General features: G+C 43.3%; 1 protein-coding gene across 1 annotated transcript; it reads right to left on the bottom strand.

Annotated features, from left to right (window-relative positions):
• Positions 1 to 36,151: 36,151 nt before the first annotated feature.
• Positions 36,152 to 69,348, bottom strand: AZIN2 (antizyme inhibitor 2). The gene is given in 11 exon segments (XM_020983465.2): positions 36,152 to 37,096; positions 39,536 to 39,668; positions 39,671 to 39,749; positions 51,376 to 51,488; positions 52,528 to 52,690; positions 57,452 to 57,620; positions 58,957 to 59,091; positions 61,560 to 61,732; positions 67,453 to 67,626; positions 68,738 to 68,903; positions 69,062 to 69,348. Coding segments are annotated over 10 exon segments (1,368 nt in total). The 5' UTR covers positions 68,834 to 68,903; positions 69,062 to 69,348; the 3' UTR covers positions 36,152 to 36,963.
• Between the last annotated feature and the right edge of the window lie 2,741 nt (positions 69,349 to 72,089).

The raw sequence follows: 72,089 nt of genomic DNA, 5'->3' as shown, positions 1-72,089 counted from the left end.
TCAAATCCAGCCTCAGACACTTAACACTTACTAGCTGTGTGGCCCTGGGCAAGTCACTTAACCTCAATTGCCTCACCAAAAAGCAAAAAAAAAATTAATTTTAGAAAATAAAGCAAAAAAAGTACACTTCAATCTTTGAAATTATCTTGGATCATTATATTGCTGAGAATAGCTAAGTCTTTCATAGTTGATCATTTGTACAATATTGCTTTTACTCTGTAAAATGTTCTCCCGGTTCTGCTCATTTCACTTTACATCAGTTCAAGTAGTTTTTTCCAGGTTTTTCTGAGAACATCCTGCTCATCATTTCTTATAGCACAATAGTATCCCATCACATATGCCACAACTTGGTCAGCCATTCTCCAATTGATGGGCAAGAGCTGCTATGAATACTTTTGTACATACATGTCCTTTTCTTTTTTGTTTTTGATCTCTTTGGGACAAGACCTAGTAGTGGTATTGCTGTATCAAAGGGTATGCATGGTTTTACAGTCTTTTGGACATAATTCCAAATTGCTCTCCCAAATGGTTGAATTAGTTTACAACTCCACTGACAATATATTAATGTCACAATTTTCTCCCATCTCTTTCAACATGCATCATTTTTCTTCTCTGTCATGTTAGCCAATCTGATAGATGTGGGGTGGTACCTCAGAGTTGCTTTAATGTGCATTTCTCTAATCAATAGTGATTTAGAACATTTTTTCATGTGGTTATAGATAGCTTTGATTACTTCATCTGAAAACTGCCTATTGACCGTTTATCAATTGGGGAATGGCTCTTATTTTTATAAATTTGACTCCATTCTCAAATATATTTGAGGGTTGAGGTCTTTATCAGAGAAACTTGCTTCAAAATTTCTTCATAGTTATGATTACTATTTACTGTCTCTCTCCCTTCGCTCTGTCCATCCTGAAAAGTATTTTGCTTCTGACTACTGCCTCTCCCAAATCTTCCTTTCCTTTTATCAGGCATCCACTTTCACTGTATCCCCTTTCCCTCCTACTTTCCTATAGGTCACTTTTCCTGGGTGTGTATGTTATTCCTTCTTTGAGCAAATTCCAATGAGAGTGGGATTCAAGTGCTCCTTCCCACCCTTACCACACAACATTATTCATCTTCCCTCCACTGTAAAAATCTCTTTTGTGCCTCTTTTGCGTGTGATACTTTATCCCACTTTCCCTTTCCCTTTCCCCTTCTTCCAGTGCATTCCTTTTTTTCACCCTTTAATTTTGTTTTCTTAGGTATCATCCCATTATATTCAACTCACACCCATGCCCTCTGCTTATGTGTACTCCTTCTAACTATCCTAATCATGAGAAAGTTCTTAGGAATTACAAGTATTATCTTCCCAGGTAAGAATGTAAACAGTGTAAACTTTTTGAATTCATTATGATTTCTCTTTCTTGTTTACCTTTTTATGCTTCTCTTGAGTCTTGTATCTGAAAGTCAAATTTTATATTTAGCTATGATCTTTCCATCAGGAATGCTTGAAAGTCCTCTATTTCAGTGAACATCCATTATTCCTCCCCATCCCCAAAGGATTTTACTCAGTTTTGTTGGGTAGGTGATTCTTGGTTGTAATCATAGTTTTTTTGCTCTCTGGAATATCATATTCCAAGCTCTCTGATTCTTTAATATAGAAGCTTCTAAATCTCGAGTTATCCATGATATTTGAATTGATGTGGCTCCATGATATTTCAATTGTTTCTTTCTGGCTGCTTGCAATATTTTCTTCTTGACATGGGAGCTCTGGAATTTGGCTGTAATATTCCTGGGAGTTTTAATTTTGGGGTGTCTTTCAGGAGATGATTAATGGATTTTTTCAATTTCTGTTTTGCCATCTGATTCTAGAATATCAGGGAAATTTTCTTTGATAATTTCTTAAAAGATGAAATTTAGGGTTTTTTTATCATGACTTTCAGGTAGCCTAATAATTCTTAAATTATCTCACCTTAATGTATTTCCAGGTCAGTTATTTTTCCAATGAGATATTTCGTATTTTCTTCTAAAGCGTATCAACTGTTTATGGTCCAATGTAAGTCTTTTATATTGTTTATCATTTTCTATGGAGGGAAATAAAGGTTACCCTGCACCTCATATGCATTATTATCTTGAGTACTTGCATTGGAAATATGGAGCCTTTTATCCACAACTATGGAACCTTAGACACAAGCTATATGCTAAGTTCCCAGAGGAATTTCTGCATGGAGAAATAATAAATCAGAGATGTCAACTTAGGGTAGCCCCCTGATATTTAACCTAGTCCATGTAAACCCAGAGCTTAGGTTACTGGGTCTTGGGCAACATATGAATGGAGCAAAAAGGTACAGATCAATACTGACAGAAGCAATAAGATTATCATTTTGAACATAACCTTCCTGTGGAACAAGTATTTTACACTATTTTATCTAAAACTCTGTAGTCAAAAACTGATGAAGTGATGAGTGCAAATTGAAGTATAATTTTTTTCACTTTATTTTTCGTGCTTTTTTGCAACATGACTAATATGGAAAGGTTTGGCATGATTTCACAGGAATGATTGACATTACATTGTTTGCTTTCTCAGTGGGTGGGGGATGGGGCTGGAAGGAAGGAGAGAACTTAGAACTCATTTTTTAAAAAATTAATGTTAAAATAAATTATTTCCTCTTAAAAAAACTTCTGTCACCATTTCTCTTATTTGATTTTCTTCTGTATAGAGTGTGGTTTGTGTATGTGGTGTGCATATATACACATATATTATTAGCAATATGTATATCACTAATTCAACAATTTGATGGACCTATGATCTCATGCATGGGTTCATTTCTTACATTGAAGCAGATTGCAGCCTATCAGTGCCCTCTCACTTTGTATGACTCCTGTGTATTTCCTCTCATAGTCCTCAACAAAGGCTCCCCACGATATCCTGGGGGTTTTACTCTTTATAGCTTGACATTGCATGGAGTCCAATGGAGTATAAGGGCTATTCATCCATGATCTGTTTCTCTCACTATGTGGCTGACTCTTCCTTGGGGTTAAGTAACTTGCCCAGGGTCACACAGCTAGTAAGTGTCTGAGGCTGGATTTGAATTCAGGGAGATGAATCTTCCAGACTTGAGGCCCAGTACTCTATCCACTGAACCATCTAGCTGCCCCCTGTGTATTGGATAGAGGAGAGAAAATATCATATTGAAGGTTCTGATACCTCACCCAAGTAGTACATCTGTGCTCAGCATGCTCTGTCCAACCTGCTCTGGGTGTGGCCTTCAAGGCCAGGGTGGGATGGTATAGGTGTGTAAGCATACAGAGCCCAGGGCCCTTTATTCTAATAGGGAGAGTATAGGACAAAGAGTCCTGGACTTGAAATCATGAGGCTTAGGCTCATTTTGTCTTTGCGAACTTTGGGCAAGTCAGAGTCTCTCTTAACCTGTTTCCTCATCTGAAAAACAGAAATTTTAGTAATACTCATACTCTCTATCTCAAAGAGTCATAACAGGAAGATGCCATGTAAATAATTACTTCTAATGTATCCAGAGAAATCCTCCAGTCCTTCTTAGCAGTGAGGTTGGTGCATGTGAGTTAGCTCACCTAAATTCTGTTTCTGACTCTCTTCTTAACTTGCTATGTGACCTGGGCAATCTGCTTAACCTCTTCTGAAGGGGATGAACTAGCCCATTCCCCAAAGCCCAAAATGGATAGCTGCCTTGGAACAAAAGAAAGCAGCAGCTTCAGATCAGTTGGCTCTCCAAATGTGGCATTCCACACTCACAGTCTGGTGAGCTCTGGCCTGGCAGCTTCACTGGGCCATTTTAGAGCTGTTCTTATTTCCATGCAAGCTAGGTCCAGAGCTGGAAGTTCTAGTACAAGATCTGTGCCTTTTCTACAGGTCCCAAGTGGCACTGCTAAGACCAGATCTCATGTCCAACAACTCGAAGCTCAGCACTTCAAGCTCAGTGTTCTTTCCATCGCACCCTTGGTGTCCCCTTGGAAGTTGTGTGCTCTGGAATCCCCTACCTGTCCATGACTCTCCAAACTATGTGTCCAAGCCCAGCCTCCGCCCTGTGCCCACATGCACATGTTCAAAGGCCCGTTGGTCCTCCTGGCCCAAAGATTCTATTGGCACCTCCAACTCAATATGTTCAAAAAGAGTTCATTTATTTCTTCCCTAAACCTGTCTCTTCTCTCAACTTTCCTATTGCTATCAAGGGGACCACCCTCTTCAGCACCACCAAGGCTCAAAACTTTGGAGATATTTCTGACTCTTGGGGGCAGCTAGGTGGCACAGTGGATAGAGCATTGGCCCTGGATTCTGGAGGACCTGAGTTCAAATCTGGCCTCCGACACATGTGTGACCCTGGGCAAGTCACTTAACCCCATTGCCTAGCCAATAAATAAATAAATAATTTCTTAAAAAAAGATATCTCCGACTCTTCCCTCTTCCTAACCCTCCACATACAATTAATTGCTAAATATGATCCTACCTTCATGAGTTCTCATTCACCTAGCATGCCCTTTTTCACTTCCACTGCCAACTCAAATATTAGATACTCTAGTGGCTCTGTCATCAATTCAGGAGTTCCCACCAATGATGCTGATTGTAAGCCATCCAGGCCTGCTCATCTTATGTGACTTTTGTCATGTCTTCACCAAAGTTCATAGAGGTCCATCTAATGTGCTAGAGGCCTTCCTCACCTTAAGTGATAGATGATTAATTGGACCCCTATTTTATTCCAATTGGTATTAATCAATTAAAATGATTTGATAAGCGTAGTGATTATAAGTTCTGCATATTAGTCCTCAGAGCTGTGAACTGCAGGTAAGTTCACTTGTTTAATCATAGGAAGCTAACTAAAGGACTTCCACCCTTGTTTTTGTCTTGTTATACTGACCAAGCCCAGCATGGTGGAGGTGACTCAATGACATGGAAAGTCCCCCAGCTATTTTTGTTGCCTTCCATCCCTCATCAGCCCTCTATTTGCCCAATGTAAGAAGACGGCCATGAGCAGTTGGCCAATAAGTAACCCTGTTTGCTGCCCTGTTGCTTGCCTTTCTACTGGCCCATCAGGCCATGTAGGTGTTTTGACATCTGTTCATCAGCTCAGTAAGACCACCTGAAAGGCAAAGATAGGCCTGTCAAGTTCTGCTCATTGGCTCATTTGCCAACCATTGGGATTCTGTATATTATGTAGACCCTTCTGGAGGATCAAGGTCAAGATCTATCAACCAATGAGACTCTGCATTCTTAGTTTGCTGGATATCAAGCACTATAAAACTAAAGCTCTGGAGGAAGGGGACATCTCAGATAGAGAGGAAGATCTGAGGTCCATTTCATTAGAGAGGGCTGTGGACGCTTTAATAAAGTACTGTTGGCTCACAGTTCTGCCTCTGTTTCTTTGAGTGGACAAATCTGGACCTCACTCTCCTCCCTATAGAGGAAGAGTACCAGTGGAGCCCTCTGTTTGCCCACCTGTCATCTCTCACTATTCTTAAGCTCAGCTTTTCTTCTCTCCCTGTCATACAATTCCTTGGTGACAACTTTTGCTCCTATTCTTCTTTGGAATTCCTCATTAACTATATGTTGTGACCTGCTTACACCCTCCATGAACCTTTCCATTTGTGATACTCATTTTAGTTCTTCAGAGGAAGAACTTCAGTGTCTCATTCCATTTGTCATCATCAATAAAATGTTAGTATTGAAAAGATGGATTCTCATGTGAAGCCTGGGGTCAGTGAGAAACTTTGAAAATTTCCAAAAGCAATCCAGCCCGTTCTCTTTGTCACATGTGAAGCTTGGAGTCAATAAGGAGTTTTGCAATTTCCCAAAAGCATTCCAGCCTGATCTCCTCCTCCCGTTCAATTCTGGGCCCAATGAGTTGTCCATATGTGCTATCTGACATAGGTAGACATACTTCTAGACAAGCTCTATAAAGTGTCCATTCAAATGTATGTTGAAATCTGATAGTTGAAATAGATAGCTTTCATCCACTTCTTTCCTGTGTGTGGATGGATAATTCAAACTCCTTTCAGGGATTATAGATCTCTTCCAAGAAGCTACAGAATGACCTAGGTCTTGATACAACCAGCCAATGTCATCCACAAATGGGAGCATTTAGAGGACTTCACCACCCATGAGGAAGCCATCTTTAACTAGATTCTAGGTTGGATCCCGTCCATCACATGAATATCTTCGAAGAGTATACATCTCCCTATTTTATGCTTCATCTGATGTTTATTAGCAGACAGTCATTCAATAAGGTTACTTCTGTTGTTACATCTTCCAAGCCCTCTTGAATGATTTCAATATATAGATAGGATAGACCTGGTAGAATTTTTTCCTGTGGAATTAAATACTTTTCATATCCAATCAACAACAAGCACAATAGGATGTTATGTTTTTTCATCTGCCACCATGAAGCTTTAATCTTTCAACTCTTCTGGCCATGGTATTGTAACAGACTCCTAAACTGCTATCCAACCTCTAATCTCTCTCCTCTCCAATGTACCCAACACATATTGTCAAAATTAATCTTCTTGAGGGACGGATCTGACCATGTCATTCCCCTGCTCAAAAACTGTCAGTGGTTCCCCTTTGACTTCTGATTTTCATATTGAATATTGATCCTGGCATTCAATGCCCCCCATAATCTGGCTTCGACCTACATCTCCATTCTTATGACACACTGCTATATACAAAGCTTGCCATCTCCCACTGTATCCCCCATCTCATCCTGTTCTCCCTTCTCTATGCTTCTATGCCTATACTTACCTCATTCCTAGAATATATGAACCATCAGCTCCCGAACCCCTACCCATGTGCTGCAGTCCCTCCCTTGATTCCAAATTCAGCTCAGACACTACTGTCCCTAAAGCTGTCCTTGATCTCCCCATCACCACCAGCACCTTTTCCTGATTCTCTTATCTTTCCTTTTGTCTTAGTCTCTTTTTTATGTTTTATAATTTATTTATTGTATCGTGTTTTTTACACATTTTGTCTCTTTACCTATCCCATATCCACTCGTTGAGATTGTAAGCTCCTTACAATGAAAATGAGGACTTTGCCTTTTTATCTTCATCTCTCTAGCATTACAACAGAACTTTGTATATTAAAGGTGCTTAATTGCAGAATCACTGAATGTTCAAGCCTTGTGCTTCCTTTGTGAGCTTAGACAAATCAGTTTGTTTTGTGGAATGTGGATAACAATCTTTGCCGTGACACTTTATGTAACTGGAAAGCATGCAAAAATGTGGCTGACATGTAATATATGTAGAGACTGCTGCTAAGTTCTGGAGGAGAAATAAACATGAATCAGAGTCACTGCCTGTCCTCGGAGGGGCTCATGGTCTAGTAAGAAGATAGGAGACATAGACAAACACACAACCCTAAAACAGGCATGACTGCCTACTGTCATGACCAGGTTCCAGGAAAAAAGGGGACTTCAGGTAAGAGGTTAGAAAGGGAAATTAATTTCTTAGCAAAAAAAAAAATTGATTACAGAAGAGATATATGCCTACTTAGTAAAATCTGAAACTATAAAAATTTAAATTAGACTTCACAGGACCTGCAATTGTCAAAAGGAATATTAGAGAGTACACTGCCCTGAGCTAGTTTAGGCAAAATGCAGTAAGTTGGGTTGGGCCAGATTATGCTGTATCTGGTCAGGACAAATTCAGCCAATGTTGGGTGAGGCTATTTGGATTGGCTAGAGTTCTAAGGTGAGAAGACACATAATCTTAAGTCTCTGACTCTCAGAGCTAGAAGGAGCACTGGAGGGCATCTTGTCCAACACATACCTCAATAGGAATCCCCTCCATAATATCACTGACAAGTGGTCAACAGCCTTCTCCAAGATGTCCAATGATGGGAGAGGTCACTACCTCCTAAAGCAGCCCATTCCACTTTTGGATAGTTTGAATCATTAACGAGCTGTTTTATAGCAAACAGAAATCTGATTTACTGCAAATGTCCTCATTTGCTCCTAGTTCTGCCTTCTGGGGTGAAGAGGAACAAAACCATTGTCTCTTTAATATATGCACCTTCAAATACTTGAAGATAGCCATCATATAGCTCATAAATCTTACCTTCTCCAGATCAAAATATTGCTATCATAGTCTAGTGAGAAGATAGGAGACATAGACAAACATATAACCCTTTAATCCATCATCCTGTGGAGTGGCCTCCACTCTCCTCATCATCCTCATGATCCTCTTTTGAACTTATTTCAGTTTGTCATTATCCTCCTGAAATTGGACTTCTCAGAACAGAACATGGATGTGCTCTGGCCAAGCAGAATGACAAGTAGAACCATCATCTTTCTCATTCTGGTTACCAAACTTCTCTTCATGCTGCTGTATGTCAAGTTAGATTTTGGGCAGCTATATCATGCTGTTGACCATTCTGAGCTCATTTCTCACTAATACCCCTAAAATTTTTTTAAACAAGAACTATTTTCTAGCCCTAGATCTCCTATCTGGTAATTGTGTGGTTGATTTCTTGAACCTAAGCATAAGACTTGACATTTATTAGCAGTAAATTTCACCTCATTAAATTTGCCCCTATGCTTCAGCCTATCATGATTGTTTTAAATCCTTACTCTATCATTCATCCTCTTAGTATCTTCTGCAAATTGGAAAAGTCTGACACTTTCCAAATATCTTTAGTCAAACAACTGCACTAGAGAAATCCCTTTCGCTCCCTCCCTATCCCCAAACTAGATTCCACCCAAAAGACACCTTGCACTTTGATAGGCCAGCTTTGGCTTACCAAACATCACAACATTTCCCTGATATCTCCAGACATTCCACACATACCTCCCTTGACCTTTCATCTTCCCTTTTAAAAGCAGTCTTCCCCTATTAGAATGTTAGCAACTTGAGGCAGAGGCTTCTTTGTTTGCTTTTATTTGTATCTTCAACACTTAGTACAGTGCCTGGCATACAGGAAGCACTTAATAGATGATCAATCTAGAGAAAGAACTGATAAATAGAAGTATGTATAGCGTGGTTTTACATATTATATGTGTATTTGTGTCTAATGGTGGTCATCTCTGGGGGGGAAGGGAGAGGCAGGGAAAAATAAAAAAAGAAAATTCTATGATAATTTTATTATATATTTAAAAGCAAAATCAAGTTGTACACAATAGATTTGCAGTTTCATGTCTGATACTCTTTTTGCCTATTCTAGTTTGTTATGGAAATGCATGTTTGATTTCTTAAGTTCAGAATTTAAAAAGAAAAGAGATGCTCTATCTACTTATCATCTAGCTATCTATTTATCTTTCTTTGTCTTTATCAGTCATTGATAAAAATCTTTAATGTTAAAATTGAGTCCTGGTATTTTATATATAAGGGGCAGCTAGGTGGCTCAGTGGATGGAGTGCCAGGCTTGGAGTCTGGAAGACTCATCTTCCTGAATTCAAATCTGGCCTCAGACACTTACTAGCTGTGTGGCTCTGGGCAAGTCACTTAACCTTGTAAGCCTCAGTTCCTCTTCTGTAAAAAGAAGCTAGAAGCTGGAGAAGAAAATGACATACCACTCCAGTATCTTTACCAAGAAAACCCCAAATGGGGTCACAAAATGTTGAACATGTCTGAAAAATGACTGAACAACAACAATATTATATATAAACTTTGTACACTTAAAAAGTTAAATTGAAGAGGGAAAGGGGAAGTAGCCACTCATATTTTTGGGGAATTTTATTGCGGTTAGAGAGCATGCCCCCGCCCATTCTTTCATTTGAATTTCACTAATATAAGGTCATTGTACAGATGAGGAAACTAAAGCTCAGGTTAAGAAGTGACTTGCCCAGGTCATCTGGCTAGAAAATAGAAAGACCAGTACTAGAAACCATCTCTCTTGAGTCTTAGGCTAGAGTTTTTCCATCACTGCAAATTGCCCTTTCCTTCCCAAAGCTATTTAATAATTTCTTAATACCCACAGTCCTGTGATTCTATCCTAAGAAAATCATAGGATAAGGGCAGAAGATGTTGGCTTTGCCTCAACATTTGGAAAACTTGAGGGCCCTAAAGCTATCAGAATCTCTTGTCCTTCTGCCCACAAAAAGTACCAGAGGGGCAGCAAGTTGTGGACAGAGCACTGGCCCTGAAGTCAGGAAGACCTGAGTTCAAATCCGGCCTCAGACACATAACACTTACTAGCTGTGTGACCCCGGGCAAGTCACTTAACCCCTATTGCCCAACCAAAAACAAACAAACAAACAAAAAAGTACCAGACCCAGTCATACAGGAAAGCTGCAGGGACTATCATGGCACCAAGGAGTGTCAGTCTTCATGTTTGTAATCAGGGCTAGAATGTCACCATACATATATTCTTCCCAGCTCCCAGCCTGGACCAATGTGGGCTTTCAACAAAGGATCAGAGATACTGGCATAGGAAAGGAACAGGTCACAGGGGCATTGTCCTGTTGTACTGCGAAATCAGCGAGGGAGACCCAGACATAATTTAAAATGTGGATTTATTAGTGCGCGGATGCAAGGGGTATGCATACCCAAATCAAGCAGCCCCGATCAGGGGTCAAGCTAGGGTTTATATGGAAAAGAGCATAGGAGAGAAATGCCAGGAACACTGATGAGGTAATCCAAAGGTGCAGGTGTCTTTGGGGGCTATGGATGGGAAAGTACAGTGAGTATACCGGACAGGGAGCGGGATGGATCTTTGGAGTCTGGCAGGAGGAAGAGTCCTTGGGCTGTCCAAGGCACCCCTCTCCCTCTGTCTTGATGAGAGAATGCTCTGCAACAAGGCAAAGCTTTCTCACAAGACAGGAACTTACTAAGGAACTGGGAGGCTTCCAGAGACATGATCTGAGGGCTGGGGCCTGAGCAGCCCAGCTCTGTGTAGCTGTACCAGGGAGATATATAAGGGTCATGCTGAGGCTCATGCATGAATAACTGCTAGGCACAGTGTCCTTGGGTTGGGGAGTGGTTGTCAGAGACAGTGTTTCTGAGACTAGGGAGAAATTGGGGCACAAGTACAAGCACCTCAGCACCCCATCGTTACAGGTCAGACATCACACAAACCAGACCAGGTGTCCTGGTCTCTGGTGTAAACATAATCATCTAAAGCAATTATGTTGCAAGCTTTCTTATCCATTTGTGTTGGAGGTATGGGCTGTGCTGAGCTATGCAAGAGTACATTTCACCATTGCTTAGATTTAGGAGGAAAGAGGTCTGGGGCAAGATAAAGCAGTAATTTCTGTTTTCCATGGCTTAAGGGGCCCTACTACCTAAATGATAAAATAATGTTCTACATTACAGTCCATTAACTCCCCTAACTCTAGGCAGTCTGGATGGGTGAGAGAAGGCCAGGGCCAGGACACAGTGAAATAAACTTGAAAGGGCACCAGATACAACAGAGTCCAGACTCTGTCCCTTATATCCTGTATGGTCAAGGGCATATATTCTCCCTCTGTGAACCACAGTTAACTCACAAATAAAATTATGAGATTAGATTTGATTACCTCTGAAGTCTCTCGAAATTTCAAATTCTTCATCTGAATAAAAGAGATACCCTGTCCCCCTGCATACACAGGCTCAAGGAGGGTATGGACAGTAAAGAGCATTGGTCACCACCGCTAGCATTCGGTTAGGGTGGGGGGAGCAGTCAGTCAACAAGCAGTTACCAAGCACCTTCTATGACCCAGGTGCTATTCTCAGTTCTGGGAATGCAAGGAAAATCAAAAAACAGTCCCTGCCTTAGAGGAGCTCATGATCTAAGAGGGGAAACCACATGCAAATAATAAAGTACAAACAAGTTATTTACAGGATAAATTGGAGATACAAGGGAGGGAAAGAAGTAGTGTTAAGGAGGATCAGGAAAGGCTTTCTGCAGAAGGTAGGATTTTTAGCAGAGACTTGAAGGAAACCAAGGATGGAGATGAGGAAGGAGGGATTTTCAGGCACAGCCGGTAACAATGTCCCAAATCAGCAGATGGAGGGTCTTGTGCAGGGAAGAGCAAGGAGGCAAGAGTCACTGGATCATAAAATATGTGTTTGGGGGCTAGGGTGGAATAAGGGGTAAGAAGACAGGAAATGTAGGAGGGTGCCAGGTTGTAAAGGGCTTTGAAAGCCAGATAATTTTATATTTGAGCCTGTTATAGAAAGCCACAAGAATTTATTGAATGGGGGTCAGGGGTGACACAGTCAGATCTGTGCTTTGAGAAGATCACTTTACCAGCTGAATAGAGGACAGAGTGCATTTGGGAAAGACTTGAGGCAGGGAAACCAACCAAAAGCCTATTGCAAAAGTCCTGGAGCAAGGTGATGAGGATCTGTACAAGGGTAGTGGCAGTGTCAGAGGAGACAAGGATGGGGAGCAGAAGGGACTAATCCCCGCTGTCATTTCTGCTCCCCGCCCAGCCTTAAGGAATAGAAACACCCAGTTCCAGAGTAGCAACACCTGGTATGTCTATGTATTGGGAAATCTAAATTTCAGTCTTTGGGGGATGCGTGCTTAATGTATGGCCCATGCTGCAATTCTGGGATTCACGCAACTCAGTTTTCTCCAGAAGAATATTTGAAAGTGTAAGTGACAATTAGACAGAAATCCATGTGATTTGTCAAGCTTCTAGACTTCTGAGAAGTGCTGAAGCATGAAGGAAATGCTTTACCCAAGAAGTGCTGGAGCTTGGAAAAAGAAGACGTCTCATGTCAGTGTCCAAGATGAGACTGGCATGTTTGTTTTTAAATGTTCGGTGAAATTTTGCATGAGATCAGGAGTGAGTGGGAATCTCAGTACAAGGGAGGGCCTTCAGAGTGAAGGCACTTTAGTCTCAACTACATTTGGGCTAAAACTGACTCTAGACCTTATCCTTACCCCAATTTTACCCCCAACAAGGTCCTGCAGTAGAAGGGAGGGCTTTCCCTACATAGAATGGTATATCCAGAGCTTTGAAGGACCTCAGAAACCATGACTTCCAATGCCTCATTTTACTGATGGGGAACCTGAAGCCCAAGGTCACACAGGTGACAATTATTGGGGTAGGATTTGAACCCGGCTCCTCTGACACTAGAGCCCCTTTACCATTCTGCCCCTCTTCTCTTCTAGGAAAGGGACTCGTGACATCAACTGCTGGAGCTGCACATAGAGCCATGTTGAAGAACTTGAGGATAATAGCATAAGTGCTAAAAAAAAAAAGTGCTATCATTCTCTGCAGAAGGTACAGGTGCCACTTGCTGGAGCTGGGGAAACTGAAGGAGGCATGAAACCTCCCTCTTTCATGTGATCGTGCGGGGAGCAGGGAGGGAAAAGTACAGGAGCCACCTAGAGGATACTCTAGAGCACTACAGAAGTGACATGCCAGTTGTAAGTTGTTGACAGAAAGGTATAGTTAACTCTGTACACTGAGGATCTACAGAAGGCATCACCTACTTGGAACCCTTCATACTGAATAGATATAAGTAATGGTAGCTACTCAGATCTTTGAGGAAAGGAAGGGATGCTTATTGGTGGGTGCTGGCATTACCCTTGAGCTTTGTATAAACTTTGGCTTCCTTCAGCATTGAGAAATGTGTGCTTATAAGGAGAATGAATGATTGTACACCGGGTGATGTAATATAATAAAATTCTTAAATTTTCCATATAGGAGCAATGGCTGGAAATATTAGAAATTTGTCCCAAATGTACCCGGGTCCTATGTACCTAAGAGCTTCTGGTGTAAGAGTTCTCCACCCACCCAAAAAAAAATAACGTAAAGAATATTGGGGAAAGGACTGAGTGCTTAGAAGCTTGTTTCATGGGAGTTAACCTGTTTTTGATGCATGAGGAATTATATCTGAGCCCACCCTATGTGTTTGAGAAGGGAGCCAATTTAAGTGTGAGAATGGTTAGGGTAACATATGTTATGTATGAGACAAAGGGAAAAGATAGAACTCTGGTATATGAGTAGGTGTAAGGAAGAGTTGGTCCATGTATATATTGGGGTTGGAGGAAAAAATCTTCCTCTGTGTTTGAAAGAAAAAAAACTACAGTTTGTCCTGTGTGTTTGAAGGGCTAGAAAAGAGCCTACCTAATTTGTTAGGAGACTGTGGGAAGGCTTGCCCTGTGTGTGAGAGAAGGCAGAAGAGAACCTGCCACATATGTAAGGAAGTAGGGAAGAGTCTACCCTATCCTATGAATGTTGGGATTGAGAGGGGAATAATCTGTTACCAACTAATGTTCCTTATGCATAGATCTGGTTGTATCACTCCTTCACTCAAAATCCTATAATGACTCCCCTATTTTCTCTCAAGTAATATTAAAAATGCTCTATCTGATATCCAAAGCTTTCTACAATCTGGGATTTCTGTTCCTTGCCAGATTCCTTTATATAACTCTCCTCCATATATTTTTCACGCCAGGCAAATTAGATCATTCTACCCTACCCATCCACCCAGCCACACGCACACACTCTGTCCTTTATCACCCCTGCTCCTTTATTTTCTTTTAAATTATTTTATTTCATTTAATATTTCCCAATTACATGCAAAAAAATTAAACAATCATTTTTTAAAAATTAGAGTTCCACATTCTCTCTCTCCCTCCCACTCTTCCCCATTCCTTGAGAAGGGTGGTAATGTGATATCAATTATATATGTGAAGTCAAGCAAAATTATTTCCATATTAGCTATAACGCAAAAAAAATCACAAACGAAATAAAACAATAAAAATAAACTTTAAAAATTATGCTTTACTCTGCACTCAGAGTTCAGTTCTCTTTCTGGAAGTGGATAGCATCTTTCATCACAGGTCCTTTGGAACTGTCTTGGATCATTACATTGATTGGAGTCTTTCATAGTTGATCATCCTTAAAATGTTACTGTGTACAGCATTCTCCTGGTTCTGTTCACTTCACTTTGCATGTATTCCATCAAAATAATACTCACCTTGTTCAGCCATCCCCCAACTGAAGGGCATACTCTTGGTTTCCAATTCTTTGCTCCCACAAAAATATAAATATTTGTGTACCAATAAGTCCTTTTCCCTTTTCTTTTACCTCTTTGGGATACAGACCTAGTAGTGGTATTCCTAGGTCAAAGGGTCAACTGGAACAGTTGTATAGCCCTTTGAACATATCTCTGCTTCTTTGTTAAGATTATACCCCATACCTGAAATGCCCTCTTTCCACTTCTGCCTGGCTCAATTCTTGGACAACTTTTAAAGCACAATTCAAATGCCACCTCCTCAATGAGGTCAAAGATCAACTGAAGGAAATACAGACGTTTACCGTGGAGAAGAAAAGACCTGGAATGAGGGACATGATAATTTTCTTCACATTTTTAAAGGAATGTCATAGGGCAAAGGGATTAGGCTATTTCTTAGACCCAAAGGACAAGGCTAAAAGTGATAGGCAGAAGATTCAGGGACATATTTCATCTTAATGTACGAAAAAATTTCAAAACAATTAAAGCTGTCAGGAGAGAAATATAATTTTGATACCTTAACCAAGGAGAGATAAACCAGATAAAGAAAGCTATAGACGACTCTACCTAATGAATACTCAAATACTTAAATGGATCTGTGATGTCATTGCTTCAGGAGTACCCCCTGAAAGAAGAATGATAATTAAGTGAACCACCTGGACTCTATCTTGTGACTCAATTCTGGATCTAGCTGAGTTGCCTTTCTATTCAATTATGATCTCATGTAATTTCTGTTTTGTGAGAAAACTTTATTCAATTATGGGAATTACATGAACACATTATTGCATTATTTGAACCTAGCCCTGAATGGCTTAGAAGCTGGACTACCTCTACCTGTTGCTTAGAGATCCTCAACTAAGTACTTAAGTTATGCTGACCAGAAACTCAGTCAGATATGAAGATTGAGGCAAGGCATTTTCTCATAATTATACATCTTGAGTAACCCATATGTCTTATCTGAAAACTGGTCCCGTACTGGTCAATCAGTTGGTGTTTCCTTGTTCCTTTAATTAAACATAGACACTTGGGAAAGGCACTTCTTTCTGATTCGGGGAACTGCCTATATGCTTTCCTCCTCAGAAAGGCCCTAATCTTTCCTCCAATTAGAAATCAGATTACCTTATCTTGTATTGTGATTTATATCCTATTGTTTCCTTTCAATGCATAAAGATCTGTCTTCCCCTATATTCAGGGTCCAGTGCCAAGCTGAGGAGACCTGGTCTCGATTTGTTATGCAATTGGCAGCATTGCTTAATCAGTCAATATGCTCAGAAGCTCTAACTTTTGTTTCCTCAGTTATTTCAGATTTCACCCATCACACCACCTAATGATACAGATGATAATGCACCTATGCCTTCCCATTCTATGACTCCTGTCCATGTTCTCCCTAAACATTCTTCATTGATCATATGCTGCAGCTTGTTCATACCCACCGCGTACCTGTCCATTACTGTCTATATCATACTCAGTTTTAGTTTTTCAAAGGCAAAATTTCTGTGTCTCACTCTTAGCAGCATCAGTAAAATGTTAGTATTGAAAATACGGTCCTTTTCTCTCATCTGAAGCTTGGAGTCAGAAGCTTTGCAGTTTCCCAAAAGCAATCCAGCCTGATCTCCTCCCCCTGTCCAACTCTGGGCACAACTCGTTGTCCATCTGTACTACCTGTCACAAATATACATACTTTTGGACAAGCTCTATATGATGTCCTCCAAATGAATGTTGAAATCTAAACAATAGATATCCTTTCCTGGGCCTAAGAAGATGTCAACCACCCCTAGCCTGGTTCATACAGACCCTCCTATCAAGCTGTTTTTTCCCTGCCTTCCGTCTCTTGCCCTGGTTCATGGCAACTCACTACTTCAAATGTGGGCACAAAGCCCCCTTTGACCAGAAACCCCTCCAATATCCAAGAGGCTCATCTGGTACCCACCTGAGAGAGCCATCTTAATTTGGTGCCAACCTGGGGACCCATGTCAAATCTTCTCCAGGCATCTGTAATATCCTGGGCAAATCTCTAAGGCATCTGGCAGCTAGAACCTATGGGAAAGCTGAGCAGGCCCAAGGAAGATTTCTGTGTGGGGAAAACATACAGATGCTTGAAGGTATATACATGGGTAGGCATACTCAGATGAAGGCAGACAGACTCACACAAAGCCACACATACATGTAGACAGAGACACACACCTAAACACAGAGACATGCATGATGGTATAGGACATCACCCACTATGCAGGACTTGACAAAGGGTTTAACAGTTTATAAAGGACTTTATAGTTTACAAAGCCTTTTGCAGTTTGCAAAGCACCTTTCCAACCATTCTTTCATCCAATCCTCACAACACTTCTGGGAGAAGAGCAGGTTTATCCTTATTCAGCAGAGTAGGAAACCTGCCCAAGACCACCCAGAAGAATTGGGGCTTGAATTAGGTCCCAGCCCTGGTCTTTCCCTTACACAACCAGGGAGAAGGAATTGAGAGCAGAGTCACCAGACTGCAACTACAGCCACTGCCATGTCCCTGGTAATGGTCAACAACTGGCCATGATGCTCCAGGGGAACCCTGAACATTGCCCTCAAAGGAAATAGGCTCTCACTGACCTGGGTCCAGAGCCTGAGGACCTGCCTGCCAGAGAATAACAGCCCACCTTTCTCTATTGCTTTTATAAGGCTTACTAAGCCCTTTCCTTGCAATCCCCAAGAGGTTATTGTCTCTGCTTCACACGTAAGAGTGAAATGACTTGCTCAAAGCCAAGTGGTTGGTAAGATTCAGTAACAGAACTTGGACTCAGTTCTGACCCTGAGGTTGGGGCTCTTTCTGCTGCCCACCCTACCTCTCCAGAATGGGAAATCACTGCCAGAGGGAGCCCTGGGACTCTGGGAACTCCTCCTAGAACTCCAGCTTCTCTTCTGGCCTTCTTCAGACAGCATTGTCAACCTTGTTGCTCACTCTGTCATAACTTTGTCCCCAGCTTCCAAAAAATACAGGCTAGTTTCTTCCACTGGTACCAAACTACACACACACACACACCCCTTATGCCTTCTGACTCATTGTCTTATCTTCTCTCACGTGAGTCTTATCTTTTTTCTCTGACTCATTGCTCTGGGATCTCTGCCTGGCACTTACCAGTGGACCTCTCTGTCACTGTGTTCTACCCATGAAATGGGACTTCCTCTTATTACCTACCACTGATTAGTAGGTTCAATGATTGGGACTCTGGTTTGGCCATAGCTTGAGTGAGACCTCTCTGCATCCAAGTTATCATTTACTGGACGTCTGACTGTCTTACCATTTCTTCCTCCTCGTCTGCACCCTGACCTTTGGGTCTGTTTGGACTCCAGGTCCAGGCTATCCCCATCTATTCCATACTATTATCCACCAAACTGTGGTGCTGATAATGGTGTTTCCCTGCCCTCCACCCCAGTATTCTACCATCATCACCTAGCAGTGGGATGAATTCGATAACCTTGGCAACCTCCTTTTCACTGTCAAAAGTCATCAGTTGCACCCATGGCTGGTTTCATACCGAATATGGGAGGTCTGCTTACACGGGTTGGTGTAAATGATGTGGGTGGGGGCCACTGCCACTCGCAGAACCTTCTCAGCTTCCCCTGGTAGCAGCCCAGCAAAGGTGACCCCCCACCCCATGGAGCTACTCCTCACTTGGACCTCCAATTCATGGGGTTCTTTTTAGGACTAAGCTGCCACTGTGTAGTCAGACATACCTATACCACACACACACACACACACACACACACACACACACACACACACACACACACAAAATAAACCACATTGTCCAAAAATACTAGAAAACCCACAGAAAGGGAACTGAATATAACTATCAATTGCTAAACATTTAGGTCAACACTGTCACTTCTATTCCCTGCTTGAAAACCTTCTTGTTTCTTTGCCCTCACTCTCAATCAGAAAATATCAGTCTCTAAGAAAAAGAAAAAATTCTAAGGTGCACCTAAAAAAAAGAAAGGTAGGTATAACACTATCTGGTTGAGAGTTCACTAAGAGTTGGATGGGGGTAAGTTGGCTGTAATGATCCCCCTCCCCTAAAAAAAGCATATGGACATATAACATCTTTATTCTGGAAGCCAGCTGATTATGGATTTTTAATCATTCCTACCTTCTTCTCCCTCTCCCTCAACAAATTCCCATGGAAATCTTACCAATGAAAATTTGAAAGGAAAAGCGTTATCTTGTTTGCCCCCACATTGACACCATAGATTGATTTCTTTTATGAAAGAGCCCACAATCTGTGCAAGATCTGCCCCATGTGACCTCCTCCTCTGCTGTGAAGTACCACAATAGCACCAATGTGTTGCAGATGCTAGCCAGCCTGAGCCAGTATGACTGTGCCAGTAGATGAGCTCTAGGAAGGACCAAGTTCCACAGAAGGCCCAGGGCTGGGTGTCTGGGGTGGATATGCAGGAGGTTTATTGTGTCCAGAAGGAGAGGATTCCTTGATAGACTGAGCGGTTTGGGATAGGACAGATCAGCTGGAGGGAAGAAGAAGCAGGAAGGTCTGATGATAATGAGCCAAGACTCCCAGTCAGTCACCATGAACGTATCTCTCTCATCCTGGGGAATGAAAAGACCAGAGAGAGATCCTTTTTCTTCTAGCTGGTTTTTTTTTCATTCTAAGCTTAACAAACACCAAATAAAATGGACATTTCCATATATAGAAGATAAAAAGTGAATTGTACTGGAAATTACAGATCCTTTATGTACAGCTTGCGTTTCTTTTAAAGTAGCTTGTTTGTGTTTCCTTCTGGCCTTTCTTCTGTTCTCTGAATTTTTTTTAGTGTGATTCAATTACACTCTTTTCTTTTTTCTTTTCCTTTTTTTTCTTTTGCTACCCTCTCCCCCTTTTCCCTACTGCCATTGAAAGAAAAGAAAAGGAAAACAAAGCCCCTGTAACAAAGATATATAGGCAAGAAAAACAAATTCCCAGTTGGCGGCATCTGAAAATGTGAGTCTTATTCTATATCTAGAGTCCCTCACTGCAAGATGAGTCGAGGGCCCTTCAGACCCAAGATGAGCCAGGAAGACCCTCAGGACCTAAGATGAGAAAGGATGAGTCATTTCTGGCTCTCTAGAATTGTAGTCAATCACTACATTTGATCTTTCAAAGTCTTTCTTTATTGTGTTGTCATTACAGTATAAATCTTTCTCCTGCTTCCGCTTCCTTCACTCTGTGCTGGCTCATCCAGGCTTTCCAGATTTCTCTGAAATCATTCATTTTGTCATTTCTTATGGCACAATAAAATTCTGTTCCATCTCCATAACATGATTTGTTTAACCGTTCCTCAATAGATCGGCACCTGCTTTGTTTCCAGTTCTTTTCTACTATGAAAAGAGCTGCTACAAATATTTTCGTCCATATGGATGCTCTTCTTTCTTTATTCTCTTTGGGCTATAGGCTTCTACTTCCTCCTTTGTAAATCTGGCACAGTAGTATCGGCATAGCGTTCTTCTCACACTAGGTGATTAATAATTGTTCAATTGAATCAAATGGCAGTGTTGATGGGAGGAAGACAGAAGGAGCAGATCTGGCCTGGGAATCTAAAGTGAAACAATGAGGCGGTCCCTCTATCTCTCAGTCTTTGATCCTAAAGCATTGGGGAAAGGGTGAAAAGGTCATACCCAGAAAGCCTGATACAGAGCAGTCTGAAGGAGGCAGGGGCAGCTCCCTTTGCAGGGATGGGGGAGATCCAGGAGAGGTCAATGCTGAGGGAGAATTCTAAGGCAGTAACTCCTGCCAACCCCTCAGGAGCCAGGATCACTTTTTCCTTTGGATGCCTTTCACCTTTGAATCAGTCTGTCTTGTCCCTTGTCCCCCATGCTCCGCAAAGGATGATCAATAATAGTCCCCAGAAAGCCCCCAAAGGCTTAAGGGAAGGGAAGGATTAAGAGAAGCTACAGAGTGAATTTACATACCAGGTTGGGTTACAGAAGGCTAATCCAAGAAACCTAGAGAGGACTTTTTAATCCAACCCTTCCCTCATCAGGATTCCCCTCTGAAACATGCCTGCCAAGTGAAGACCTCCAGTGACGAGGAGCTCATTACTTCCTGAGGTAGTCCCTTGTACTTTAGGACAGCTTTAATTGTTGAAAAGTTTGTTATGTGGAGTCCAAAGCTGCTTCTTGGCAATTCCTATCCATTGCTTTTATGGCTTTCCTCTGGGTACAAGTAGAATGTGTCTGCTCCCTCTTCCACATGTCAGCACTTCAGATATTTTAAGACAGTGATTATCTGCCACCTACAAGTCTTTTCTTCTTCTGGTTAAAAGTTCATTCATGTCAATCATTCAATCAACAAACATTTATTAAATGTGGGCCTAATGTATGCCAGGCCCTATACTAGGTGCTGGGGATACAAAGACAAGATGTTAAAGAGTCCCTGACTTAAAGGAGCCTACATTCTATCAGAGGAGACAAGATGAATACGTATATGCATATAAAAGTTATATGCAAAATAGATAACAAGGTGATTGCAGGTTACAAATATTTGGGGGGTCATTTAGCCCTTGAATTGAGTCTTGAAGGAACCTCAGGATTCCAACAGGATGAGGCTAAGACAAAGGGGCATTCCAGGAACAGGGGACATCCCATGGCAGCAGAGGAAAATCATACCTGTGGTTCTGGCCAACTGCCATAATATTTAGATTGGGCACCTTTTCCTAAACCAGGAATTCTTAATCGTTTTTATGCCTTAGACCCCTTTGGCAGTCTGGTGAAGCCTCTGACCCTTCCTGAAATTATGTTTTTAAATGCATGAAATCAATGCATAGAATTTAAAAGGAATAAAATCACATTGAACTTCAGTTATCAAAAATTTTTTTTGGTTTACAGACCACAGGTTAAGAACTCTCTTGCCTTAATGGGAAGAGGTTGAATATGTAGATAGAAATAGTTTGAATAGCTGATGAATCCATAAGTGCAGGCCCTGACATCCAAGGAATTCTATCAACCTTAGATGATCTATTCATGGTCGGCATATTCAGAGGGACTGGGGATCTACTTACCATGGATCCCAGGACACTGGTGCCCTGAAATCACCTCGTTATCTAGTTTACATTTGTTAAAGTTTCTACTTCCATTTATATAGCTCAGTATAAAATCACACAGGTCCTAAAAACCTTGAGCCTATCCAAATATGAGTATAATCTAGTCATGATTGTTTGGATTGTAGCTATATGTGTCACTTGATTTCCTAGAACAAGACTAAATCTGAGTGCCAGAGTTGGCAATACCACAAGAGTCTTTGTATACGTTTTACATAATTGTTTGCCAAATTGAATTAAATTCTATCTAACCATGCTTCTCCTATTAGCAACTGTGAAGTCAATTTTTTTACATAAGTATAAGATTTTAAAATATCTATACCCATTAAATTTTATCTTACTTGATTTGATGCCCTTTTCTAGCCCATTAAGATATTTTTAATCCTATATCTGTCATCTAGTGTTTTAACTTTCCCTCCCAGCCTGATGTACTTTGCAGATTTAGTAGGTATACCACTTAGACCTTTGCCTAAGAAGTCATTCATAACAGCATGGAACAAAACATAGATCCTTTGGGCACTCTAATGGAGACCTACCAAGTTGGCATCTCTTTGGGCCTATTAGTGACCACTCTTTGTCTGACCATCTAACCAATTCTAAATTTACCTAGCCGTGTAGTCATCTAGTCCACAAATCTCCACGTTTGCCACAAAAAATAGCATGAGATTGTATCAAATGCTATACTAAAATCTAAACAAATGGTGTCTTTGGAATTCATTTATCTACCAGTCTAGTAACCTCCTCAAAAAACAAACAAACAAACAGAAAACAAAACAATGTTGGGCTGGTGTAATCTTTTGTTAATGAAATCATGTCGCCTCCCTGTGGTCACTGCTTTCTTTTCTAGATGTTCATTCACCCTCATTGTAGTCATTTCCAGAATTTGGCGGGGAATCAAAGTCAAACTCACTGACTTTTATTTTGCTAGCTCAATTCTCCTCCATTTTCTGAAAACTGGACCATTTGCCCTTCTTCAACTCTGTGGTGCCTCTCCCGTTCTCCGCAATCTTCCAGAGATCCCTGACAATGCAGCAATCTCATGAACCAGTTCTGAAGGTATTCCAGGACATAGTTCATCTGGACCGAGTAATTTGGATTTAGCAAGGATAGCTAGATGCTCTTTTACTATCCCCCTATTTATCTGGGATTTTAGCTTCCATTTGACCATTTTTATGCTCAGTCAATAAGCATTTTTTAAGTGCCTGCTCTACACCAGGCACTATGCTGAGTGCTGGGGCTAGGAAGGAAGAGACTTACCAAGTTGACATCTCTTTGGGTCCATTAATGACTGTGAAATTCCCTCTTCCAAGGCACTCACAGTCTAATAAGGAAGATAACATGTAAAGAACTACATACAATCAAACTATGTACAGCATAAGTCAGAGATAATTAGTGAAGGGAAGGCACTAGTATTAAGAGGGATTGGGAAAGGCTTCCTGTAGAAGGTGGGATTTGAGCTGGGATTTGGAAGAAGCAGTGGAAGGCCAAGAGGAGGAGATGAGGAAGGAGAGTGTTCCAGGCAAGGAGGACAGCCAGGGAAAATGCCTGGAGTCAGGAGATGGATCTTCTTGTGTGAGGAAGAGCAAGGAGGCCAGTGCCACCAGATCACAGAGTATGTGGGAGATGTAAGGTGTAAGATTAGAAAGGGAGGGGTGCAGTGAACTCCAAACAGAGGATTTTACTTATGTGGTTGTCAAATACAGCACTGAAATAAGAGTAGGGCCATTTTGAGCTCTCACCATCATTTGTTGTTGTTATCGTTGTTCAGTTGTACAACTTTGGGTGACCCCATGGACCATAGCACTCCAGGTCCTTCTATCCTCCACTATCTCTTGAAGTCTGTCAAAGTTCATGTTCATTGTTTCTATGACAATATCCATCCCTCTCATCCTTTGCCATCCCCTCTTTCCTTTTGCCTTCAATCTTTCCCAACATTAAGTGAGGCTGATGACTTTGTGCAGCTCTGCCTCACTTAAATCCAACTTACACGTATGTCAAGACATCACCTTCGTGATGTCAAATCCAGCTTCAGACACTTGACACTAGCTGTGTGACCCTGGGCAAGTCACTTAACCCCACTGCCTAGCAAAAAAACCAAAAGCAAAACAAAAACAAAACAAAAAAAAACAACCCTAAGTGTTACCTGTAACCTCTCTCCTGAAGTCCTGTATTCCTGGAACTTAAATAAGAAGACTCTTCTAGATTTATGTATGTTTGTCCTCTTGAGGACAAAGATTCTTTCATTTTTGGTTTTGTGTCCCCAGTGCCCCGCATGGAGCCTGGCATTCAGTGCTTAATAAATGCTGAATATTGAATCCATCAACAAGCATTTGTTAAGTGCCTACCATGTGCCAGGAGTTGTGCCAGCCAACATCAAAGACTGAAAATGAACAATGACTGGATTAGCAGGAGGTGGTCAGGGAGAGAGGGAGAGAGAGACAGAGAGACAGAGACAGAGAGAGACAGAGAGAGACAGAGAGAGAGAGAGAGAGAGAGAGAGAGAGAGAGACAGAGAGAGACAGAGAAGAGAGACAAACAGACAGAGAGAGGGGGAGAGACAGAGAGACAGAGAGGAGACAGACAGAGACACAGAGAGAGAGACAGAGACAGAGACAGAGACAGAGACAGAGGAGGGGGAGGGGCAGGGATATGAGGAGTGGGAGAGGAAGAGGGAGAGAAAGAAAGCATCTTGCATTTTTTTGTAATTTCTGAATATATTCCAGATCATATTTAGAACATATGGGAAACCTTTTGAGCCTAAGGAAAAGGTTCCTACTGATCCAGTGGGATTGTTAGGAAATATATTAGAAGACAGCAAAAAGTGTCTGAAGTGCTATTTGGCTCGTGCTGATCTCTATGGAAAAGCTGTACTGCCAAAGCAATGAGAAGGAGCATAAGCTGCCTTTAAGGATTAAGTAGTTAGAGAGAGATGCAAATGAGCTTTTAATTTTTAAAAATCGTTCACTGAAGTCAGAGGAGCTCTTAATGGATGTGTTGACTACCCAGATGAAAAGGTCAATGTTAATGGAGGCAGAGAAGAACAAGTTATGGAAGAAAGCATGTTTTCTGACCCAGAGGATTCTCCGGAGGATTTCTTAAAATTGAAGACTATAAAACAGGATGATATGGGTAATCATGTTTGGGAACCAGAGCAGATGATAAAAGAGCCTTACACTTACTTTATTTCAACCCTGCTCATATCCCTTCCCCAAGAGTATCTTCTAGCAGGGTAGACTAGGGGAAGAGTCAGAGAGGTGATGGATTTTTGAGGAATTTGGGGCTGCTAGAGAAATTTAAATAACAGGGTGACAAAACTTTAGAACAAAGGCTAATGAGACCATGGTCTAATGGGGAGGAGTGATTTAGAGCATCTGGCATTTGAAGAATTATATCAACTGGGAGAGTTTAGAGCTGATTTAATTAATGCTCTTGAAAACCAAATGAATAAATTGGAAGAGCCAGATGGGGATCCCACTTTATCCCTTTTCAGGTAGTTGAAGTGGAGAATCTTGCACACTTGGCCCCATAGCGATAAATTTTCTCTACCACCCACTTCCTTTATGATGAACAGTAAGGGAGGGTGTGAATCTGTTTAGAGAGATGGGTTTAATGGATAAATCTATTGTGTCACTTCTGCACAACCTGCCATTCTTCATGGCCAGCCTGCTTTAGTTACAATTAGATCATGACTTTTGGATGGTGTGCCCCATGTGAAGTAGGTAGTACAAGTATCATCCCTCATACAGATGAAAAAACTGAGAGCAGGAGTTACTGGATTTGAGGTCACATAGTAAATTAGTGGCAGAGCCCAAACTAGAGTCCAGAACTCCTATCTACCCATCGCAAGCACCTTGTACTACATCACAGTATCTCTCCAAGCATCTCCTCAAAGAAAGCCTTATATTTTTTTCCAGCATGAGAAGGGCTGCTGGTCCTTCTCCTTCTATACCTTAAAAATTATGCAGTTCCTCCCCTCAGCCTCTAGAAACCCCCTCTTCTCATAATCTAAGAGCCCTTTGATCTATTAGCCCCTGGATGTCCTGGGGTCACCCAGCTCTCCACTACCAGGCATAGCCATCGCCCCCAAATCTATTGACTTTCATTCCTTTGAAGCAGTTCTGATGACCTCTTTAGGTAGGGCCAGGGAAGCTATTATGGCAACTGGAGGCAAACCTTTTAGGGAAGGAAGAAATGACAGGAAAAAAGGGTATTTCCCAAAGATGGAGAGTGGCTAGAAGAAAATTAATAAGAACTCAAACTGCAAACACAGCCCCAAAGGTTCTTCCCGCTCATCATTCAACTCCCTCTCTTAGCCCAGACTCTCCAAAGCTAGGAACATTCCAAAATTTTCACTTCACCCTAGCCCAAGGGGAGCCTGGAGTTAGGATAATGGTAGGTGAGGGCTAGGAGGGAGCTCAGAGTTCTCAGCTCATCTTTACTAACCAAAAGAGGAAATTGAGGCTCAGGGAGATTAGGGGAGCTGGGGCTCCCATTCAATCTACATCTTTTACCAAGAAATCAACCTGAGCCCACTGTTTCATGCTCCACAAATATAGCTGCTCATAGACTTTATCACCTTTTTGAGATTATGGCTGGCTGTGTTTTCTATATCCCATGTAGAAAAGTTTTCCATGTATAGGTGGATTGAAGGGCATGCATTGTTTTGTGTGTCATTCCAACAATCTTTGCAGAATGATTGTACTCATTAACAGGTCCACCAATCAGTCCACCATCAGTGTGGCCATTTTTCCCACAGCCTCTCCAATTTCTCATTTTCTTTTTTTACCTTCAGATTTGCCAATCTGATCAGTGTGAGAGGAGAGAATTCTGAGACCCTCAGAATTGTTTTAGTTTGCATTTCTCTAATTATTAATGATTTTGGAGTATTTTTTTTTCAGTCTGGCTATAGGTAGCCTGGGTTTCTTCCCTTGATAATTGCTTAAGCCATTTATCATTTGAGGAATGGCTTTTATTCTTATAAATTTGACTCAGTTCTTCATATGTTTTCAAAAGGAGATCTTTATAAGAGAAACTTGGTGCAAAGATTTTTCCTAGTTATTTGTTTCCCTTTTAAATTTTATGTATATACATATATGTGTGTGTGTGTGTGTGTGTGTGTGTGTGTATATATATGTTTATATAATTTAGTTTTTTATTGGATTTGTTTGTGCAAAAACTTTTAAATTTTATGTAATTGGGGCAGCTAGGTGGTGCAGTACATGGTGCTCCAGCCTTGGAGTCAGGAGGACCTGAGTTCAAATCTGAACTCAGACCCTTGACACTTACTAGCTGTGTGACCCTGGGCAAGTCACCCCGATAGCCTCACCAAAAAAGCAAAAAAAAAATTTATGTAATCAAAATTATTCATTTTCTCTCCCATGATCCTCTCTCTCTTGTTTGATCAGGAACTTTTCTCCTACCCATAGACCTGATAGGTAAATTTTTTTTAATCCCATGTCATTCCCCCAAATCTACACTTGCCCCTTCCTTATCCCTTATGAAGGAGCACAACCTTCCTTCCTTTTCTCTGCATCTGATCCAGAGCAGGTAAACCTCTTCTCCTCTGCCATCCAGTGACACTAGCCTCTTTGCTGTCCATCTCCCATCTCCAGGAATTTTCACTGGCTGCCCCTCATGCCTGGAACACTCTTCCTTTTCATCTTTGTCTCCTGGCTTCCCTGTCTTCCTTCAAGTCTTGGAGAAAATCCTCTTTTACGCAAAGGCTTTCCCAGTCCTTAATGCTAGTGCCTTCCCTCTGTTGATTATTTCCTAGTTATCATGTATATTGGTGGTATTGTTCAGTCATTTTCAGTCATATCTAGCTCTTCTTAACTCCATTTGAAGTTTTCTTGGCAAAGATACTAGAGTGCTTCACCATTTCTTTCTCCAGCTCATTTTACAGATAAGAAAACTAAGGCAAATGGGATTAACTTGCCCAGGGTCATACAGCTAATAAGTGTCTGAGGTCAGATTTGAACTGAGGAAGATGTGTATTGCAGACTCCAGGGCTGGCAGGATATCTATCCACTGCACCAATGACCTGCCCTATTTATCATGGATACAGCTGGTTTATGTGTTGTTGTTTGTATGTTGTGCTCCCCAATTAGACTGCGAGTTCCTTGAGGGCAAGGACTGTCTGTCTTTTTCTTTATATTCCCAGCACGGTGCTTAGCACATAATAGCTGACTGCCTCAGTTTTCTTCTCTGAAGAAAGCAAATGAGTTATACCATAGGATCACTAAAATCTTTTCCACCTCTGACATTTTATACTCAATGTTCTACCATCCCTGATAGTCTATGAACACAATTTAAAGGTTCCTCTGGTTTTAACATTCTACATTGTAAGGTCCTCTCCTGCTCTGACATATCTTAAAAGTTCTAAGGACCCTTCCTATGCTGACAGTCTTCCAAGGCACCTTCCTGCTGCACCATTTTATGCTCTAAGACTTGTTCTAGTTCTAACATTTTATGTTCAAAGGTCCTTTCCCATGTTGACATTTTACATTGTAGCTTCCAAGACACTTTACATTGTAGCTGTCCCTCTCTGCTCCAATAGTCTATTTTCCAAGGTTCCTTCAAGCTCTTTCTTTATTCTATATTCTAAAGTCACTTCCTACTCTGACGTTCTATGTTCTAAGTTCCTTCTTACTCTGAAATTCTGTGTTCTAAAGTCTCTTCCAATTCAGATAGTCTGTGTTCTCAGGTCCTTTCTAGCTTTGATATTTTATGTTCTAAATTCCCTTCCAGCTCTAAATCCTATGTTCCCAACAGTCCCAATTATTTCCTTCCAGGATATAGAGACATGGCCCTTGTCCATGGCTGACTTCTGGCATCTCCTATGAACTTGAGATGCATTCTTTCCAAGGGTGATTGGGAAGCTCTGCAATGCCCTTTCTACCCCTGTTTCTACTTTCAAGGCCAAGGTGCGGGTAGGGGGTGGGGATGGGATGAGGGAAGAGGCACCAGTGTATAGGAGTATGGAGCAAGGAGGTGCCTATATCCTAATAAAAAGGTGGCAAAGTATAGTGCAAAGAATGTTGGACTCTAGCAAAATATCCCAAGGTACAAATTACAGTTCCAATAATTAACTATGTGGCCTTAGGCAAATCACTTAACCACCCTGAGTCTCAGTTTTGTCTTCTGTAAAATGGGCATGATAATAATGTGTTTTTACCACCTACTTAATAATGTTGTCCTAGGGCGGGGGGGGGGAGAAGAACTATGTGAGTCTTAAAGGAATATGAATTATGATGTCCCTAGAAAAGTCCCCAAGCCCTCTAAGCAATCTAATGTGTGATTCCCAAGGTTATTTTATAGGAGAAAGAGCTCTAAACTTAGAGTATGAACACCTAGTTCTGACTCTGCCACTGACCTGTGTAATCTAGGGCCACCTCTTTGGACTTAAGTGTTCTCTGAGGGGCTTGGACCAGATGGTCTCTTCTAGCTCTGACCTTCTAGGATTCTATGAAATGAAGGATTTGAAGCTGCTGAAAATGATTCTCCTCCTTTGGTTTCAATGACACTTCAGTCTCATGGTTCCCCTCCTACCTCTCTGACTCTTCCTTCATTGCCTCCCTTGCTAGCTCTTCATTCTCTTTACTTTGGAAGGTGAGTGGAGGATGGATTGGAGTAGGGAGAGACCAGGAAGACCATTTAGGGGGCTATCATAATGGTCCAAGTGAGAGGTGATGAGACCCTGAACTAGTGGGGTAGATGTATAATTAGAGAGGATAATTAAGGAGATCTCATGAAGGCAGAAATGATAAGATTTAGCAAAGGATTAGATGTGTGGGGCAAATGACAATGTTGTTCTCTCCCTGATCCCATTTGGGGTTTTCTTGGCAAAGATACTGGAGTGGTTTGCCATTTCCTTCTCCAGCTCATTTTACAGAAGAGGAAACGGAGGCAAACATGATTAAGTGATTTGCCTGGGGTCACACAGTAAGTGTCTGAGATTGGATTTGAACCCAAGAAGATGAGTCTTTCTGACTCCAGACCCAGTGCTCTATTCACTATGCCACCTAACTGCCCTGTTTCATTGACACCTTTGTTTATATATCATGTTCATTTCCCAAAATATCCCCTTCTTTCTTCCCTACCCAGAAAGCTATCCTTGTAACAAAGATTAAAAAGAAAAAAAGAGAGTTTGGCAAAATCAACCAACTGAGCAATCAGATCTGACAATATAATGTTCCTCTCCCCAAATCCCCCACCTCTGTGATTGAGAGAGCATTTTCTGAACTCTTCCCTGGGGTCAATCTTCATTATACAGCCCTCAATTTTGTTTTATTGTTCTTTCCATTTACATTTGAGTATTTAGTACAGTGCCTGGCACATAGCAGAAACTTAATAAATGTTTGTTCACTTGACATTGACATTCATTATGTTTATTTTTTCCTGGTTCTGCTAACTTTACTCCACACTGATTTATAACAAGTCTTGCCATGTTTCTCTGAATTCTTCATATTTTTCATTCATCAGAGTTCAATAAGATTTAATCGCATTCATATACCACCATTGTCAGCCAGTCCTTAATCAATGATCCCCTGCTTTTCCCCCCCAAGATCTTTGCTACCACAGAAATACAGTAGTTTTAAAATAATTTTAATAAGGAAGAAAGCATTGGTAGTTTATCAGAAACATACCAGACACACCTGAAACCCAACATAGCACAGTGTCTATTTGTTTGTGGGACTGCATCTAGGCCCAGAGTCAACTCCAAATTATGCCATGGACGCCCACCAAGACCCTTAGGCCCAGAGGTATGCCCATGGAATATTGGTTGGCTGGAAACACCAGGCACAGACGAGTGGATGGAACAGTTGAGATTTCAACCCCTCACTAACAACCGTGAGTTGTCAGGTATTTTAGGAGTTAGAAAACCATTATTCATTTCATTTTTGTTTTATTAGCAAACATTCATTTAATCCAGATGTGAAGGGCTGATCATTTCGAGTCATGCATTATTTAAGGGATTAGGTTTGGGAGTGAAAGTCAATCTAGTCATAATTTATGAATTATTACTGGATATCTTCATATTTCATATCCTAGATGAGAGGAGACTGAACCTGGGCCAAAGCCATAAAACAACAGCCTGGAAAGCAAGGTTGTTCAGGACCTAGACTGGAACAAAGCCCTATAGGTACCTGTACGAAGGGTGTAGGGCAGGTAACTCAGCGCTTAGAGCACCACCTAGTGGCTAGTAGAGACATCATACCCTGAAATCACCATTTAGGTCAAAGTCCCATGAAGGTATGCTTTGCTTAACTGCTTTTTTGTCTCTAACACCATTGTGAAGTAGAGGCAGAAAGGAGGAAAGGAAAGGAGAGAAGAGGAACACCTTTCCTCTATACCAACTAAAAAGAAGTAACTTCTCTACTCCTATAGGCTACAGCCTGACCACAAAGACTTGAATCTGTGAGCTTTTGCAGACAAGGGCGGAGATGTGAACCAACCCAGTCATAGGATGTTTGCCCACCAGGAGACTTTCCAGGGGATGTGAGTCAACTCTGTGTTTTTCCCTGTTGTCCTAGGTTATTTAAATCCCCCCTCTGAATCAAGCCACGTGTAAGTCCATCCTCCATCTTCATGTTAGACTAATCACAGTTTTAATTTAGTTGGCATCAGTGGACTATATTTTGCACCTTATGAAACCAACTGCATAAAAGAGTCGTTCTGCCTGTCAGAGGGGTCCCTGGTTACTAAGGCATCTTAGATTCCATTTATTGGTAGTTGCTAGCCTTGCTAACAAACCGATCATGCTCAGAACTTTGTGTCTCAGTTTCTCTTTATCACAGATTTCATTCATGACATGATGTAGAGTGAAGTGAGCAAAGTTAGGAGAACAATTTATATGGTAACAACAATAACATTTAAAAAAAAAACTTTGAAAGACTTAAGAACTCAGATCAATGCAATGACCAATCACAATTCCCAAGGACTGATTATGAAACATGGTACCCACCTTTTGAAAGAGGAGGGATGGGTTCAGGATGCATATTTTGGGACGTGGAAAATGTGTGGATTTATTTTGCTTAACCAGGATTATTCATTCTAAGAGTTATGTTTTCCTTTTTTTCCTGGGAGTGGGGATTTAGGGAACAGAGGAGAGCTAAAACCAGTGTTGACAAAAAAGGAAAAGAAAAGAAAAAGGATCATTGGGGTATTTTTTAAAAGACAGAAGGAAGTTCAAAAGGGAATATAATTTTTAAAAGTGTGAAAGAAGGTGGCCTAGCCGTTCCAGATTTCAAACTATATTATTTACAGAGCATCAATCATCAAAACAATCTGATACTGGCTAAGAAATAGAGTGGTGCATCAGTGGAATAGATTAGGTACACAATAGACAGTAAAAAGTGACCATTATTATCTAGTGTTTGTTAAACCCACAGATGCAAGATTTTGGGATAGGAACTCACGTTTTGACAAAAATTGCTAAGAAAACTGGAAAGCAGTTTGACAGAAACTAGGCATAGACCAATATCTCCCACTGTATAGTAAGGATAAAATGGATAAATGATTTAAACATAAAGGGTAATATCATGAGTAAATTAGAAAAACATGGAAAAGTGTACCTGTCAAATTGATGGATAAGGGAAGAGTTTATGACCAAATGAGAGAGAAAGAGAGAGGAGTATAGGAATTAAAATAGATGATTTTGATTACACAAAATTTAAAAAAAGGTTTGTACAAATAAAGCTAATGCAGCCAAAGTTAGAAAGAAAACAGGAAACTAGGGGGAAATTTTTCACAGTAAATTTCTCCAATAAAAGCTTCCTTTCTCAAATATATAGGGAACTAAACCAAATTTGTAAAAATAAGAGCCATTCCTAAGTTGACAATGGGAAGTTTTCAAAAGAAAAAAATCAAAGCTATCAAAAACCACATGAAAAAAATGCTCTAAAACACTCCTGATCAAAGAAATGCAAATAAAAACAACTCTGAGATACTATCTCACACCTATCAGATTGGATAGCATATAACACAAAAGGAAAATGACAAATGTAGGATGGGATGTGGAAAAATTAGAACACTAATTACTGTTGGCAGAGTTGTGAACTAGTCAAACCATTCTGGAAAACAATTTGGGACTATGCCCAAAGGGCAATAAAACTGTGACCCTGAAATACCACTACTTAGATCTGTATCCCAAAGAGATCAAAGAAAAGGGTAAAGGACATACTGATACGAAAATATTTATAGCAACTCTTTTGTGTGAGCAAAAAATTAGAAATCAAGGGGATGTCCATCAATTGGAGAATGGCTAAACAAATTGTGGTATATATTTGTGATAGAATACTATCGTGCTATAAAAAATGATGAGCAGGATGGTTTCAGAAAAACCTGGGAAGACTTATAGGAACTCATGTAAAGTGGAGTGAGCAGAACCAGGAGAACATTGTACGCAGTAACAGCATATAGTAAGGATGATCAACTGTGAAAGACTTAGCTACTCTGATCAAGACAATGATCCAAGACAATTCCAAAGGACCCATGATGAAAGAACTTTGAATGTAGAGTGAAGCATAATTTTTTACTTTATTTTATTGTTTTAGTTTGTGTTCTCTTGTGGAACATGGCTAATATGGAAATGTTTTGTATGACTTCACTTGTATAATCAATATCAAATTGTTTGCCTTCTCAAAGAGGGGAGAGAGGCCAAAGGGAGGGAGAGAATGTGGAACTCAAAATTTTTAAAGATCAGCATTAAAAATATTTTTACATGTAATTGGGGAATATCTAATGAAAAAAATATTTAAAAAAGACCACATAGGTTTAAAATTGGATTTTACCAAGACTTGAAATTCTGACAAGGAGTTGAGGGTATTGAGCTACCCTGGACAAGGCTGGTTTGTACAAGGATGAACTCAGCTGAGGTTGAGCTAGGTTTGACTGGTCATGGGTCAGAATGAGGCAGCTTGGTCTGGGTAAGGGCCACTAGAAAATAGTCATAGATCTAAGATGTGGAAACTTGACACCTTGAATCAGTAAAGCCAAAAAGGACCTTGGGGGACAACTAGTCCAACCCACATCTGACTAGACAGGCCTTCCACAACATCCCTAATAAGTGGGCATCCAGACTTTGCTTGAGGACCACCTCACCTCCTAAGCCAGCCCATTTCACTTTAGGACAGCTCTCATTGCTAGGAAGCTTTCTGGACATCGAGCTTAAATAAATCCACTTCTTTCAAGCTTCTACCCCATTTCTGGTTCCACCCTCTGGAGCCAAGTAGAGCTAGTCTAACAACACTTCCAAGTGAAAGCCTTTCAAATACTAGAAAATGGAGCTGATGTCCCCCACCCCAAAGTCTTTTCTTCTGAAACTTGTTAAGCTGTTTTTCAGTCACGTCCAACTCTCCGTGACCCCATTTGGGGTTTTCTTGACAGAGACGCTGGTGTGGTTTTCCATTTCCTTCTCCAACTCATTTTACAGATAGAGAAACTGAGGCAAACAGGATTAAGTGATTAGTCCAGGGTCATATAGCCAGTAAATATCCAAGGCTGGATTTGAAATCACAAAGGTGAGTCTTCCTGAGTTCAGGCCCACCTCTGTCCACTGTGCCACCTAGCTGCTCCTCTTCTGAAACCAACCACCCCAGTCTCCTTCAGTCACCACATGGTGCTGTCTCTAGGCCCATCTCCACCCTAATTGCCTTCCACTGGATGCACCACAGTTTCTCCTTGTTTTTCCCATAATGTGGCATCTAGACCTGGATACAACATCCCAGATGTGATCTAACCAGGGCAGAAGTCAATGATTCCACCATCTCTCTGAAGGACTCATAACCATTTTTGTGTCATGGACCCCTTTGGTTGTCTGCTGAAGTCTGCTGACTCCTTCCTCCTCAGAAGAAAGCTTTTAAATGAATAAAATCCAGTGTTACAAAGGAAATCAAGGTTTAGTGAAAATAAAAATGTAATTGTTTTCCCATCCAAGTTCACAGGCTCCCTAAAATCTACCCATGGTCACATTGGATAGAGCCCTTAAGAACATTTTGCATCCATTAATGCAGAGTAATGATACATTAGCTTTGAAGATCAAATGAGATATTTGTCAAACATAGCACTGTGCCTGGCACATAAGAGGTGCTTAATAAATGCCTGTTCCTTCTCTCTCTTTTTTTTCCGACTGCTGAGTCTGCTGTTGACTTGGATTAGTCTTCACATAGACATTTCATGTCTTCTCAGCACAAAACATCATGTAGCCACATCTCATCCATCCTGTACTTATGGCTGTTCATATTTTTGAAAACTCAAATTAATATGAGTTTATCCAGAGTTACCTACCTATATAACAAGCTTATAGGGTGTCACCTGGGACTTTGAATCACATCTCCTGGTATGTTCATATCTAGCAACCCAAAGTAGGTTTCCCTTCCAGGGGTATCCGCATCATAGGATGGTGCCATGGGGGATGAGGGGAAGACAAATATGCCAGGAGTGTACATGCATCCTCTGTTCAGAAAAAAGGTGCAACCTGGCAACTGCTTCTGGAGATGCTGCAGTCACAGTTCCTGAAGAGCCAAAAAAGAAAGTTCTCACTACCAAACTTGGCACAGTCCAATGTCCTTGGCACAGTCTAATGTCTGTGTGATAGGAGGAGAGAGGAATAGAGAGGGTCTACCATGCATGAGTTACCACCAGGGGATGCTATAGACAATGGCCTGATCATGTTGTTCAGTCATTTTCAGTTGTGCCCAAGTCTTAGTGACTCCATTTGGGGTTTTCTTGGGAATGATACTGGAGTGGTTTGCCATCATCTTCTCCAGCTCATTTTACAGATGAGGAAAACTGAGGCAAACAGGGTTAAAGTGACTTACCTAGGGTCACATAGCTAACGTCTGAGTCCATATTTGACCTCAGGTCTCCCTGATTGCAGGCTCAGTGTGCCATCTAGCTGCCCAGCCTGATCATACTCAGTAGTAAAAACTAGGTGCTTTCAACCAGTATACATTCTTCCCAGTTAAGACATGCCACTTGACATCAGAGGGGACTCTCAGCAGCCACGGAACACTCTTGGACTCTCAGGGAGCTGGCTGCCTTTCTTCCCTTATCTCTGCCCTTTTTTGTGGGTTGTAAGGCTAAAGGTCTGGCACGTGGATTTGTCCACTCAGATCCCATGGCAAGCAGAAAAAACCCTCCCCTCATCCCAGTTCAATTGAGGTCATTTACAAAGGCATAATTGCATACAATTCTTTAATCATGAGAAATTAATCTTTTTTTAATCAATGCACCTTGGTTGTGGAATCATGAAGAGAAGAGGAGATAGGAAAGAGATATTTATTTAGGCTAATACTCATATTTTACAGATGAGGAAACTGAGGATCAGAGAAGGAAAGTAATTTCTCCAAGATCACACATGCAGCAGTCCCTTTCACTCCAAATCTTTCCATCCTACCACCCAAGCAGTGTCTGTCTAATCAAGGTAGGCCTGCTTTGGGCTAGAGTGAAGACTGGGGCAGAGAAGAGATAGAGTTCCCCATCAAACTCAGATCCCGCCTTGGCCTAAGGCCATGCAGGGACTAGCCCACTTACCCCCAGACAGTGGCAGACACAACTCTGCTCAAGATATTAAAACCTAAATATTTATTAGTATGTATTTACAGAGAAGAGGATAAGTGGGAGCCAGCAGCAGAAGCTGGGGGAGGGGAGGGAAAGGACAGACAGAAGACAGACCAGGAAGGTAGACAGAACTTACTGGCACTGGAGAGGACACAGACACCATTGGAAGGGACAGGATTTATGTTGCATACTTTAACTACAGCGATTGTAAGACTGGGTCTACTTACAGGGCAGAAACACTAGAGATGGGGTTCGGGGGGACAGGGCCCAGAGGTCACAAGAGTCCTTGCCTCCTCAGAGAGGTTCCCCACCTCCTCCCCCCACCTCCCTGGAAGGCATCCATCCGCTTCCGCAGCCACCCCCCTACCAGCCCATTCTCAGGTAGGGGAGCAGGGCCAAGAAGAGACAGAGGGAAGACTGGAGGGCAGCTCAGATGATGCTGGTAGGAGCAAAGACAGGGCCCACACACAGAGTGTCTGCAATCTCCCAGCCGCAGGACAGGGGTTTACACATGTCCTCTGCGTCCTCTTCTGAAGGCAAAAGCCTGCCTCGCACTGCTTCCCTGTGGGTGAGAGAAGCTCAGTAATCACAACAATAACTAGCATTTAGAGATCTCTTTAAGGCTTACAGAACACTTGCAGCACTGAACATATTCAGTTCAGTTCTTTTTTGGTCATGTCTGACTCTTCATGACCCCATTTGGGGTTTTCTTGGCAAAGATACTGGAGGGTTTGTCATTTCCTTCTCCGGCTCATTTTACAGATGAGGAAACTGAGCCAAACAGGGTTAAGCTGTTATACAGCTGGTAAGTGTCAGAGGCCAGATTTGAACTCATGAAGTGCTTCCTCTGTCAAACTGAGACCTGGGAAAGACCTTAGCTTAAAAAAGCCAAGGCCTCCCACTGTATCCAGGGCCATCTCCAGGCGTCCTGATCTGTATCTCATCACTAGACCAAGATGGCTCCAAAGGAAAAAGTGAAGCTGGTGAACTTTGCATAGCCCTCCCTCACTTAAATCCACTTAAATCCCTCACAATGTCATGGCACCACCTCCCTGATTCCATGCTCCTCTTCAAGAACAGAGGTGAACAACAACAGAACAGAATGCTTTACAAATATTATCACCATTGGATCCGACAACTCTGTGAGGTAAGTACTCTTATTGTCTGGGTTTTACAGATGAGGAAACTGAGTCTGAGAAAGGTCAAGTAACTTGCCCTGAGGCAAGATTTGAACTCAGGTCTTCCTCACTCTAATTCCAGTACTCTCTACACTGTGACACCTACCCCGTCCCTAAGTCATTAAGAACAGGAAGGGATCATAGACATCATTTGAGCATTGCAGATTCAGAGCTGGAAGGGTTCATAAGAGTCCATCTATTCTAATCCTCTCATCCCAGCAGTGAAGCAACTGAGTCCCAGAGGGAAAGTGACTTGCCCAAGGTCACACAAATAATAGGTAAGCAGAGCCGGGATTCAAAGTCAGTTCGCTCTGACTCCAAATCCAGCCCTCTTTCCACTCTGCCACATCCTATGGGTTATGCCCAGAGTTTGACACAGTACCTGACACATAGTGAACACTTAATAAGTGCTCATTGACTGACTGCTGTTCTCCACCTCAATGTGGTCAGTACCAAGCTGGGGCTTTTTACCCAGAGCCCCACACCCAGTCAGTCAATGACATGTATTAGGCTCCAACTGTAGGCACTGTGCTAAGTGCTAGACATATAAAGAAAAGTAAAAGACAGGCCTTGCCCTCCAGTACCTTCTACTGTGCTGGCTCTGCTGACTGTGTGACCTTGGGTGAGTCACTTCCTCCCTCCTCTGAGCCCTAGTGTCCTCAGGTCTAGACTGTGGGGGTTGGGATAGATGGACTCTAAGGACACTTTCAGCTCTGGGACCTGGAATCCTATGATCCTAAGCATAGTATGTTCACAGATAAGTAATCTGAGAAGCAAAAGAGCATTACAAACTGGGGGAGGCTTTATGGAAAGAGCTTTCATCTGAGCTAAGCCTTAGAACAGTGAGGTCAAACTTGAATAGAAAGTGGGGCCACTGAACGGTCCATTAAGATCCCTTTGGGCATATATTGACTTAGAAAACCACATATTAACAGTATCTCTGTTTTGTTGCATATTTATTGATTTTGTTAACTATTTCTCAATTACATTTTAATCTGGTTCAGCCCAGTGTTTGACACCTCTGTGGATGAGGTGGGAGCATATTCCAGAAATGGAAGAGAGCGTAGGAGAGAAGGCACAGAGCAGAAAATGGAATATTTACTTCTGGGAACAGATACGTAATCCAAGGGGAGGGGAAGATTGATAGAATGGCTCACCATTTTCTTCTCCAGCTCATTTTACAGATGAGGAAACTGAGGCAAACAGGGTTAAGTAACTTGCCCAGGGTCACACACCTAGTAAGTGTCTAAAGCTGAATTTCAACTTAGGTCTTCCTGACTCCCTGCCCCACACTCTAGCCACTGTGAAGATGAGTCTTTCTGACCCCAGGCCTGGCATTTATCCACTTTACCACCTGGCTGGCCCAATAGGGTGAGGCACAGCATCCCAAAAGAGGGAAATGAGACTCTGCCCTGGTCAGACCACATTTGGGGTGGTCTCTGGGAATCTTTTAGGAAGGCTATGACAAGTGGGAGAAGCATGGGTTCTAAGAAGGCTTCTCCTGGAGAAGAGAAAGCTTTGGAGAGCCATCATAGGGAAAAATGGCTAACTCCCTTCAGAGGAATAACATCCCCACAGAGCTGTCCAAATGCTGAATGGGTTCCTGCTCACTGGAGGTCTTCTATCCTTTGTCAAGGATGCTTCCTGAGGGGCTTCCTGGTACAGGTTGGACTAGATGCTCTCTAATGTCCCTCTGGATGTTGAGATTCTATTATTCTGTCCGGAGGCACTTGTCCAAAGACAATACACTGAATTAGTTATTGATAGGGCCATTTGTGCACCAGCTGCCTCTCCGCTCCAGCCCCAAGCCCCAGGCCCCTTACCAGGTGACTCTAGACATGGCATAAGTAGTCTGGCAGGTTTGGCGCCCACTGCAGGAGGCTGTCATGCTCACAGTGTAGGCTCCCATGTTCTCAAAGATGAGCCAATCACCTGGCTGCAGCTCTGGCAGCCAGAGCCCTCAGCCACCCGGTCCAAGTCATCACAGGTTGGGCCCCAGAGACTGCTGCTATACACACGCTGATCTGGAGATGGTTTCTAAAGACATGGAGGGGAAAAAGGCAACAGTCACTAGAGAGACCCAGCATACCCTCCCACAGGACAAGGACCAAACCACGGACCTGGCAGATGACAGAGACAACCGCGTCATCCCCAACTGAAGCCTGGAGAACTTAGAGACAGGAGGGTGGAATGGAAAGACCTCTGAATTGGGAGTCAGGATCACAAACCTAAAGCTAGGAGGGACTTCAAAGGGCCATTTGTTCTACAGAAGAAGAAAATGGAAAAGGGGGAAAGCAGTTATCAAACGTTCACTATGTATAAGCACTATACCAAGATCTGAAAGGGCAGCCAGGTGGTGCAGCGGATAGAACACCAAGCCTGGGTCAGGAAGACTCATCTTTGTGGGTTCAAATCTGCCCTCAAGACACTTCCTAGCTGTGTGACCCTGGGCAAGTCACTTAAACCTGTCTGCCTCAGTTTCTCATCTGGAAAATGAACTGGAGAAGGAAATGGCAAACCCCAGTATCTTTATGAAAAAACCCAAATGGGTTCATAAAGAGTCAGACACAATTGAACAACAAAAGAGGGGCTAAAAATACAAACAGAAAGCCAAGCAAGACAGTCTAGCTAACCTCAATGAGTTTACATTCTAAGTGAGGGAGATACATATAGGGGAGATCAGCTGCAGAAAAGATGAAAAGGCTCAGAGGTCCTTAGGGCACATTACTGGGAAAGGGGGATCTTGGTGGGATGTAGGTAGGAAGAACTAGAGAACAACCACTAGGGTCTCACATCAGTCTAGAGGGCTCCACCCTCCTCTGGGCAAATGGGATTAAGGCTGGGGCTAAGGCTTAGTGACATGCCCAAGACCACACAATTTTTTATAAGTGGCACAGGCAAGATTGACAGAGCCAAAATGGCTGCTTCCTAGTAATGGCCTCTCATTCCAAACTTGATGTTTTTTTCACCATACCATCCTAGGTACACCAGCTTCCCAACCCTCCCCACCACACAAAGAGAAAGACAGAGAGAGAGAGAGGCTTAGATATCAGCTCTTGCATTCACTAATATCACCCTGGACAATCATTTCTCCAGGTCTCCTGCTCCCCCTGTGTAAAAGAGATGGATGGCTACAGCAGCTGATCACTAAAGTCCTTTCTGGCTCACAGTCCTAGGTCTGACCCCACCCATGTACCCAGCCCACCTTATTTCCATTTCTTTCCAACAGAAAACCTCTTTTCGCACAGGAGCCTGCTTAGATAACAGAATCACAGAATTTTAGAGTAGGAAGGGACCTTGCTTACCCTGTAATCCCAACCTAGATTCCCCCCCCCCAAAAAAAGAATCCTCATGATAGCATACCCAACAAATGGTCATTCAGCCTTTGCTTAAAGAGCTCTGGTAGGGGCAGCTAGGTGGCACAATAGATGGAGCTCTTGCCTTAGAGTCAGGAGGAACTGAGTTCAAATCCGGCCTCAGACACTTGAAACTTACTAGCTGTGTGACCCTGGGGCAAGTCACTTAACCTCGATTGCCTCATGAAAAAAAAAAGAGCTCTGGTAAGGAGGAATCCACTGTCTTCTTCAGGCATCCCGCTTCACTTACAAGTAGCTCTGACTTTTAGGAATTGTTACCTTGTCAGCAAACCTAAATTTATCACCCGTTGCTCCAGGTTCCAATCTCTGGGGCAAGAACTGGGGTGCAGGGGAAAAAGCAAATACTCACTAAGCACCTACTACGTGCTGGGCATTGTGCTAAAGCACTTTACAAATATTTCATTTGATTCTCACAACCCTGGGAGGTAGGTGCTATTTTTATCCTCATTCTACAGCTAAAGCAAAGGTTAAATGACTAGCTCAAGATCACACAACTGGTAAGTGTCTGAAGTCACATTTGAATTCAGGGCTTCCTGAATCCAGGCCCAACATTCTATCCACTGCACCACCTAGATGCCTACAACAAGTCTAATCCATCTTCCAGATGGCAGGCCTTCAAATATCTGAAGATGATCCATGCTCCACCTGCAAAAGCCTACTCTTCTCCAGGCTAACCATGCTCAGTTCTATCATGATTTTCATATGGCATGATCTGAAGGTTCCATGCCAGCCAACCTGGTGGCCCTCCTCTGGATATTCTCCAGTTTTATCGGTGTCCTTCTCAAAATGCATGTCTGTCCTCCACCTTCCACTCTCCCCTTGCATACATCATGCACATTCCCATCTCACCTCAGAATTCTCCCTGCTAGGGTTGCCATACTCACTATCAGGCCTGATCCAAATCCTACTCACTAATATATCTGAGCTCTCAGGTACACCCTTAGAGTAAAAGGTGAAGTCACAGATTAAGCACCATTATCCAGGGCTGTGATGTTAAATGTTTAACCACCAACTTTAGGGAGAGGGGGAGAGAATATATGCATGATACACTTCTAAGATTAACTTGCATTATTAACACATTTTCCATCACTTTCTTAAGCCTCTACAATCAACAAAACAATAAATCAAGCCCTGATTTGTAACATTTGATGAATTTGAAGGTGAAAATGCTCATAATGAAAATTTAACAATCAGCTCTCTGAAGCCATTAATCTGGCTCTAGCACACCTCTCACCCTATCAGAATTACGGTTTAGATTGTCCTTTAGAAGACTTCTCATCAGACTCAGTGTGTATCTGAACACTAATCCTTTGACAAGCAGGGATGGCACCAAGCCCTCCAAGAAGACAGTCAGAAAGACATAAAGACAAACACAATTTCCCCACACTACCTCCCTGGAAGAATAACTTGTTCTCCTTACACATACCTGGCATAAGTGTGCCTACTCCAACAAAGCCATGGACATCTGTTCTCTGTTGGTGTGCCATGTGGTTCCTAAGATTGTACTACTATTTAGCCTCAGTTGCTCCACCTGTAATCTGTGGTCCACCTCCTCAGGCTCTGAACAATTGTGGACTGCGTTCAATCTTGAGGCCTCTCCAAAAGTCATTCCTCTGGCTCACGCTGCCCCTCACTCAGAAAGACCTCTGGGAAATTTCAGAATATAGCTGAAATATAGCTCATGTCTAGTGTTATGATTGAAATAAAGGTAAGCTGAGACACAAAGGCTAGCAATTACCAGTAAAAGGGGTCTCTCAGTTTCCCAGCAAGCCAAAAGGACCCCTGAAGATGGGGACAGCTTTCTTTTATAGATAAAAGGAGGGGCATCCAGAATAGAAAGCAGCATCATAGATGGGGGAAACAGTATGATTGATTACAAAGCTTGTAGCAATCACAGGTATGAAGAACAAAATTGACTGGAAATTGGAAATCAGGGGCTAGGAATGACCCCTGTCTTCAATAAGTTCAATTAAATGAATATTTATTAAGCACTTACAATGTGCCAGGCACCGTACTAAGTGCTGAGGATACAAAAAGAGGCAAAAGGTAGTCTCTGCCCTCAAGGAGCTTACAATCTAACAAGGGAAACAGCATGCAAACAAATATATACAAAAAAGGTATACACAGGAAAAATAGGAAATAATTAAGAGAGAAAGCACTGGAATTAAGAAGCCTTCGTTATATGAGTCCACCTGCAAGGACAGTTTAGCGATAATGGACCAGACTACTTTGGATAACAGATCAGACTCCCAAGTATTCACCTGCACCTTTCAAGGATAACAGATTTCCTTGAGGCAAGAATAGAACAGTAATTAGCAAGACAACTGAACTTCTAAACTTAAGTCGGAGTCAATGAGTGATTACAGGAAAGCTGAATCTCCCAACTTAACTCTGAAACAAATGAAACATGACTTAGGCAGTCACAAAAATGTTGGCAGTAATACAAAATGAAATCAATAGCAAAATGGAATCAACTTGATTTTCCCAATTTTGACTAGGTCTCTTTCAGTGTGGAGGAAGGGTCCTTTCTTCCTGTACAAACACTCAATGTAGCAATGTATATACTGGGCATAGGAGAGCCTTTATTCTACCCCACAGAAAATACAAAGACAACATAATGAATCACAGTAGATCAGGGATAGTAATATAATTCCCCTTCCCTCTTTCAAGAGTCTCGCTTTTTTCCAAGAGCTTATGCTAGCCTCCAGATTCATAATGCTACCTTATCGTCTGTGCTTCTTTTGGATGGGAAACTTAGGGAAGCTAGGAGAGAAACCTCCAACATTCCAGTCAGAAGAGTGAGTGTATTCACCTGTCCAAGGATGGCCAGGTTTAGGATATCTGAGCCATTTCTAGAAACTGGGGTGGAAATACCTAAGCTAAGTGTACCTAGGACCCCACACACACTGAGGGCCAGGGACCATATGCACATGTGTGGAACTTCAGTTCTGGGGGCTACCTGGAGTTTAGCCAGTCTGGAGAATTAGCCAGGATCTGTGCCTCTGTGCAGGGGTCTTAGAGAGAAATCCTTCCTGGCCTAGGCTCCAGGCTGGGAAGTTTGACCTGGGCCCCTGCATAAGTCCAGATAGCAACCTTTCTATATCTTCTCATCCTGTCCAACGTCTTGTCTATCCCCTTGCAAATCCTTCCCAGGTGTCCCCCCAACAAAGAGCTGAGAGCCTTTCTACAGATCTCAACCTTGCCTGGACATCAGGGCAGTAATACAGGCTTTTCACAGATCTTTAACTTCAATCAACATGACCAGTCCATCTTCCTTTTCCAATCTCCATCCTTCATGCCTCTTCTGCATCATTTTCAATGAGTTGTATTATTTTTAAATCATAGCCATTTGAGCATATTCTGTCCCACTCACTACTTGTCCTATACTGAACCTTCCCCTTAGTAACAAAGAAAAACAGTCAAGCAAAAACTATTGATAACACTGTTCTCATCTCACAATAAATGCAACAGCTTTTCTCCACAAGCTAGCTTCTTTCTACCTCTCCAATCTTGCACTTAACTCCTTTTCATGCACTTTTGTCCAGTGATACTGTGAATTATTTGCTGTTCCTCCCTCCCCTCCCCTGACTACTGAACTCCCTGGCTTCCTTTAAAATCTCACCTTCCACAGGTAGCCTTCCCTAAGCCCTCTCAATTCCAGCATTTTCCCTCTTAATTATTTCCTGCATGCAGCCTGCTTGGTATATATTTGTTTGCATGCTGTCTCCCTCATTAGATTGTAAGCTCCTTGAGGGCGGGGACTGTCTTTTGCCTCTTTTTGTATCCTCAAACACTTAGCACAGCATCTAGCATATAGTAGGTGCATAATAAATATTTATTGGATTGAATTTGCCATCTCCGTGTCTTAGTACAGGCTGTCCTCCATGCCTGGAACATTCTCCTTCCTAATATCCATCTCTTAGGATCCTTGGCTTCCTTTTAGTCTCAGCTCAAGGGCCATCGCCCTACAAGAGGCTTTTACCAGCTCTTCATCTTCTGGAACATTCCCCACAAAGGTTATTGTGGTCAGAGGAATATATACCAGAGTCCCTCATTTCCCATGAAGTCTGGACTAGTTCTTTTCCTTAAAAGGCATTGAAAGCATCCTCCAGACTTAAGCAACTCAGGAGACTGAGGGCTTGAGACATTGACATCAATGCCAGAGTGCCAAAAGCCATAGGGAGAGAGTGGAGAGGATCCATCGGATTTTTTCCTCTAAATGACTTCTTTCATCCCAGAATCAATTAAGATTTGTGTCTGTCCATCTATTCTGGACTGTGGCCCTAGAGAACACTCCCTGAAACCTTTGCCTCACCCCTGAGTCTTATTCTACTGACATTTCCCTTTTCCTCTTCTCCCACTAGGCCAGGCAACTGTGGTCCCTATACTAAAAAGATTGGCCCTACTAAGCCTGATATGGTCTTAACCTTGGGAGACTAAGATGTCCGCTTCATATCCCCTTGTCCAGTTTTACAGCTCCCTTGCCTTCATAAAGGTCACTCCCATTCCCTTACAATCCTGGACCCATTGGCATTGCCCAAGCTAATGAACAGGGGCTCCACATTGGAAGCACAGGTCTTGGTGAACCCAACATTTCTACCTCTTCAGGGACCACACCTCCACAAGCCTTAACACTGGGCCTCATCACAGTGTGGTGATGACCTTGTTGTCTTGAAGGGTATGCCAACAGAAGATAAACTCTGACAGGCTCAAACAGGCTGTGTCTGTAACCCTAGGGCCAGCCTAGCTAGCTGAGAAAGCTCATCAAAAATGGGCTGGTCACTGGATGAATTCATTGGCCACAGCAACCTATAGAATCAAGAAAAATACAAAATGTCCCTCAGTCCAATGGGGCCCCCTTCTGCTGCTGCAGTGATGGTGTCAGAGTGGTAAAAGAGGGCAGGGGTGATAAGAATCATGTGGCTTGCAGACCATCTATAAAATATTAATTGAACTCCCAGGCTCTGAATATGAGATTCCTTGTTCAACAACTAAATATATTTATACACTACTGGAGGAACTGAGCTAAGTCAATAGAGGCATGTTGGCTATTGATACAAGACAGGACATAGGAGGAGGCTACTAGGGAGAAAGATAGTTCATAGGCTGCCCTTGGGGAGGCAAAAATAAAGGAGCTGGCAGAATCAACTTCACTAAGTATGTTCCCAAAGTCAAAGAGAGATTTCATTTCACAGGACATTTTCTTTTCTCTTCTTGAAGGGCTCACAAAGACAATGAGCAAGGAGGAGATGACTGTGGCAGTTTACCGTACCTCTGATGATAACAGCTAGCATTTATTTAGCACCTACTATGTGCCAGGCAGTAGTAGATCCAGATGTGGTGACACATGCCTACAATCCCCAGAGACTGAGGCTAGAGTTCAGAGATGCAGTAGGGCTAATGCTGTCAGGTGACCACAGAGAGAGAGAGAGAGAGAGAGAGAGAAAGGAAGCATCAGTTAGCAGTGTGGGACTTATGTCTAAATCGTTTGGGTGCAATTCAACTTCACAGAATGAACTGTGTAGTTCATTCCCATGACAATTATATAGGGGGTGAGAAACAGTTATGAGAAAGAACTACCCACATTAATTGAGGGCACTCAAGGTACAAACAAGCATCACAAAAGGTCCTCCCCAGCATAACCCACAACTGCACACCAAGCAAAAGATCACATTGTATTTAGTGTACGTTATTTTTTAAAGTATTTTCCTCAGAGGGTGGTCAAAGAAAGTTCCCATTTCATATACGCAAAAATATTAACAGAGGCACTTTTTGTAGTAGCAAAGAATAATAATAGCTCACATTTATATAGCCCTTTAAGGTTTGCAAAGCACTCTACTATCTCTTTTGGTTCTCAAAATAACCCAGGCAGGTTGGTCTTTAACATGTGTCTCCAGGAACCTCTGGAAACAGCAAAGTGGACCAATGTCCCAAGAAAAAGCCTGTCCACTCTTTTCTTGGTTTGAGGAAGAAGAGCCAAGAGATAGGATGGAGGTTGGAGAGACAGGCTAAGGGGAGGAAAAGGGGGCAGCAAGCTAGTAAGCTCGGAGAGCTTGAGAGCTACAAGCAAGGGTGTGCAGGTAAATATTTAACAGAGGCTCTCCAGAAGAAGAAAAAGTACAAAGGACATATTTTTAAGTTTAATCTGTATTATTAACACCAGACAACCAACAAAATAATAAACCGAGCTCTGATTTGTGGGGTTCTCCAGTTTCCAAGATGTAAATGCTCACACTGAAAATTTAACTATCAGCTTTCTAGAAGCCACATGGGTCCAGTTGGGTTCAGCACACCCCTGGCTACATCTGTGATTGCTATCTCTATCACAGATAGAGGAAGATGCATGTTAGCTGAAAGTGCTCGCCTCTTTTGGATGGAGGCCAAATGGAAGACAAATTTCCTATAGATGGTGAATTCCTTCAAGGTGTTCCCATTTATGGATGACTTCATGGGGATTGCATCAAGCCCCAGAACATCTCCATGGTACTTCTTTAATGAGATGCACAACTGCTATTGTCTAGATTGTGACATGCAGCTGGCTAGGAAGCCCATTGAGTTAATCCATCAGTACACATACCATGGTCAGGCATTGAAGATGCCCAATAACTGAGGTCAAGGATGACAACAGTGAGTTGTACTGTACTTGAGAAATTATATCACTATTCTGATAATTCCAATCTTTTTAACCCTAATATTTAACTCTAATAATAGAAGCAGTGGATGGCACTGTGGATGGAGCAATGGGCCTGGAGTCAGAGAGACCCAAATTCAAATCCTGCCTCAGACACTTAATACTGTGTGACTCTAGACAAGTCCCTAACCTCTATCTGCCTAAGTTTCCTCACCTGTAAAGATGGAGATAATGATAATACCTATCCTGCCAGGGTTGTTACAAAAACAAAATGAGATAACATTTGTAAAGTGCTTTTCAAAATGTAAAGCACTATGTAAATGTTAGCTCATATTAATATTCTTTTGGTGATGCTGTATGAGTCACACATGAATACCACAATTTCTGACAAATCATAATTAAAGCAGAAGGACCACTGGATTTGGAATCAGGAGACCTGGGTTCAAATTCTGGCTCTACTATTTACTAACTATTGGACCTTGGACAAGTTACATAACCCTTTTAGAGTTCAATCTCCTGTTTGTAAAATGAGGTTAGACAAAATGACCTCTAATATCCTTTCAGCTTCTAGATCAATGACCTTATCAGGTCCCTTCCCACTTCTGGGCCTCGGTTTCTTCATGTGTCAAATGAATGTGTTGGACTAGATTGCCCCTGAGTTCCCCCTTCTAGCTCAGAGTCCTAGAAGTCCTTTGATAGAATAGTCCTGAGCAGCTGAGGATCAGACCTTATCTAGTTAAGAGTCACTCAGAGAAGCCAGATTGAAGATAGTTGCTCAGACAACTAATTCTATCTAAGCTTCAACAGTATTATCAGGAGCACTGAAACACTTTTAAATGTTGACATTTAGCTGAGCCTTTAAGGAGTTTTAGATAAGAAATCTTGGTTTGGATAATCAGCTAATATTTAAAAAGCAAAATTACTTCAGGTGATGCAAGTCTAATTTGCATCTCACCTTCCACACAATGCAGGAACCTCCTCCCAGACAACTGGGTCAAGTGATCATCTAGCTTCTGCTTTAACACTTCCATGACAGGAAGCCCAATACCTCCCAAGGTCACCCATCCCATCTGTGCACAGCTCTAGTTATTAACTCTTACCACTACTGAGCCAACATGTGACCCTAGAGGGTTAGCACAGCGTAACAGAGAGAGTTCTGGACCTAGAGTCAGAAGAAGGCAGAGTTCACATCCCATTTTTCACACTCATTAACTAGATAGCCACAAGCACATCACTTTAACCTTCTTCTATAAAATGAGGAAAATAATAAGGTTATATCCTATCTCACAGGAGTGTTTTTAGGATCAAATGAGCCAGTGTCACAAAGCACTTTGTAAAACTGCTTTTTAAATGACAGTTATAAGTATTATTAATTAATTATTGTTATAATTATTAATATTTTGTTTATTATAATAGATATTGTCATTGTAATCATATTATTACTATTGGATTGTTTGTGATTGGTTTGAACAGTAGTTTTTTTTTCCCTTTCCTACCTCATCATCCCAACCCTAAAAGCCCCAAAGGAATGGGTAATGTGAAGTTGAATTACCTGCAGAGTTTTTATGTAAAAAGAGTCAATCACTCTCTGTCTCCCCAAAGTGGGGACATTTGATGAAGAGTCACTTGTTTTAAAGGAAATGTGCCAAATACCTTCAGAGAAAGCAGCAGCAGAGGCAGTGAAGCTCACAGCATGAATTCACCAGATGGTTACTCAGTCCACTTATTAGGAGCCCCCAGGCTCAAGCAATGGCTATTCCTGAACAATGAACCTCCAATGAATGACCTCTAATCCTGCTAAATCACTGGCCTCCCTCCAGGTTTTGCCTGGGGACCATCCAGGAGGTGACTGTTAGCTCTCCAGGAGTCAGAATGTGTGATGGTCCTAGTGAGACACATTGCATCTGGTGAACCAATTATTCCACCCCTTCTCCCTTTGACCTCTGAGTGGATGGGGAGTTGAGGGCAGGCTGTTAAGAAACTCAGGAATTTTAAAGCCAATGTCATTCATTTCACATGTCAGCTTTAGTCCATATATTCTCTCTAAACCATATGTGAGTAATTCTTTCAAGCCACACAGAGTTGGGAAGGAGACTAGAATCTTAATGGTAATAGGCACACAAGCTAATCACAAGTCATTGCCGGATTATTTCATACCCTGAACCAGATGAGACTGAACCTGGCCCAAGGTGGTCTATGAATGACTATGGAGAAGGACGTGAGGCTGAGGACTTTGCACAGCTCTGCCTCAATCAAATCCAATTCATGCACAAGTCAAGACATTACCCTCGTGATGGACCACTGGTCCTCTTTGAGAAAGGACAAACAAGAAAGAGACACAGGACCTAGACAAGACCCTGTAGACACCTGCACTAAGGTGCTTGGGCTAGTCATTAGTGGCTTGGAGTGCTACCTGGTGGCTTGTGCAGGGATTGCACTATGGCGAGCCATACATGCTATTGCATATATGCTTTGCCTGCCTTTGGAGCTCGTCAAAAGCAAATGAATCCAAGGAAAGGAACATTCCTGCTCTACACTCAGTATTAAGAGGAGACAGCTTGGTGTACTGTAAAGAATACTAGGCTTGTAGTAAGAAGACTTGGGTTCAAATCCTGACTCTTACAGTCCTTGGCACTGTCCAATGGCTCACCATCAGAAACTGATAAGATTTATCAGTAGAAATGACATTCAGAGAGAGGTATAAATATCTAATTAATGGCTAACCACTAAGAACCAGCGGACCTTCCCATCTGACCTGCAACTGAAACCTTCCCTATGCAATATCTCCCCCATTAGGACATGAGCTCCTAGACAGTAGAGACTATCTGATTTTTCAGAGCTTAAAGTAGTGCTTTGCACATAATAAGTGCCTAATTCATGCTTTATTCATTCATTTAAGCAAGAATTAATAGGTCATGTTTCTACAGCACTTTAAGGGAGTGAAATGAAATAAGAAGAAACAATGGACCTGGACTCAAGAGAACTGGGTTTGAATCCCAGCTCTCTCACTGACTCCCTGTGTGACCTTGGGCAAGTCACTATGCTTCTCTGGGTGGGCCTCAGTTTCCTCATAAATAAAAGGAAGGGTTAGATAGACACCCTCCGAGGTCCCTTCCAGACCTAAATCTAAAATCCCATGGCCTGGTGTGGGGGGAGGAGAAGTGGATTAAAGGGATTAAAGATGATCTCCAAAGTCTTTTCCAGTCAGGAGCAACCTTGGCCTCTAAAACTCTGTGATTTATGAGGTACTCTCTTCATGTCAGCCCTGAAAGGGAGGTAGTCCAGGCTTCATTATTTGCATTTTACACATGAGGAAACTGAGGTTCAGAGCTTGGGTGATTTGCCCAAAGTCACACAGCTAGCCAGTGTTAGTGCCAAGACTCTTCCCCAGGTCTCCTGACTCCAATTCCAACCATGTCTCCAGTATATATGCTGCTTCTAAAGTTTATCTTGCATACATACCCCTAACCCTTCCCAAAGGCTCTGCTATGAAATAAACAGAGATAAGGGGACCTCTTCCTAGGGACTTCAGTGGTTAGATGTACCATGGATGGAATATTTTGTTTCTCTTATTATTTCTGCCTACATGAAAAAGATTTTTTTTAAGTTAACTTTTTTTAATGGAAAAAATAGCCTCCCAGCCTATCCCATTTACCTTCTGCAAGATGGGCATGGGACAAGCGTTGTCAAAGAAGACACAGTTGAAGGCTCCATAGACACCCTCAGAAATATGGTACACGATACTCTTGGGAGAGGCCCCATCTTCCTCTGTGAAGGGGAAGGGCAGAGGGTCAGGGAGAGCAGTCAGAACCCTGGCCAGGGAAATTCCCTGAGCCTTCCTGGAGTTAGGGCAATGATGGATCCCCCTCCCAGTAGGCTGTTCCTATAGGCTGACCAGGTTCCCCTCTCCCCAAGAGGCCAGGCCATTGCTAGTCACCCTCAAAGGGAGAGACAGCATGGCATAGGAGAAAAGTCAATGGACTACCTGAGTCACACTAGGCAAGTTGTTTTATGTCCCTGGGCCTCACTTTCCTCATCTGTAAAATTGAGAGGCTGGACTAGAACTAAATGATCTCTAAGGTCCTTTTCCTGAGAGATTACAAAAGTATCATAGAGCAGTGGAACAAAATGTTAGATTTGGAGTCAACGAGTCTGGGTTTGAATATCAGCTCTACTTATTACCTCTGTGACTCTGGGCAAATGACTTCAACCAATTGGGGACTTAGTTTTCTCTTTTGTAAAATGAAAGCTGTTGGACTAGATGCTCTCTGAGGTTCCTTCCAGTCTAAATCTATGATCCTACAATATTTTTAGCTTTAAATCCTGTGATGCCATGGGTTGAGGGTAAGCAAAGAGGAAAGCACATCCTCCTCCATCCCAGGCATATGCTCTGTATATTCAAATGCCCTTTGGGGTCAATTATCTTGACCTTCACAATATGCTTGGGAGGTGGGGAGGAAGAAGAGGGTAAAATCCCAAAACAGCAGAAGTAGGAAGGGTCTCCCACTTCCTCTACCCTCTAGCTTCCCATGGTCAGAATGTTTCTTCCCATCTTTGCCATGCCAGTTCCCACAAATCTTCCTAAAGTCTACCCAACAGTTACCTCCTCCAAACAGCCTTCCCAAATTAATCCTGGCCAATTCCAAGCACTGTTGTCATCTCATATCCCTTTGCATGTGGTTCATTTATTCTGTTCACACTCTGAAATCATGCGTGCACACAAGCTCAGCTAGCCTGAGAGGAACCTCCCAAGTGGCACCAAGCTACCTTGGCTATCTCCCCACAACCGAGCCCCCACCCCACTTACCATCCGAGCCAGCCTGATCTGATGGAATGTCCTTCTTGGCAACAATCCTGATGGCCAAGGTAAAAGCAGAGGCCACGTAATAACGTCCAGGCTCAGCCAGAATATCCACTCCACAGCCTTCAGGAAAGTACATGTCCAAGGCTGAGTTGATCACAGAAGCCATCTGGAGTCAGAAAGGAAGAGAAGGGAAATGGAGAATGAGCCATCAGATCCCTTCAGAAGGAAAAATTCCAGCTCAGAAATCATTCCACCCAGAAATAAAATTCTACTTCTAGAGTTGGAAGAGAGCTCAGTCATTACTTAATCCAATCCCTACCAGAATAGGGATCCTTCAAAACTCCCTCTCCCCTACCCAATGGTCAATATACTGTGACCTGGGGCCCAGTAGAATTTGCAAAAAAGGCATAAAATCTGTCCAGTTTGGCCCACAGTATTAGCAGAAATTGCAAAGAAGCAAATTTAGACTTGACATCGGGAAAAAAAATCCTAACAATTAGAGCCGTCCCCAAGAGGAATGAGCTGCCTTGGGAAATGATGGGTTCCCTTTCTTTGGAAGTCTATGAGCAAAGAGGCTGAAGGGGCTGACCATGTGTCAGGTATATATGTGATAGTGAAAACTCCTTTCAGCTATGAGTTGGACTGAGATGTCCCTGAGATCTTCTCCAAGTCAAAATCCTGTGATTTTCCAGAATCTAATCAATCACTCTTCTCTACGACAAAATATTTGAAGACTTCTTCAAATACTTAAAGATATCTATTGTATCTCCCTCAGTCTTTTCTTCTCCAGGCTAAACTTCACCCAGTTCCCTCAACACGTACTCTTACGGCATTGGTCTCCGGGCCTCTTGTTGCCCTGGGTCCAAGAGAGAGACCCTTACCTCCCATGGCAGCTCATTCCACTTTTGGACAGCTCTGGTTGTTTGGAAGGGTGGCAAAGTGGATAGAGAGCTGGGCCTGGAGTCAGGAAGATCTGAGTTTAACTCCTGCCTCAGACACTTCCTAGCTCTGTGACCCTGGGGCAATTTACTTTGATCCTGTCTGCCTCAGTTTCCTCAACTGTAAAATGAGTTGGGGAAGGAAATGGCAAACCACTCTAGTATCTTTACCAAGAAAACCCCAAATGGGGTCACAAAGAGTCAGACAGGACTGAAACAACTAAACAACAACAGTTGTTAGGAACTCTCTCCTGATATCAAGCCTCCTCTGAATGGACTCCAGATTATCAATATCTTTTCTAAAATATGATGTTCCAGATGAGATATAACTAGACCGGAGTACAACAGGATCTCCCTTGTTCTAGATACTACGCCTCTGGTAGCTGTCTCGACTGCCATATTGACCCACACTGGGCATATGAGATCACTAAATTTTTTTCATACCCAATTCAGTCTAGACCAAGTCTCTCCATCCTATACTTGTTTGACTGATTACTTGACTCTGGGCGTAGATGTTTTGGAGTCCCAATTCTGTTATCCAATGTGTTCATTATCCCTCCCCCCTAGTTTTGAGTAACCTGAAAGTCTGATGGGGCAACTACACCCATCAATCAAGTTGGTAAAAATGTTCATTTGAAGAGGACAGGACTGCACTGAGTCAATCTGATAGGGCCCTCTCCCTCCAACAGCACCCCTTCGCCAGGAAAAAGTCTAGGCAGTTCTCAACTCATCTCTCAACTTAAAAATGACATGGGCCTTAGAGATCCCTGACACCAACCCCTTCATTTACCGATGAGGAAACTAAAATCCTGGAGGTTACTGGCTAGAGAGGCAATGTGGCACCAGTGGAAAGAGCTGGATTCGTAGTCAGAGCACCTAGGTCCAAATCTGTGTGGCATTGGGCAAGTCTCTTAGAGCCTCAGAGTTTCCTTATGTAAAAAATGAAGGGGTTGGAACGAGATAATCTCTAGCATTCCTGCCCAGCTCTAGATCAATAGAAGCCTGTGATTTGCTCGACCAAATTCCCCCAGGTAGCCAGTAACACAGCTAAGATCCAGGTCCGGATATTCTGACTGCAAAATCCAGGGTTTGTGCCAGTATTCCACTTTGTCTCAAAAGGGACAATTTATATGTAGGATGAGAGGGCATGGAACTGTGATGAGGGAATATCCAAACTGACAGGATTAAGGACTTATTGAAGTATTTCTTTTCTTTTTCTTTTTTTAATTTGTTTTTGGAGGTAATCAGGGTTAAGTGTCTTGTCCAAGGTCACACAGCTAGTAAATGTCTGAGGTCGGATTTGAAATCAGGTCCTCCCCAACTCCAGAGCTAGTACTCTATCCACTGTGCCACCTAGATGCCTAGGTACCCCTGAAGTATTCCTTTTCAAGTGGCACCCCTGTAGCCACTAGATTTCAGGGGAAGGAAGGAACAGGCAGCTGCCACAGCTCCAGGTCCCACCACTAATGGGATAGCTTCTCCAAGGATCAATAAGACAGAAGGGGACTCCACTCTCCTGCAGCCCCACTGCAGCAAAGGTAGCAAAGAAACAGAGACAAGGAAGGGGAGTAGAGGCCAAAGGGTGACTTTGCTTCTCCATTATAGTGAATGGAAAAACAACATCTTTTAACTCTTTGTGTGCCAGTCAGAGAAACATATGCTGTTTTTCCTAGGCTGTGAGCTCCTTAAGAAAAGGGACCATGGAGTATCTCCACCACTGTGTTCAGAAGCACCCAGTAAATACTTGACAAATGTTGAATTAAATTTGTTGTTGTTCAATCATTTCTTGACTTTCATGACCCCAGTTGGGGTTTTCTTGGTAAAGACACTGGAGTGGTTTGCCATTTCCTTTTCCAGCTCATTTTACAGATAAGGAAACTGAGGCAAACAGGGTTAAGTGACTTGCCCAGGGTCACACAGCTAGTAAGTGTCTAAGGCTGGATTTGAACTCGGGAAGACAAGTCTTCCACTCTATCCACAGCTCCACCTAGCTGGTTAGAGAAATGAGCAGCATTGGCAATTCAGCCGCCTCCTCAAAATCCAAAGAGAAATAGTAGGGGGGTGGTGATTGAGGAAAAAATACTATCATCATTATTCAAGACCTGGGCAAGTAACTTTAGCTCAAAGGGCCTCCGGCAAAATTCTGAAGAGTCTAATTTGCAGAGAGGATGGTCAGTGTGCATTGGTGAAGCTAGTTTCCTCACAGAGAATTCCTTATGCCAATCAAGTCATAGGTCCAATTCCATCGTCCCCTCCCAAGAGTGTTCATAGTATTTAGTCATGAATGCACACTGCTGCTCTTTCTTCTTCGTGGGGAACTGGAAAGAGCCCTGGATTTGGAGTCCATGGACCTAAGTTTAAAACCCAGCTCTCTACCTTACTACATTGGGACCTTCAGGGAAAATTCTTTCCCCTTTTTCTGGCCTCAGTTTCCTCATCTGTAAGATGATCTGAACAGATGATCTCTTGGGGCAGCCAGGTGGCGCAGTGGATAGAGCACCGGCCCTGGATTCAGAAGGACCTGAGCTCAAATCCGGCCTCAGACACATAACACTTACTAGCTGTGTGACCCTGGGCAAGTCACTTGACCCCATTGCCTAACCAAAAAAAATAATAATAATAATAACAGATGATCTCTTGAGCTCCCTTCTAACTTAAAATTCTCTGATTGTTGATCTCATTCTTATTCCAACACTAAAGGGCCCCACCAGGGCTTGGATGAGACACTGGGTTCCCAAAGGCTGGAGCAGCAGGTAACAAGGCTAATTGCTCCATAAGTCTGGGCCAATGATATGCCTGGAATCCAAAGGATCGGTCCAAATAAGTGCAGAGAAATTCACCAACAGAAGGCTAGCCCCCAGGAGTTAAAGCTATGGGTCACAGCCACTCATAAAGGTCACATACTAAGGTGGAGAAGAGCTGCTATCTATATAAGTGGAGGAAATCACAGGTCCCTGAAGTGCCAAACCATTATTATTACCAATATCATTGTTATTGTCACTGTAGTTGATCTCCATCAACAGAGTTCAAATTCACAAACTTTACTTCTTTTGATGCTAAGCAAGAGGCCTGTGAGGCAGGTGGGTTAGACAAGTATTGGCCTCTCTGTTTTACAGAGGCTCAGAGAGATTGCTCTACTCGTCAATGGTCGCATAGCCTGCCAAGCAGCAGAGGCAATTTTGAAATCCTGATCTCCGGACAAGTCCAGGGCTCTGTCCAACCTTGGGGACCAGGAGGAGGAAGAAAGCTACTAAATAAATGAACACATCTAGGCCTCTTAACCTTCCTTCTATTCCTCTGCCTTCTCCAACTCCTCCCTCTGCACCACTTATTCCAGCAGTAGGGAAGCCGCCCCTTTGCTGCCTGGGACAGCACTCCAGTCCAGGGCCTTTCCTGACGCCCACCCCTCCCCCCAAGTTGTGCTTTTGAACTCTTGAAATTACTTTCTGCCTATGTTTAATCAATCAGTCATCAAGTATTTATTACATGTCCACTACGTCCCAGGCTCTGCGAATACAAAGGAAAAATGAAAACAGTCCCTGCCCTCAAAGAGCTTATATTCTATGGGGAGAAGTAAACAAAAGTGGATACAAGGTAATTTGGGGGGAGGGGAAGGAGGAAGGCAGGAGCAGAGAGCAGAAGAGGACAAGAAAGCCCTATGTACAGGAGGTGGTGCCCGAGCTGTATCCCTTCCCCACCCCCAGTAGAATGTAAACTCCCTGATACGAGTTTCCTTTGTCTTTGTATGCACAGTGCCCAGCACCGTGCTTGCAAAATGGGATCATGGGACTACATGACTGGGGTCACAACTCTGAATCTGTCATCTTAGATGTTTACTGACTAGAAATGACGGCTGGGCTGGCTGGACTAAGGTGGAACCCGGGGCTTCTTGGTGGATTTTATCCCCACAGCCTCTGTGCACTCATCCCACCCCAAACCATGACCCTCTGAGAGGGCATCAGGGGGCCCACAGACCACTGGGCTTTTACCTCTTCAAATCTGACTTTGGAGTCCTCAGTGCCAGGAAAGCCACCTCCAAGATCCAGGATGTGCATCCGGTAGCCCAGCTCAGTCCCCATTTCAAACACCAGGCGAGCATCTGCGATGGATTGAGTAAAGGCCTGAGGGTCGGAGGAGCAGCCACTTCCAACATGGAAACTAAAGAGAAAGAATCCTGCTCTAAGCAGATGGACTTACTGGGGGTGAGGGAAGGAGGGGGAGAGAGAGAGGGGAGAGGAGAAAGAGGAGAGGAAGAAGGGAAGAAGAAGAGGAGAAGAAGACAAGAGGAAGGAGGAGAGGGAAGAGACGGAGGAAGGGAAGAGGGGCAACTGGAGAGGAAGGAGGCAGAGAGGGGAAAGGAGAGGAAGGGGCAGAAGGGGAGGGAGAGAAAGGGAGAAGGAGAGGGAGGAGGGGAAGGAGGAGAGAGAAGAGAGGGAGAAAGGGAAGAGGGGGAGTTGGAGGGTGAGAAGAGGGAAAGGGGAATGAAAAGGAGGGGGAGGAGGGAGAGAGGGGAAGGCTGAGGAGGAGAGAAGAGGAGGAGGAGGTGGAAAAGCAGCGTCTCCCCAACCCTACCAGCCACAGAGTTGTAGGTCTTGGAGTTAAAAGGAGCAATGTACCCATTCTACAGAAGTGGCAACTAAACCCCAGAGAAATAAAGGACCTTGCCAAGGATCATAAAGCAAGAAAGTAAAAAAGAAGGGGCCACCACTTATTTGATATCATGGATTATACTCTGGGAAGTAAAAAGTGGGTTACAAGGGGAAATGTAGGCAATGTAAAAACAAAAATATCAATAAAAATGTATTGGCAGTGGAGGGTTTTTAAAGGAGGCAGAGGTCTGACATAGAGAATATTAGAACTATAAGGGCGCTTTGAGGCCACCTACTTCAACTCACTTGGCCTACTGATGAGGAGGTAGAGATCCAGGGAAGTGATGACATATAGCTACTAAGCATGAGATCATGGCAGCATCACTAACATGCAGGGTCTAGGCAGAGGGTTCTGCAATCTCTCCCATGCCCTTTCCCAATCCCACCCCTGAAAACGTCAGCTGGCTCCACAGGTCACCAAGTTAGTGATCCTTGCAAGGCCTTTTCTGGGATGCCTCCATCCAGAGTGGGCCCCAGATTCCTCCTAATAACACTAATAAACAATTATAAGAGAAACTTGCCTCAATCAAGGCAGAGGGATTAATCAGCTGGAAACTGATTGCTAGGTGATTTGGTTTTGCCTAAGAACCCACTTCACAATTTCCAGAGTACTCTCCATTCCATTATTCTCATCATATCTTCACAACATTTCTATGACCTAGGCAGGGCAGATATTAACATCCCCATTTTGCAGATGAGGAAAATAAGGTCTGGAGTGGGGAGCTGATTTGCCCAAGCTCACACTGCCAGGAAAGAACAAACCCACCATAAGAAGCCACAGTCTGACAGGTTCCCATCCACCCAGAGGCAAGATTCTAGAAACCCCCAGGAGCCAGGTCACTCACCTAACACCCACCACCTCCATGTTCATCTTCTTGGCAGTTTCTAGCAGGTGTCTACAAGACTTCAGAGTAGCACCGAGTTTCATGCTCAGGCAGGCAGGAGAACAGGAGTCATCTGTGGCAATGCGTAAAACCATCCTGTGGGGAGACACGCACACCCCGCCCTCCCCGCTGGGTGGAGATCCACCCCCCCTCCAGCGGGTCCTTCTCTAGCTGCTCTCCAGGGCCTCTTTCCTTGGTCAACAGGCTGCAGGCCCACCTGGCTTAGAACCACTCAACCACCAAGTATTACCAGGAGGTGAGCCAGGGTGGGTGTATACTGCCCCCACAGGCCCCTAGTCTGAGGGAGTCAAAGCCGTGGCTCAGCCTGGGTTAATTTATCTCCCACTTTCCTACCATGGGCCACCATCCTCTAGTTTTTAGTCATCTCTCTTTCTGCACCCACCTTTCCCTTCCTTGTTCCTTCCCTTCCTACCCTCTCTCTAGATAACAGATGCTACCATCAGATCATAGACGGGGAATTGTGCCAAAGACACAATTGTGCCAAAGGCCACCCTGGCCAGATAGACCCAGGTAGGATGGACTAGAGTGGCGCAGACACCCTCCTACTAATGACAGGGAGAGGTCCCACACAGTGACCACTGTGGACACGTAATATGCATTTTCTTTCTTCATTGGCCATCTTCATCTCATCACTCTCTTGCTCAAAAACCTCCGGTAGCTCCCCATTGCTTCCCACACAAAACCACTCCACACTCTGGCATTTTCAGGCCGTCCATTATCCGGCCCCAAGTTTCTAGCCCCAAAACAAACCCTCTATTCTAGATGGAGTACATAGGAGAAAACTAGCATTTATTGTTCAAATTGTTCATGTAGACGTATATTGCCTTTAAGTAACATTAGCTGAGGGCCTCATGAGTCTGTAGGGTCTTTAGTTAGTGCAGGGCAAATTGAACCAGCATTTGGGCAACATTGGAATCAGCAGCCAATGTATTGCCAGTCACTGTAACCTATGCGGCCTCAGTTTAAGTTACCTCTATGGTAAGTCACATCTACGAGCCTCTGATCCTCACCTGTAAGATGAGACAGCCTGTAGATCACCTTTCTTCTCTGGAAATCTGGTCTTCTGATTGACCCAAGTTCAAATCTGAATTCAAAATCTAGGCTATCTCTACAACTGGGGAACTGTACCAAGCCAAATTCAACAGAGCTGCCCACAGCCCCCATCCTCGCCCTCAACATGCCACTAACAACAGTTCACATTTCTATCGCACATAAAGGTTTTCAGCCTGCAGTGTCCTGCAGCCTTGCCCTGCCCAGCTTGAGACAGCTGGTTGTTAAATGTTCAGGGGGAGGATTTGTCACCAGCAAACACTACAAATCAGGGTGCATGGTTTGTTTTTTTACTGATTTCTAGACCTTTCAAAAGTGATGGAGAAGATGTTAATAATGCTTAAAAGTGAGGCATAGATAGTTTTCCCCCCAGAGAATCCATTGTTAAACATTTACCAGCACACCCTTTTTCCAAAGGTAAGTGCTATGAAGGTGTTATTACCCCCACTTAATAGAGAAAGAAATTGAGAGTTTGCAAAGTTAAATGATTTAGAATCAAAGGATCACTAATGTCAAACTAGGATGACCCCTTAGGGGCAGTCTAGCCCAAACCTTTTATTTCACAGGTAAGAATTTATAATATAATTTTATATAATATATATGTTAGTATATGATATATAATACACATATATAATATATGCTTATAATATTATATTTAATGTAATGCATGCTTGTATACTATGTATCATAATTTATAAATATTATTTCATTTTATGCTCACAGCAACCCTGGGAGGCAAGGACTACAGCTGAGGAAAGCAAGACCCACAGGATTTGAGTAGTTTGCCCAGGATCAGACAAACCAGTCACCTGGCTCCAAGTCCAGTGCTCTGTCTACACTGCCACTTAATTAAACTCACAATCTAATTATAGAATCATGAAGGCTTACTAATTAATAAAAATAGGCAATGCAACACCTTCATTTTCTACCTGAGGCAGAACTGAGGCTCAGACAGGGAAACTACTACACCAAGGTCACACAAAGCTACTAGGTGCAGAACCAGACTTCAGAAGCCCAGAACTTTTGGGACCTCTGAGGTCATCTAGTCCAAGCTGCATCTGGACAAGAATCCCACACATGCAGAAACACACACCCATACACCTCTACAACAGCCTGTGCTATGGTAGAATTGTCCAAGTTTGGTCTGAGGACTGGGTTCAGACCCCAGCTCTGCAAGTTCCTCTTTGTGTGACCTTGGCAAGTAGAGTAAACTCTCCGAGACATCAGTTTCTTCATCCTGATAAGGTGAGGGGAGCTAGATTTGGTGACCTTTACACAGGGCCCTTTCAATTCTAAATCTGGATTTAGCCACTGATGTGCATCACAATTCTGAACTTCTGTGCCTGTGATACTCTGAACTCTCATCGTGAATGGTCAGCCAGCCTTCTCTTGAAGATTTTTAGTACCGAAGATTTTTCAATACTCCCTCCTCCCAAGGGAGCCCAGCCTCTTTGGATGGCTCTTCGGGAACGTTTTCCTTCCAATCAGCCTACCTGGCAGTGGGATGGGACCTCGCCACTTTCGCCAGCTCCACCTCGTTGTCAAAGCTGAGCACTCTAATGCCAAGACTGGCAGCCTGCTTCACCTGGGCAGCCTGCTTGCATGGGCTGGTGTAGATGATCTTGTGGGCAGGGACCCCAATGTGCTGCAGCAGCTCCATCTCTGCCTACAAGGACAGGAAGGGACTGAGCTCTGTCCTCGCTCATCCTGGGCCCACCTGGCAAGACGCCAGCAAGCTGACCCATAACCATCCCATGGACTAATCAGGCTCTTCGGCTTCTGGGAGGAGTTGGCATGTGAGCTAAGATTTTAAATGGTGGATTCAGAATTCAATGAAAGGCAGCCTGACTCGGGGATAGACACCCAGTCTCAGAGTCATGAAGACCCAGCTAGGTTCAAGTCCCATCTCTGGCACAATACTGGTGGTGGAACCCTACACAAGTCACTTAAATCTCGATGCCCCTGGGTCAACTCTCTAAGCCTAGAAGGTGAAGAGCAAGTTCCTCTGTATGGAAAGAGGGAGTTTCCACTTCATGAATTCCCTACAGGAAAAGAAGGAAGGAAGAAAGGAAGGAAAAGAAGGAAGGAAGGAAAGAGAGAAGCAGGGAAGGAGGGAAGGGAAGGAGAGAGGGGTGTAAAAAGGAAAGAAGGGATAAAGGAAAGAAAAAAGGAATAAAAAGAAGGAGGAAGGAAAGAAAGGAAGAAAAGGAAGGACAGAGGAAGGAAGGAAGGATATGGATGGATGGAAGGAAGGAAGGAAGGAGGGAGGGAGGGAGTGGGAAGGGAAAAGGAGAGAGGAAGGGAGGATCACAGATACAAAGAACCAGAAAGAAAAGGGTAGAAAAAGGAAAGCAAAGGGTGTTTGTAGGGGATAAAGAGTTCAGGTTGGATACAGCTCAGAATAGGTGGAGAGTAGCATGAGAGGAGACTAAAAAGAAAGGAGAAACAGGCACAAGTAGTGGAAGGCTTTGAATTCTGGGCAAAGATGAGTTTGAGCAGAATAGAAATCTGGACAACTCAGGCAATGATCTGTAATAATTCTCTGTTCTCTGGTGCACTTAAGTAGTAGTGGTTTAAACATTAATAGTTGACATTCATTCAGTGCCCACTTGACATGGTGAAAGATAGAAGTACGCGCAATGCCTTGACCTGGAACAGCAGGGATTACAAAAGGTCACAGAGTCTTAGAAACTCCAAGGCTTTAAGAAGGGTAGGGAACAACTTATCAGTATCTTAACCCTTACTAAGACAACTCTGATAAATGGTCCCCCCACATTGCACATGAACTACTTCAGTGACTAGAAGCTCATGTCAAACAGTCGTCAATGTTGTTGAAGGCAGTGCTCCCTAATCTTCCAATAGCCTAGGCTCACAACCTCATGACCCTCCTCAGCTGTTCATAACTTCAGCTCTTACTTCTCCCTCACCTCCTAGGGCCAATCAGTTACCAAATCTCATCAATTATGCCTCTGCATCATCTCTCACATCACTCCCTTTCTCTACACTCTACACTTGTAGAGACAAGGTCACCTACCTTTGGTTCAGAACCTCAGGGTAGGAGGCAGGGGGGAAGCTTGTGGTACAAGGAGATGGAATGGGACTAGGTACTTTCTAAGGGTTCTTAAGAAAGAAAGGTAAAAGACAGTCCCTGCCTTCAGTACAATAGAAGGGGGCAAAAACATACAAATAACTGTAGAAACAAGAGATATAATGGGTAAAAATGGAATTAATCAATAGAGGGAAGGCACCAGAGAGGGATCAGGAAAGATTTCTTGTAGAAGGCAGCACTTTAGGTGGAACTTGAAGGAAGCCAGGAGGTGGAGGTGAAGAGGGAGAGCATTCCAGGCATAGTAGACAGCCAGTGAAAATGCCCAGAGTTTAGAGATAGAGTGTGTCTTGTTTATTTAAGGAACAGAAAGGATGGCAGTCACTGGGTAAGGAGAAAACATGGGAGGGTAGGGTGGGGGTAGTAATGTATAATAAGGCTGGAGAGGTGGGAGAGGCAGGTTGTGGAGGGGCCTTGAATGACAACAGAGGATTATATATTTGATCCTGGAGGTGATGGGAAACCAGTAGAGTTGTTTGAATGGTGGTCGTGGTATATTTATGTGTGTATATGACATAGTGAGATCTGCACACTAGAAAGATTGTTTGGACAGCTGAGTGGAGGGGACTGGAGTGGGGAGAGACTTGAGGCAGGGAGACAAACCAGCAGGCTGTTGGCAATTATTCAGGTAGGACATGATAAGGGTTTCCACTAGGGTGGTGGTCATGTCAGAGGGGAAAAAGAGTGTATAAGAGAGATACTATAAAGGTAAAATCAATAAGACTTAACACACTGGATGGGGGCGCTGAGAGAGAGTGGGGAGTTGAGAATGATGCACCAGTTTTGAGCCCTGGTGACTGGGAAGATAGTGGTATCCTTGGCCATAACAGGGAAATTTGGAAGGGTTTGTGGGGAGAGAGAATGAGTTCAGCTTTGGACATGTTCAGTGTAAGCTATATCTTATAGGACATTTAGTTTGAGACATCTAATAGACAGTTGCCTTTCTTTGTATCCCCAGAGCACAGAGTAGGAGCTTAATAAGTGCTTATCGACTGACTGACTGACTGACTAGAAAGGCAAAGCTATCAGCTCCCTTTAAAGAGCACTGATGTTTCACCAGGAAGAGCCACAAGGAGGCATCCTCTGCTATCTAGACCAGGAGTCCCTGAGAATGAGCTTCTAAACTGGGTGATGTCACAGAATTTCCCGTAATTGAGCTCATAACATGACTTCTACCTAGAAAAGACCAGAAAGTGGAGGTTTATTAGATGGGAACATTTCTGTAAAGAGAGAAGAACAAAGGGTCAATCTACCTATTACTGTGGAACTCCCTGCCCTGGCCCTCATTTTCCCCCACCCTCCCCCAAGTCCCCTAGAAGATAAAGCCACTGACCCAAAGATAAGGTGGGTCAAGGCCAGGGCCCTGCAGTTCCCCTTCCACCACCACCCCACCCAGGAAATGGGCCCGCAGGGAGTCCAAGGATCTAAAATCTCCAGGAGGGTTTTCCTCCGTCAGCCAAGGGAGAGGGAGGAGGAAATAAACAAGCAAGAATTAAGCAATAACGACAAAATGTTGTACAAAGAGAAGGCCTATTACAATCTGGAAATTTCCCATGACTGTTATAAATAAAACATACATTACATAAATATAATATATAATAAAATATAAAATAAAAATTTATTATAGTCCTTTCCAGCTTGCAAAATGCAGTAAGGAACTTTAAGGAGCCATCTAATCCAACCCCTTTATTTTACAGATGAGGAAACTGAAACCTAAAGAGGTGAAGAAGCCTTACCCTATGACACAGCTAGTGAGCAATAGACTGGGCTCTAATACAGTTTTCCTGACTCCAAATGTCTGTCCACTATACTCCTGCTGTCTTCTCTAAAATCTTATGGCCGGGCTCTCCAAATATTTATTCTTATGGTAATGGTTGTTTCCTACACAGACACCTTTTCACATTTTAGTTCCCATTCTACAATTTTTTAAAGTTTGCAAGCACTTTTTCTATAATAGTCCTGTGAAATTAATATTTAGAATGTTAATGCTCATCTAATAGGTAAGAAAAGTGAGGCTTAGAGACAGGTAATCATAGCTAGGAAATGACAGAACTGTAAAACTTGAGCACTGCGATTTTCCTTTTCTGTTGTTTTTGGGGGGGAGGCATTATTTCTTCCACTTCACATCATTTAAGGGCAGCCAAGGGGCTTCATAGTACATAGAGTACCTGGCCAGGAGTCAGGAAGACTCATCTTCCTGAGTTCAAACCTGGCCTCAGACACTTAGTAGCTGTGTGACCCTAGGCAAGTCAGTAAACCTCTTTTTGCCTCAGTTTCCTCATCTGTAAAATGAGCTGGAGAAGGAAATAGCAAATCACTCCAGTATCTCTGCCAAGAAAACCCTAAAAGGAGTCACAAAGAGTCAGACGTGACTGAAGAAATGACTGAACAACAAAAACACTTCAACTCAATCTTGGACCTCTTGACTTCCTTTACTGCATCTTTAGCCCAGAATGCTTAGTGAACAGCAACAGATACTCAATAAAATGACTGAATAATTAGAAGATATATTTGAGCGATGGTAGAAAGCCTGGATGTGGGCAAGTCCCATATGTCACTACTGACACTGTAGATAACTTTGGGCATCTCTAGCTTCCTCCTTCCTGGATCTCAGCCTCCTCCAACTGTATGTAACAGAAGGAGGAAGACAGACCCCCCTCCCTCCAATATGCAATCTATTGTCAAGGCCTGTCAATTTCACCTTTGCAACATCTCTCAGATACTCCCCCTCCTCTCCTCTGCTACTGCAAAAACTAGAATCTAGTGTAGGTCCTTATCACTTCTTATCACGCCTTATCACACTTGTACTACTGCTAGTGCCTCAGTTCTCTCCCCACTCCAATATCCTCAACTCAGCCCAGATCTGACCACGTCACTCCCCTACTCAAAATCAACTCATTGCCTCCAGGATCAAATTACAAAATTCTCTCTTTGGCATTCATATGACCTAGCCTCCACCTGACTTTCTAGTATTCCTATACCTTATGACCACCCCTTCCCACCAATGTACTGGATTGAAGAATCCAGTCCTTGCTGTTCCTAGGACAGGACGCTCCAGCTCCCAGACTGCATGCATTTTCACTGGCTGTCTCCCAAGCCAAGAATACGTCTTCCTTGTTTTGTTTGTGTGTGTGTGTGTGTGTGTGTGTGTGTGGGTGGGTGGGTTTTTTTTGTTGTTGTTGTTTGTTTGTTTGTTTTTCCCGGCTTCCCTGGCTTCCTTTAAGTCCCGGCTAAAATCCCACCTTCTACAGGAAGCCATTCTTAACTCTAGAACCTCCCTCTGTTGATTATTTCCTATTTATCCTGTATATGTTTATACATAATTGTTTGCATGAGGTCCCTGAGGGCAGGGACCTTCTTCTGTGTTTCTTTGTTGTGTCTCCCATTAGATTGTGAGCTCCCTAAGGATTTTTGTTGGTGTTATTCAGTCGTTTCAGTTATCTCCAACTCTTTGTGAGTGGAATACTTTGCTTTTTCCTTCTCTAGCTCATTTTCCAGAAGAGGAAACTCAGGCTTAAGTGACTTACCCAGGGTCATACACATAGTAAATGTCTAAGGCTGGATTTGAACTTGAGAAGATGAGTCTTCAGGACTCCAGGCCCAGGACCCTATTCACCTTACTACCTAGCTGCCCCTTCCTGCCTGCCTTTTACCTTTCTTTGTATCCCCAGCACTTAGCACAGTGCCTGGCTCATAGCAGATGCTTTAAATTCTTACTGATTGAATGATTTTAAGCTTCCTCCTAAGAGCTAATACTCTGTAGGGTCAGCAACTAAATGGTGCAGTGGACAGAACACCAAGCCTCCAGAGTCAGGAAGACCTGAATCCAGATCTGGCCTTAGATACTTACTAGCTATGTGGACTTTAGGCAAGTCACTTAACCCTGTCTGCCCCAGTTTCCTCATCTGGAAAATGAGCTGGACAAGGAAATGGCAAAAGCCACTCCAGTATCTTTGCCAAGAAAACACTAAGTCACGAAGAGCTGGACATGGCTGAAATGACATATGTGTATGTATATATACATAAAATATGTGTACATATATGCATATACATATACGTGTGTGTATGTGTGTGTGTGTGTGTGTGTGTATATATATGTACATATATATATACACACACACACACACATATATGCTAAGGTTCTTCACCCTGATAGGTTCCAGCTTGATAGCCTATGTTCTAAGGTTCACCTCTCAGCTGTGACAATGTGTGGACCAAGCTCTTAAAATGAAATAGGACTCCTGAGGTAAGTTAGAGAAGCGGAGAGGGTGTCTCGTTACCTTATTAGCACAACTGAACCCCAGCCCCAGCTCTGCCAGGGCCCTCAGCACCCCGGGGCTGCTGTTGCACTTGACGACATAGAAGGGTCTGACACGGGGCAGGCTCTTCAGAAAACGAAGGTGCTTCTTCACCACATCTCCCAGGTCGGCCACAAAGAAGGAGGCCCCTTCATCCTACACAGAGAGGAGGAGGGAACCAATATGGAGGCCCTGGAGGCCCTGGGGTCCCTGCTTTTCCCACACCCTTCCCCCATCCAAACAGGAAATTTCCAAACATCTCATCACCCCAGTAGGGAAGGCAATCACTGCTAAGTCCCCAGGTCATCTATTTAATTATTCCCCAAATATTTTCTGGGCTAACAGTTGTTCAAGGCTAGAATACTTGAGCATGTCAATCCCTGGCGCTCATTTACTCCACCTAAAAATGGGAAGAATGGTGTTCTTAAGAGCATGGGATTTACAGATGGAAGGAAATTTTAGAGATTATCAAGCCCTATCCCCTTTATTTGGCATGTGAGGAAAGTGAAGCCCCAGAGAAAGGGAGTTAGTTGTCCAGCATCACCAGTAACTGATAGGAGTTCTCTCCACATCCCTGCAATTAGCCTTTATGCATCTGCTTTAGAAGTCTCTAAGGATCCTTTCAGCTCCAGAGCTCATCAGCCCCTATCTTTTCCTGCCTTCCACTCCAGCTTATTTATCTTCTACCTATATATATCTTGAGAGGGATTTACGTTTTATTGCTGCTGGATTTGGGGAGGTTGGGGGGTTTTGAGGGTTTTTTGTCATTTCAGTAGTATCTGACTCTCCCAGACCCCATTTGAGGTTTTCTTGGCAAAGATACTGGAGTAGTTTGCCAGTTCCTTCTCCAGCTCATCTTACAGATGAGGAAACTGTGGCAAACAGGATTAAGTGATTTACCCAGGGTCACAGCGTCTGAGGCCAGATTTGAACTCAGGAAGATGAGTCTTCCTGACTCTAGGCCCAGCACTCTATCCACTGTACCACCTAGCTGCCCATATGTAAGATATTATAATGAATTCAGAGCTAGAAGGTTTAGTCTGACTCCTTCCCTTATTTTATCAATAAGGAAAGTTGAGATTGATTTAGTGACTTGTCCAAGGACATCCAGGCAGGAATGGAAGAGCTGTGATGATAACTTATGTCCCAAGTGACCCCAAATCCAAGGCTTAATGCGCCATACTCCAAGCCCACCCTCCTATCTAGTCTCTGGATCTTCCCCTCCCTCCAGTGCATCCAATTATTCCCATGCTTCTCTTTTCCTTACCTGTGAGCCCCCCAGGGTCAGCTCCTCCAGCAGGTCTCTGGTGGTGAAGCCCTCCTCCACCATCACAAAGTCTGATTCACTCAGGTAGCCAGCCATGCTTGGAAGCCACGGGGAATGCTAGGTGGACCGGCTCCTGCCACCGCCACCGTAGAAAGTATGCAACACACTGCCAGGTTGGAAAGAAAGACAGGAAAAGAATGCCCCACAAGGAGGTCCAGGAGCAGTAAGCTCCCCCAGGGCACTCAGCAGCATCCCTATGCCCCAGCCTGTTCCCTGAACACATCAGCATAGGATGGATTGGGGGAGAATAGGAATAAGCCTTGCCTTGCAAGCAAGTCGAGTCTTCAGGAGTGATTTCAGTGTGAAATCCTCAGGGGCCCTGCTCCAGGAGTGCTGGATATTGTTAGTACAGGAGGGATGATGAGTTGCAGAAAAATACCCACATGGGATTAAGACCAGGTGACCTGAACTCTAGTTACCTTTCTGCCCACACTGCCTTCTTTCTTTCCAGGCCTCAGGTTCCAAGACGCACACTATCTGGCTCATCCCCTTCAGGTAGGTCATCAGGCTGCAGCCTTCCCTTCCTCCCCTTCCCTAGGCAAGGGCCCCCCACTTACCGAGCCCCGTCCTCCTTGGGGGGGGGCAGAGCCGGGTGCGATGCTAGGGGGGCTCGCAGGTGAGCTCAGAACTTGTGCAACACCCCGAGGAGTAGCTGCTGCTGGGGAGCTGAGGCCCCTGCTTCCCAAGAAAGGGAAGAGGGAGGGAGAGAAGAAAAGGAAGGGAGCAGCTAATCAGAACAGGGTGAAGGGAAGAGGGAAGAAAGAGGGAGAAGGGTCTACAGCAGGAAAGGAATTAGTGACCGTCTAGACCAAACCTCCCCCATTTCACAGATGGCAAAACCGAGGCCCCAAAGAGTGTAAGGGACTTGTCCAAGATTGGAGGGAGGAGAGGAAAATCTGGCACAGAAGAAGGCGAGGGGAGACGGCCTGTTGTATTTTCCGCCCTTTCGGCAACACCCCCTCCCTCCTCCCTTCAACTCACCTTAAAACGCATTTACACGGCTTCTGCCCATAGGTCTCCCCAGCGAGTGAATCGTATACCGGCGCGTCCGCTCCCCCCGAGGCTCCGGCCCGGCCCTGCGGCCTGCGCCCCGCCCGCCCGCAGCAGAGACTGATTCCACACCCCACCTCCCGCCAGCCTCTTCCCTTATATACCCCCACACCCCCACGACCCCCGCGCCCCGCCTCCTCTGACTCTCCGGTAGCCCTGGCAACCGGGCATCGCCAACCTATTGGTCGATTCCGACACAAAGCATTCGTCCTCGGGCGCACCCTGGGCCGCTACACACACCTCAGCATCGTCCCCTAACAACGCTCGCGTCTCGAGACCTCACCCTTCACACTACCCAGTTCACGTCCACGGGTGCCACCGCACTACGGATCCCACAGCGCTACGCATCCCACAGAGCGGTCTGGTCACAAAGGCATGTAGATGCCTCGCAGCGCCAAAGCTCAAGAAGGAATGGCTCGGACATCCTGAATGATAGGTGATGTGGGAGGAGGAAGGCCTCCCAGCAAAACAGGCCGTCCCCTTCCAATTCTAAATTCCAAATCCGGGATGGTGCATCTATCCCTTCAGGGCTGGGATCCAATCCACTTCCTCTGAACTGCTTTTCCCTCCCCTCGTCCCAGCAGGAGAGATCTCTCTTTGAGATACTGTATCTTATCAAATGAAGAGGTTAGACAGGAATCCTAGCATTTCCTAGTTGGGAGGGATCCACAATCATACTTCAACCATTTGTTTGATACTTTCTCTATTTTGACTCTTCCCATTTGTTTGATACTTGAGGAAACTGAGGTCCAAAAGACAAATGACATTCCCAAAGTCATCCAGCAAGCAGAAGAACCAGAATTAAAATCCAGGTTCCCAGATCCAGTCATGTTTCCAATATTCATGCTAGATGATGAGCTTTTGAACCTCTTGCAGCCCTAAGGCCCAAGTCTCCATAGCCCCCTTGGCTCTTGCCATTTAGGCACAAGACCTGAGGCTCACACTGCCAGTGCTCTTTCCAGTCCTTCTGCCAGCTCCAGCACTCACTCTGGGCACTTCTCTTCCTCCTCTTGCTGTAAAAGAACCAAGGGTTGGACTTGGGGTCTTCCGTTCTAGATCCAAGATTCTTCAAGGCAGGAATGTATAAGCCCTTTGAGGGCAGAGATGGTGCCTAGAGATCCATAGGATCCTAGAGTGCGGGCTGGAAGAGATGTTAGAAGGCATCTAGTCCAAGCCCCTCATTTTACACATGAGGAAACTGAGGCCTAGAGAGGGATAGTGACTTGGCCAAGGTCACAGAGGTGGTAAGGAATAGACAAAGGACTCCAAAGTTGGTGCTCTTTTCACTGTGTCACAGATTCAGGCACAAAATGTAAATATATAGATTTCTTTGTAACTCCAGTGTCCGGCACAGAGCTGGGTAAAGAGAGAGCACTGCCCCTTTGTGGGAGAGGAGATGGTAAAGGATTCTACCTTAAGCCCTGTACCTTGATGATACGCATCAGCTTCCCAGAAATTGATGCTACAGTGGAAAGAATGCTGGGTTTGAATTCTACCTCTGCCACTTACTCCTTGTGTGGTGTTGGGGCAAGATGCCCAACCTCTCTGGAGCTCAATTTTTTCATCTATAAAAAATGGGGGAATTGGATTTGATGACCAATGAGGTCATTTTCAGCCTGGAATGTCTCATGAATTTCCTCTCCTCCAAGCCAATAGCACTGTATTCGACCTCTGGGGGTTCCTTTTTCATTATCAATCAACACAAAACTATGTGCCTGGAAATATACTAAATAATGGAGCTACAAATCTAAGAGTGAAGTAGTCCCTGCCCTCAAGGAGCTTATATTCTAATGAGGGAGAGAGAGAACAGGAAAATAAAAAGTATACACATAATACACACAAGGCAGTTTGGGGAAGGAGGGAGGCCACTAGCAGCTTTGGAGGGAAAGCTTCCTACAGAAGGTGGTGTTTGTACAGTCTTGAAGAAAACCAGGGATTCCAAAAGGCAGAGGTGAGGAGGGAGTGAATTCCAGAAATGATAGACAGTGGATGCAAAGCACAGAGAAGGAAGATGGCACACTGGATGGATGAAACACCAAGGAGGCCAGTATGAAAGAAATGCAAGGTGCTGGGAGGGTGATAAAGTGTAAGAAGACTGGAAAGGTAGGAAGGGGACAGGTTGTGAAGAGCTTTAATAGTCAAATATTTGATCCCCAGAGGCAACAAAGAGCCCTTGAAGGTTTTAAGTGGGGTGTGATATGATCAGACCTTCACTTTAGGAAAATCACTTTGGCAGTGGTGT

This window comes from Phascolarctos cinereus, unplaced genomic scaffold, assembly GCF_003287225.1.
Source record: "Phascolarctos cinereus isolate Bilbo 61053 unplaced genomic scaffold, phaCin_HiC Scaffold_726;HRSCAF=1367, whole genome shotgun sequence".
NCBI lineage: Eukaryota > Metazoa > Chordata > Mammalia > Diprotodontia > Phascolarctidae > Phascolarctos > Phascolarctos cinereus.
This window is presented reverse-complemented; position numbering and strand designations above follow the sequence as displayed.